At 34.0% G+C, this 69935-nt stretch overlaps 8 protein-coding genes and 4 long non-coding RNA genes across 17 annotated transcripts in view; 4 read left to right on the top strand and 8 right to left on the bottom strand.

Moving 5' to 3' along the window:
- LOC137572128 (synaptotagmin 1) overlaps positions 1 to 13591 on the bottom strand; it is a 26306-nt gene extending 12715 nt beyond the window's left edge. For 2 of the 5 annotated variants that reach the window (XM_068283905.1, XM_068283907.1), the window contains exons 1-7: positions 13540 to 13591; positions 12249 to 12480; positions 4800 to 5076; positions 4474 to 4730; positions 4321 to 4416; positions 3141 to 3335; positions 2851 to 3027 (exon numbers count right to left, since the gene is read on the bottom strand). In XM_068283905.1, coding sequence (XP_068140006.1) covers positions 2851 to 3027; positions 3141 to 3335; positions 4321 to 4416; positions 4474 to 4730; positions 4800 to 5043 — 969 coding nt within the window. In that variant the 5' untranslated portion in view covers positions 5044 to 5076; positions 12249 to 12480; positions 13540 to 13591. Of the gene's footprint in view, positions 1 to 129; positions 303 to 2850; positions 3028 to 3140; positions 3336 to 4320; positions 4417 to 4473; positions 4731 to 4799; positions 5077 to 12248; positions 12481 to 13539 lie in introns of those variants that run through there. The other 3 variants (XM_068283906.1, XM_068283908.1, XM_068283909.1) reach the window with 2 other exon arrangements.
- A 2056-nt stretch (positions 13592 to 15647) lies between these two features.
- On the bottom strand, positions 15648 to 16038 carry LOC137572144 (uncharacterized). Its single transcript, XR_011031540.1, has 3 exons — positions 15956 to 16038; positions 15719 to 15890; positions 15648 to 15665 (listed from the first exon to the last, which is right to left on the bottom strand). It is a non-coding gene; the product is annotated as an uncharacterized lncRNA (long non-coding RNA).
- An 838-nt stretch (positions 16039 to 16876) lies between these two features.
- Positions 16877 to 17797, bottom strand: LOC137572143 (uncharacterized). Its single transcript, XR_011031539.1, has 3 exons — positions 17377 to 17797; positions 17105 to 17305; positions 16877 to 17041 (listed from the first exon to the last, which is right to left on the bottom strand). It is a non-coding gene; the product is annotated as an uncharacterized lncRNA (long non-coding RNA).
- A 16583-nt stretch (positions 17798 to 34380) lies between these two features.
- On the bottom strand, positions 34381 to 36581 carry LOC137572136 (uncharacterized). The gene is made up of 5 exons (XM_068283912.1): positions 36371 to 36581; positions 36203 to 36305; positions 35396 to 36058; positions 35008 to 35326; positions 34381 to 34944 (listed from the first exon to the last, which is right to left on the bottom strand). Exons 1-5 carry the CDS (start codon positions 36550 to 36552, stop codon positions 34538 to 34540), a joined length of 1674 nt encoding a protein of 557 aa, XP_068140013.1. The 5' UTR covers positions 36553 to 36581; the 3' UTR covers positions 34381 to 34537.
- Positions 36582 to 37633: 1052 nt separating this feature from the next.
- On the bottom strand, positions 37634 to 38512 carry LOC137572148 (seminal metalloprotease 1-like). Its single transcript, XM_068283920.1, has 2 exons — positions 38289 to 38512; positions 37634 to 38222 (listed from the first exon to the last, which is right to left on the bottom strand). The coding sequence occupies exons 1-2, from the start codon at positions 38488 to 38490 to the stop codon at positions 37675 to 37677; spliced, it is 750 nt and encodes a 249-aa protein (XP_068140021.1). The 5' UTR covers positions 38491 to 38512; the 3' UTR covers positions 37634 to 37674.
- Positions 38513 to 44179: 5667 nt separating this feature from the next.
- On the top strand, positions 44180 to 45849 carry LOC137572142 (odorant receptor 35a-like). Its single transcript, XM_068283917.1, has 4 exons — positions 44180 to 45061; positions 45122 to 45217; positions 45528 to 45710; positions 45781 to 45849. The coding sequence occupies exons 1-4, from the start codon at positions 44180 to 44182 to the stop codon at positions 45847 to 45849; spliced, it is 1230 nt and encodes a 409-aa protein (XP_068140018.1).
- A 6063-nt stretch (positions 45850 to 51912) lies between these two features.
- On the top strand, positions 51913 to 52892 carry LOC137572140 (seminal metalloprotease 1-like). Its single transcript, XM_068283915.1, has 2 exons — positions 51913 to 52154; positions 52218 to 52892. The coding sequence occupies exons 1-2, from the start codon at positions 51938 to 51940 to the stop codon at positions 52754 to 52756; spliced, it is 756 nt and encodes a 251-aa protein (XP_068140016.1). The 5' UTR covers positions 51913 to 51937; the 3' UTR covers positions 52757 to 52892.
- A 672-nt stretch (positions 52893 to 53564) lies between these two features.
- LOC137572138 (seminal metalloprotease 1-like) lies at positions 53565 to 54418 on the top strand. Its single transcript, XM_068283914.1, has 2 exons — positions 53565 to 53790; positions 53856 to 54418. The coding sequence occupies exons 1-2, from the start codon at positions 53568 to 53570 to the stop codon at positions 54401 to 54403; spliced, it is 771 nt and encodes a 256-aa protein (XP_068140015.1). The 5' UTR covers positions 53565 to 53567; the 3' UTR covers positions 54404 to 54418.
- A 1897-nt stretch (positions 54419 to 56315) lies between these two features.
- On the bottom strand, positions 56316 to 57428 carry LOC137572147 (uncharacterized). The gene is made up of 2 exons (XR_011031543.1): positions 57170 to 57428; positions 56316 to 57085 (listed from the first exon to the last, which is right to left on the bottom strand). It is a non-coding gene; the product is annotated as an uncharacterized lncRNA (long non-coding RNA).
- Positions 57429 to 57764: 336 nt separating this feature from the next.
- Positions 57765 to 59347, bottom strand: LOC137572145 (uncharacterized). Of its 2 annotated transcripts, XR_011031542.1 has the most exons (6): positions 59260 to 59347; positions 58972 to 59193; positions 58633 to 58894; positions 58131 to 58574; positions 57903 to 58073; positions 57765 to 57822 (listed from the first exon to the last, which is right to left on the bottom strand). It is a non-coding gene; the product is annotated as an uncharacterized lncRNA (long non-coding RNA). The 2 variants fall into 2 exon arrangements; XR_011031541.1 differs by having other exon boundaries at positions 58633 to 59193.
- Positions 59348 to 63251: 3904 nt separating this feature from the next.
- LOC137572146 (uncharacterized) lies at positions 63252 to 65282 on the bottom strand. Its single transcript, XM_068283919.1, has 5 exons — positions 64980 to 65282; positions 64733 to 64921; positions 64107 to 64667; positions 63606 to 64049; positions 63252 to 63549 (listed from the first exon to the last, which is right to left on the bottom strand). The coding sequence occupies exons 1-5, from the start codon at positions 65228 to 65230 to the stop codon at positions 63369 to 63371; spliced, it is 1626 nt and encodes a 541-aa protein (XP_068140020.1). The 5' UTR covers positions 65231 to 65282; the 3' UTR covers positions 63252 to 63368.
- A 3828-nt stretch (positions 65283 to 69110) lies between these two features.
- LOC137572141 (seminal metalloprotease 1-like) lies at positions 69111 to 69923 on the top strand. The gene has a single exon (XM_068283916.1). It carries the CDS (start codon positions 69129 to 69131, stop codon positions 69921 to 69923), a length of 795 nt encoding a protein of 264 aa, XP_068140017.1. The 5' UTR covers positions 69111 to 69128.
- The last annotated feature ends 12 nt before the right edge of the window (positions 69924 to 69935 follow it).

The raw sequence follows: 69935 nt of genomic DNA, 5'->3' as shown, positions 1-69935 counted from the left end.
GATTGCTTTTTTATTTTCTTTGCAGAGTTTGGTTTGATATACTTACATGATGTATAGTTGATTTTCCAGAGAGAAAATTTCAGATGATTTTTGTGAATTTTATTGAAAATTTTTGTAGGTTTTTTTTTTTTTTTTAGCAATACGTTCAAAAAAAATTTAATAAAGAGAAAAATGTAGAGCCATATTAAAACATTTTTGAAAAGTGGTTTTGTTTCAGAAAATTTATAGAATTAATAATTTTTGTGTTGTTTTTGTTTTTTATTTTTGTTTTATTGGATTCTTGTGTGTGATAGTGGGTGTGTCTGTGTGAAAGAAAGTGTGTTGGACTAATACTTAGTGTTTTGTTATATAAAAATTGATATATATATGTATATTTTATATTTGGTATATGTAAGTAAGTAAAGTATATATTAAGTTTGATATAAGCAAAGAGAAAATTTTGAAAAGGAAATCATGCTAACGGCTTTTCTTTTGCTTTTCTTTTTTTTGTTACTAATCTATTTGGGAAGGAAAAGTAAGAAAAAGTTTTTGGCTTTTCATGGCATTCACAGGCGACAAAGGAAAAATTTGGCTTAACATTTTTTTTGTTCTGTGTGTTTGTGTGTATAAGTTTCTGTGTGTGTGTGTGTATGTGTTGACCAATTGAAATTGAAATTTGTATTTAATGCAAATATTTTGTTTTTAATTTGTTTTTTCTTTTGTGTAGAGTGAAAAAGTTAAACTTTTAACTACTTTTTATGTGTAAAATTAAAGTGCAATTAATTGGTGTATTTTTGATTTTGTGTTAAGGACTTTAAAAATTTTGTTTTTTTTTTTATGGAATTGCTGATAGGATAGATACATACATACATACATACATATATATGATTTTGGTTTTTAAAGTTTTTTTAGTTGAACGAAATTCATCATCGTGTTCATCTATCTATCTATAACATCAGCAATTCAAGTGACAAAGCATCGAATAGAATTTCGGGAATACATAAATATTGTTGGATACTTTTCGATATTCTTTGTGGTTTATAGAATTTTCAGATTGTTTGGGTTTTCTTTGGTGCTGGTGTATGTTGAGTATTAGGTTAAGGTTGAGTGAAAAATTTTTGTGTCAAAATTAAAGAACTTTGTGATATCAATTATCAATCGGCATGGTTTAAATTAGAGATTTCGAATTGATTACTTTTGGCCATGCTGATTTTAGGTTTTCCCATTAAAATTTCTTATGTCACAAAATTTTCTCAACAAATCAATATTGCAGTGTGGATTTTCTTATTATATGAAACAAAAAGTTATCAAGACATTTTTCAAAACTGAAGAGAACAAATTCATCTACAATATTAATGATGCGAGAAAAGAATGCAGACATAACAGTTCAGTTCAGAAATAGCGAAATATATTGTTATATATATATATATATATATAGAGAGAATATACAGAGACAGAAAGAGAGAGAGAGAGAGATTTATAAACAATAGGAGAAGGTAGAGACAAAAATCGCTCAGGAACTAGTTTATAGTGTGTCTGGTGTGGGATCAAGGCAACAAAAAATTAGTAGTAGATATATACATATATATATATAACTATACTTAATATTGGTTCAAAAGAGAGTTAGTTGATGCAAAAGGAAAAGTGTGGCTTTCTTTTTTTTTGTTAGGTATTTTTTTTGTAATTCTTTTTGTTTGGTTTGTTTTTGTATTTACCTTCTACAAAAGTTCAAGAAAACAAGAAAAACAATTTGTTATTTGTTTTGTTTTTTGTTTGTTTGTTGGGTTGGAAAGGGAATTGAAGAAAGAGAAAGTTTTAGAGTTTTATATTGTTTGAATATGTTGCTATATTTTTTGTTGTTGTGTTGTTGTTTATGTTGGTTATTTTTTAACTTAGAGCTCTCCATAATATTAAATTTAAATTCCTAGTGCAAAAAAAAGATCAATTGCTGGCATTTATTTGAATTTTTTATGTAAATACATTTTTGGCATTCATGAGATACTTAATGAGGTATTCAATGAGCTACAGCTTTGAGCTTTTCAATTATGTGACTTTTCAATTGCTCTAGAAGATGTTCAATTATCCTATTTCGAATTCTTTCGATTTATCGATCAAAATTTATGTTTTATGTAGAGCTCTGACGTTAATGTGAATGTAAAATGTTGTGTGACAAAAATAATAGGTACAAGTAGATGTTTATTTTTTAAATTCTTATTCTTCTTTTTTTTTTTTTTTGTATTTAGGCTTCAATTATATATAAATATATTTGCATTTTGAACTGGGTGTGAGGGGCAAAAAAGTTGTAAGAAACTTTCTTTCGATTGGTATTAAATATTTTATTTCTTGTTTTGTTTATTTTTGTGTACGTTGTTAACTGTTTTGTCGTTGGGTCAGAGAAGGGAAGGGAGAAGACTTATGACTTAAGTATCAAACAAAAAGTTCAGCTATTCTTTGTTGGTTTTTTCGCTTGTGGTTTTTCTTTTTAAATATTTACTTTATATTTGTTTTGTTTTTTTTTTTTTTTGTTGTTGGTCACAATATGGAAATTGCAAATACACACACAAAACACAAATATCACAGGTTTAAATTATAAAGAAAAACAAAACAAAAAAGATTGTTTAAAATATTAATTTGTTTTGTTTTGATTGTCTTATTTTTTTTTTTTTAATTTTTAACACTTAGAAAAACATTTAAATTAAGTTAGAGAGTTAAATAGGTAGATAGAGAGAAAGAGAGAGATAGTGAGATAGATAGATAGACTGAAAATATCTTAAACTTAAGACCCTATTTAAAAACCGAACTTTGGCTTCATTGTTTCTGTTTTTTTTTTCTTGTTGTTATTAGGTTTTGGCGTTTTTGTTGGCTACATACCTGACCACCTTCACCTTCAACGCTGACCAAATCGCGCCATTCCTCAATCGTCTGGGCCAAATCAATGGTGCATAGGGGCACCTTCACCTCGCCAATTTGATCGTGTTTGGAGAATCGATCAAAGTCAAATATGGCAAATACGAGTGTCTTGTTCATGGCATCGGCGTAGGGCAAACTCTAATCATTTGAATATATGAAAAAGATTCAATCGGTAATATTGAAATAAAGACCCTTATTTCTTCATAATATAGGGGATGTATACATATGTACAAATGTTTATTCAGACTAACCTTAAAGGTGAATGTCTCATTGAAGACCGGACTGAGGGTTTTGCGATGTACTTTAGTCTCAAATTTCTTTTTCTTATCGGGCAGCAGATAAACCTTGACATAGGGATCAGATGTACCGCCCATATCTAGGGCGGGCAGTTCTTCGGCCTGTATAACCGTGACAGCCAAACTATTCGAGTTGAAGTCATATTCAAGCTGTAAGCAAAGAATTGAAAAATCCAAAAAGACGAGAAAAAAGAAGACAGCCGGAACCATGGAAGTATATAAATTTATATATATATTAGTTAAAGTCAAATTTGTGTTAGTTAAATTGTACATATTAAAAAGTTTATGCTGAAGTGCTTTGTGGTTTTGTTTTACTATTTGAATTTACTTTGTTTGTTTTTGGTGGTTATCTAATTGTTATCTTTGTTTACACTAAGTTTACAGCTTTACTTTATGCCTGAATTTAACTCTTTGCAGATCGGAGGAGTATACACAAAATAAATATTTGAGAAACTAACATTTTATTTTGAATTTCTTTTTGAATTCACATATTAAGTGAAAAGTGTAATTATTAGAATTTCATTATTCCAATTAGTCAAAAAATCTAAGACTTTTTAATAAAAATATTGCAAGTAATCAATATCACTTCGAAATTCAGCAAAGACGAGTGTAATTTAAGGACTTAATTCTTTTTAATTTTGGTTTTCATATATTGAGTGTTGCGAGGAATAAGTTTTAAAAAACGATTTATGTACTTGAGTCTCGATAACAGTTACTTATTTAATATAGAAATGTCATATATAATTGGGAAAACTTTCCACTGGCATAGAGAAATCGAAGCATTATATTTTAACCCAGTGTAAACATTAGTGAAATTTTGAGGTCTAAAATCTAAAATCGAATCCAGCCATATCTGACAATTGTGTGTAAGGTGAGGTAAGAAAGAATGTTATGAAAACAGATTAACTGAATGAGAGTTAAACTAAGTTCAAGTTAAAGTCTTGCCCTTTGTATCATTGTTTGTTTCTGTGTAATCCGTTTGATTTGTGCACACTTATTTTGGATTATTTTGCGAGTGATCTAAGTTTTGCATTGGTTATTGGTTTTTGTTTTATTGTATTTGGTTAATAGTCTTTGGGAGGGGTAGAGTTAGGGGGTTTGGGTAGTAAGTACATTGGAATATTGTAAAGCATACCTTAAAATTGAGGCGACCTAATTTTTGTTCACTTTGCTTATCCTCTTCGTCGCCCTCTTCGGCATTTTCGGTAAGTTCCTCCATATCAGGCTGAACCTATGACATACCAGAACCCAATAACTACTAAGATTTGATATCAGTCTTGATACTTACTTTCTCTTTATACGCTGATCCTAATAATTGTACCGATTTCATATCGACACCCTTCTTACCCTTACCATCTTTGGTTCTTCGTTTCTTTAAGAATCGCCGAACACAAAAGAAGATAATACCAAACACAACAAGGAATACGAGTATTATAATGGCCACAACGCCCCAAGTGGGAAGGCCGGTACGTTCGGATATTATTTCAGTGACCACTTCGCCGGCATGCTCGACTTTTTTGAATATCGGTACGGATGTGGTGGTTTCTAAACATTAACGAAATAATAGAGTTTGAGTTTTGTTTTTTGTTTTCCTTTCTAGCCCATTGTACTCACCCGGTGCCTCTGTAGTTGGACCTTTTGTTGTTGTGTCCACCTGTGCGATTCTTTGACTTTCCGCTGCAGCGGCAGCTGCCTCAGCGGCTGTGTCTTCTACATCTTTCTCACGAAAAATCGAATGATGTGCGGATTCGGGCGATTTTTGATCCCCAGATTCCAGTCCAGATGTGGATTCAGGACCAACAGACGCCGGCTCAGGCTCTGATTTGGTTTCCGGTTCGGAATTTGCATTTGGCGGCATTTTTGCTGCTTTTTGTGTGTGTGTGGGGGCTTACTGTAAATAAAGAAAGAAAAATTAATGAATCAATCGATCACAAGTTAGAAAACTATCTTTTGGTCTATTTTCATTGAATACAATTTCTAGTAAATTGTAAGATAAAACAGGGGTCCCAACTGACTCTTGTACGTGATATCAGATTATGTAAAGAATAACCTATAAATAAGAGCTGAGTATGGAATAGTCAAATAGAATCTTTCCGTTCATATATTTGCACAAATCGAAGTCACTTGAAGTTATTCACTACTTTTCATTTAGACATCAACTTAATCACATTATTAAAAACTTAGAAACGCTTATTGGGTTACAAATTATAAAGACGTATACAAACCGCTAATGACGACAACTATCAACACGGTAATGGCATAATGCCTGGTCAAAACAATTAAAAAATGGCAATTTGCTTGTGATCTTTACAAATGAATCTGAGTTATTTAACACTCCACAAATCAAACCGAAAGAATTAAAAGCAAGTGAGCGCATTGAACGCTTTGCTGTCTCTAGTTTAAAAATATTTTTAAATTTGCATAGACATTTTGGTACTATCACGGCATCAGCTAGAATCGTGTGTGTATGTGTGTGTGTGGTTTGGATTGATTATAAGGGTCAGTGAGAGAGCCAAAATTTTTGATAGCTTTGATCAGAGATTACTGAATGAGAAATATACAAATGAATTCGAAATATCAAGACGACAATCTTAATAAAAATTGCGGCAATCTTAATACAAATTAAAACGTAAATAAAAAAATTTCCGCTTTGTTAAATGACAATACATAACAAACATAATAATAGGGATGTCACGAGGGCGTAAAGCCATAGGCCGCGAGACATGAGAAGGGAAAAAATTCTGTGTGTATAACAAATTTGTATATAGAATATATTATATATTAAAATAGCTTTTCTATTCTATTCACCTCAGGAGAAAGAAGAGTAATCTAAGACTAAAACTTTCGATAGGAATAACCCATTAAAGTTGTTTTTTTTTTTTCAGATTTATGTTATTTTTATGCTAGTAGATGTTATGACTGTATTATTGTATCTTTATTTAGCCTTAAACTTTGCCCCATTAATTTAATAAACAAATAGGTCCTTAAGACATATGTATGAACTGGAAACATTTCTTCTGGGCGTAGGTTCAAAATTAGTCATTGACTATAATATTTTGCTTTTAAGTGGCAATTCGATTAAAAATAGAACCATCTTGTGTTTCTTTGTGTTCTGTTCGATTAACAGGTGTGGGTATCAATATTTCATAGCAATTCCGTTCTGTTTTGAAATCTTAATCATGCCATAAACCAAGTATTCAATTGGATATTTAAAAATGGAGAAGAAAAGCAATAAAATTAATTTTAAAGTCTATTTACGCAATAAAAAGAGGGTCTCATTTAAGTCATAAAAAGAAAAAAGGTGTTTCTAAAATTTTTTCTAGTTTTTCTACCCATTCAACGATGTGAGTCAAACAATAAAACTGCAACTAACTAATATAAAAAATATAAATAATCTTAAATCGAAATATATTTTGCCTTATCAATCTGACTAATGAAACTAGTGAATATGAAACTGACTATCTTATAAATGATAATAAAAATAAATCCATTTTCTTCTTTGATTTAAATTCTTGTGTATTTTTAGCATTTAAAATAAATAGCCCAACTTTCTTAAATATCTGGAGGCAAAAACTCGTTTTTATTTGCATTTAAAAATAGCAGTTCACCACAAACAATTCAGCCAAGAGAACCCACATAAGTCATTAAAAGACAAAGGACAACAAGAGGAACTTTTCTCTCATTCGGTTCGTATCCTTGAAGCACTACAAATGCGCTGACGGCGCTTTGTTAAACAACAACTGAAATATATATATAAATACTCTTATTTGTATGTATATGTAAGTGTATGCGTGCCGTATCAAAGTGCCAAGGGCACGCACTTTCCCTCATCTTTTCATCCCACTCACACAAATTTCTCTTTCACTGTCTTCTCGTTTCTTTTCTTTTCGTTTCGTTTCTAATTTAATTCATTAATATTAACACCATTTTATTTCTTTGTTGTTTATCCTTTTGCCATATGCTTTTTATTAATCCCGCTGTTCCATTTTCTTTAAACAATTTCATTGCTTCCCTTTTAGTCCGTAGATTAATTATGAATGAATTAAATGGAATTTTACGTCTTGAGTTGGGTTTGCCTGCAATCGCTTTTCGAATGATTGTCTGACAGGACTTGACCCCAGAAAGTGCCCTGTGATGAAATGTCGTTGATCTCTTTTTTATTTTCTTCATATTTTTTCATCAACTTTGTATAATGTATAAGTATTCATATACATATATAAGTGAGTATCTCTAAGCCGTCTTTATGGTTAACGTGTCTGAAATTGCGGCTTTCTAAAAGATGAATGACATTTTGTATGCCACAAAGGAGAAGGTATAAGAAGTAAACCGTTGTCATAGCTCATACCTCGATAGATAAAGGTAGTGGCCTTTTTATTTAGTAAATAAATTTAAAATTATTATTCGGAATGATGTTAAACTAAGTTTAAAAGAAACTTTATTTACATCATAATTTTCTTAAAAATTATTTCAAAGTTTATAATTGAAATAGATTGAAGCCTCATCAAAACTAATTTGTATCCTAATTCATTTCATTTCCTTGAGTTGGGTTAGGTTTGTATTCCTTTCTTATAAATATAACCTCCGAATTTGAAGCATTTTCTGTTGGACAAAAAGGGTATTGAACTTTCCCCTTTGTTTGTTGAAGGTGAGAAATGGACACACATATTCTTTTCAATTTTCATGTTCTTTCTAAAACCTTTTAGGATGCCCATGCATAATAAATATGTTTAAAGGGCATAAATAAAACAAAACAAAAACATAAAAGGTGAGACATTGTTCCAAGACAATAATTGATTTCTTTGACACTTTTTTGAAATAATAAATGGCCCTGTAGTAAAAGGTTTTCCACAATTGTTTAACTAATCGTTGAATCAAAAGCAAATAAAATTTGCAAATATTTAGACAAATAAACGTATGAATTGATTCTGAAATATGAATTCGTATTTCGAATAGGTCAAACGTTAAAAAATAAGTCAAACATATAAAAATAAAAAATTGCTTTTTTTGTAAATTTGAAAAATATTTGAGATAAAAGAAACTTTGGAAACTTTGTGCTTTTATATATCTCACCAATAAATATTTTACGAATTTTGTGGGTTAGCTTACTCGTTTGTTCAAAATGAATAATGCAGAATAAAAACAACAACAAATGAAAAAAAGCCAAAGCAAGAGCCAACATGTCGTATGCGCCATTTAGCTGCAAACTGACTACAAATTACTTTGAACAGAGCTTGAACTGCTGTTGCTGCGGTTAATGTTTATGTTGTTTGCTAAGCAAATGACGTCAAAGGACATTCTAGACCCAGGCGATGAGGACGAGACTGAGAGAGAAAGAAAGAGAGTGTTTAGAAGACTGGGATAGGTCCTTAAAAGTAAATGCCTGGCGGAAAAAAAAAATGAGAATTGAAATATACATATGTATGTAAATGCCTTGTTTACTTAGTCAAAGGATAAAAGATGAAATTGTAGAAAAATTTGCATAACATTTTAAAGATTCTTCGTTCCAAGTTAGTTTTTGACTACTTAAAATCAATAAATAGTTCATTTAAGAAAACTGCCAAGAGCAAACAAAAGTTATTTATGACTTCATACTCATAGCTGAAAAGACTCACAGAAATGTCATCAAATATTTCATACACGAGGCTAAATTTTTTCCTATACAACTGACAAAGTACGCAATTTTATCTTATTGTAGGATATCGACCACTAAATACCCTTCAAATAGTAAATGTATCGACAGAGTTCACTATTAAAATGTCTGCAACAGAATTAGGCTAACGTTTACTAACACTTCATTTAATCTACTTGGCAAAGGACAACTACTGAAAGATTTGCAGAATTGATTTAATATAAAATCGTAAGTGCGTGCTTCGTCTTCAGTTGATTTTGGATATAAAGAGTACGTACGAAACTACAAATATAATATAAATGCATCTAATTTATGGTTCTTCTTGTACATTTTTATTTTCTTTTTGTCATTTTGCCAGTTTAGCTGTTTCCTATAGTACTTTTATTCCACTCGTTTTTCTCTTGTTTGATGTTCATTCTTATTTTTTTCGTGTGGTGCCTTTTTGTCTGGGGCAAAACTAAACTACGCAGTTTTTTTTGGCCAGGTTCAGAGAACATTCGTGAATTGGCAAATGTTTACAACGTGTTTTAGAGCCTGAACAGCTGTTGTATCTGTGTGTGTAAGTGACACAGAGAGGGAAAAAGAAATGGAAATGGTGTAAAAAAGAAAATATTTTTTTAATATGAACTCAAAGTGATCAAAGCCATATAATTATATATGTACATATTTACGCTCAACTAGGAATTCTTCTTCATGGGAAAATTCAATTGCTAATCATTGTTATAATGTTAATATAAAAAAAAATATTATCTTTTTAGAAAAGTTTCAAGTCATTCAATCATTTTTATTAAACAAATTTCGTGTTCCGAAGCCGAGCATATTTAGCCGTGAATGTATGTCTGTCTATAGTAATATGAAATATGAAATAAATGAAATTGTGAGACAGAGTAGGAAAGTGGTTTGATAAGTTGTTTTTGGAAAAATGGAACAAGCAGTTGGATTTGAAAAACTATATATATATAAAATATTATATCCCTCTGTTTTGCACTTTCGTTTAAGTCCGTTAAAACATTAATTAGTTAAGGTAATCGGCTCAGCGAATCGGGCAGTATTTATTTCATATGTGATCATTGTTTAGTTTAATAAGAGTTTAATAAGTTAATAAAAGATTCAAATACATATTTAGTCAGTGGATTGAAAAGTTATTGACAATTTTTAGATTTATCTCGAAATATTTATCCTTCTATTGCTATTTCCAACAATATTCGCCATTAATTGATAAATTTTATTTTGCTGTTTAATTATAAGAATTATCAGCAGATTATAAAATGAACGCGAGAGATACAACAATCGATATGAAATTGGTCTGAAAGTTATTAAATTTGTCCTGTATTTTCTGTATTCTGCACATGCACAGACACTAGAAATCGATGGTAAAAGAATTAGAAACCTTAGCAGAAAGTAAAAAAAAATATTTTCTAGCAAAACAATGGACATTTGATTTGCTTAAAAATAACTTACAATTAGACACAAGAACGAGCCAGAAAAACTGGAAATCCAGTTCTATTTGGGTTAAAACTACAGTTAATACTAAAGTTTATTCAAAATCAATTAATTTCATATGAAATCAAGAAAATTAATGAATTTTGGTATTAAGATAGGTTTAAACAAAGCACTCTAAAGTGATTGATGAATTGTTTGCGAAAACCAATCTATCAGATTCATATTTTATTTGCATTTGAAGCCATAAAGGACACTAAATGCACTCTTTTCATATCGCATTCCCAATTGACGAGAAAAATGTTCGCTTTTGTTCTATTTTTAGTTTTGACCTTTGCTGGGACTATGATGACAAAAATAAACCAAGTTATGATTGGTGGTGTGGGTAGTTTAGTTAAATTCTTGATTTCTAGTCCTCGTTGTTGGTGAGGATGGGTAAGGGAAACAAATTTTCATTAGAAGATAAGATAATATTCAGATATCGAATGAATAAATAATAAAAGAGAGAATTCAAATGTCAAGAACTGACAATCAAAGTGTCAAAACAAATTAGAAGCCCGAAAATGGCATTAAATAGAACGTACGCAGAAATTTGTGCTACATGGACTATGGGGCAGGAGAGAACGGATGTGAAACGGAAACCTTCATCACTATCATACTACTAAGCTCTCTCTTCCTCCAAGCACTCATACACTCACACTTAAATTAATTTGTGTTAAGCTTCTGAGAGCAGGAAACGGTTAAACTTTTTTTCTTGTTATGGAGAGACAGAGAGGAGAGAGTGATAGAGAGCATTTACTGCGCACATAACCCAGAGAAGGCAACAACAGAAAGAAAAATTGGCAAGAAAAAAGAAGAAAGAAACAAAAAATGGAAATGGTATGCTAGACAAAACCATATAACCAAGTTAATAGCTGAGGAGGGATAGCTTAAAGTTTTGAAAACGCCAAATGGTACACGATTACAGGACAAAAAAGAAAATGAAACCAATTTTCCACATCATTTCTTAATTTTGTTCACTTTCATTGAACAATTTCATATGAAACCGCAAAACGAAAGAAAACACATTATCCTATCTCTGAAAGGGTCAAAAGAACGCCCACTTTCTTACTCTTTATATCGCTTTGCTGTGCTTGTGAGTGTGCGTGTCTGTATTTTTCTATATTTGCCAACTTGATTATAGCCAATTATGTGGGCTTTTCACATCTCTTACTTTTGGTTCAAGCCCATTTTATTTGCCCTGTCTGAGTTAATTAAGATGAACAAGAGTATGGAAAAATTGTTTGTCTAATTGAGTTTAGACGGGCAGGAGAAGCAATAAAGGAAGTGCGAAAAAAAAAAAAAATTAAAAACCCAGTTGTGATAAAGTAAAAACTTTATTTGAGGAACTGTTTTATTGACTGATGAGGTTTATACAACTATAATAAGAAGCAAATCATTAAAAAAAGGAAATTGAAAGGGGTTGAAATTGTTTTAAATTATTGAAAAAAAGGAGAGACGTTATTATGACTTGAAATCTCACTAAAAACATTAGTACTAATAAAGAAATAAATTAATTTTTAAACTATTTTAGCTTTGGTATATTTTGACTCTAATGACCTTTGTGGGTTCGATATTCAGTTGGGAAATACATCAAATAATCTATCAAATAATCAATTAATGATCCTTAACTCCAATTATGCTGAACTGAAATAAAGTATTAATACATTTGTAATATTGTTAGCTTATCGATGAAATAGAATAAAATTGAATTGTTGTGATCCTACTCCGATTATTTAAAAATCAATAAGAAATTTGGTCTCTTAAGGCAGAAAAAAGAAGACTTTTAAAATGACACGATTTCATTTTGGTAAACAGAATTACTAAACAATTTTTAGTACTTCCACGGAGATCGATTTGTTTTTTTGTCTATCCCATAGATGTATGCTAAAATTGTTACACTCATAGACCAATTGACCTACTCACATAAGTATGCTATAGAATCTGAAACTCACCTTCTCCTCTATAAGTCTGCACAAGAGTTGGCCAGTCCTATTAACACCTTGCGGCAAATGATGGCTTTGTTATTTGTTAATTATAGTTAACTTCTTTTTGCTATTTTATTATCGTCTGCTTGCAGTTAATTATTAAGTTATTTGTTTCATTACATTTACATTTGAGCAGCGTTTAACGAAGCGTGGCGAATGGCAAGTTGAGGCAAAAAGGCAAAATGTGTGTGACCGCTGCCTGGCAGAGAGAAACAGAACGATTATGAGGTTGCAAGTGTTAAGCCTTTACCTTTTTACGATGTTCTGCTTGATTTGCAGTATTTGAATTATTTAATTTATGTACAAGACAAACAAATGCATGACAAACAATGAATGAGAGAGAGAGAGAGAGAGAGAGAGTGGGGCACATGTAATTGTATGCGTAAATATTGATAGAGAACTCTCTCTGTGTGTGACCATGTGTATTTTGTCAGAGTGTGCGTGGAATTTTCGCTTTTCCTTGGGTAAAAGAAAAAAAAAACTATAGGAACGACATTCGGCGAAAGCAAATTCAGGATAGAGATTTTCTTAGAGACATTTTCTTGCGAAAGCTTTTACTCTCTCACGCACACACACACACACACACACATGTCAATTGAAAAATGACTTGACTTATTTCAGTGACTTTGTTGCAAAAATTTGTATCTTCCGTTTTGAACTTCATTTGTTGATATTATTTAATTGATTTATTTTTCACATTTTCACTAATTTTTTTGCATTTATAATTTTCTATCGAATACAAATTTGTTTGCATTTCTATTTGATGGGTTTGAGAGCTTTTTCGGTTTTGAATGGGAAAAATCAATATTCATTTAATGTTGCCCCTGCTCACATGGCTCACATTTTCACTTTCATTTTGTTTCAGATTTTCTTTTAACCAGCAAAATTTTGAATTGATAAATTTTATAATTTCATTAAAAAACACAAAAAATGCTTGAACACATACACACTAACATGGACACCTATAAAGATGTACATGATCCGGTTCACAATTTTCACGCTTTCTCTTTTCTAGACATTGCTTTATATAATCATAATACAACCAAAATTACTTGAAGAATTTCTAGACTTTTTTTATTTTGCAATTCTTATGTTGTTGTTTTCAACGATTTCTTAGAGAACATTTTAATTTTAATAACTTAAGCTCTGCTTTTATTTTTAATTTTTTTTTCTATTGCGAAAGCCTGTCTTCTTGGATTTTATTCATAATTTTTTTTTGGGACTTTATGGCCTAGGCAATTTTTTTTCCGATACGTACTTTCTGTCAGCTCACACAGTCAACTTCCACGGTCGATGTTCATTCGCGTTTTGGCCTATACAATCCAAGAAACAGCGAGGAAAAAGCTTTGCCTATATACACTTAACAAAAAAAACATGACCAAAGAGAGCGAAACGGTTATTCTACGTATGACTCTGTGTCTGTGTGAGTGAGTGGGCATCGATTTTGTCATTCCGAATGGCTTTGGGCGGGGGTTGTGGATTCAAATTGAGAGCTTTTTGCCTTTACTTTGCACTGGGGAGAGTTTGAATTTGAATTTTTGGAGACTTTGTTTTGGTCAACTGGGCTAGCTTAATTTGTGAATGTCCTTTATCCTTCAGTCTGTGCAATTAAGAAGATATTTATTGAATGATTATTCACTCATTCAATCTCCTGTATATTCTAGTCCAGTTTTCTTAGGCAAAGTATAAAAAGTCAACACAGGAAGTGAAATTTTATATGATTTTAAAAAGTTGTTTTCATTGACTATAGTTTTATATCAAGTAGTATTATAAATACAATAACAAAAAGTCGATCTGTAGGAATAATTGGTTTAGTTGAGTCGCCGAACAAAAAGCGACATCATAAAGTATATATGTATGTATATGTATGTAGTATGTATACATATTCTTGGTCAGTGCAACATTCAAAGCGATCTTCGCATGCCTCCTATCCTCTTGCCTAAATAAGCATAGAACTCGAAGATTATGAAGAATTTAGTAAAAGTCCGTTTTTTAACTTACAAGAGTTATGAATTTTTTAAGAAGAAATAACAAAATTTCTTTAAATATTAAAATTAAAATCTTAAATTTATAGTATTAATATTGTAGGTAAATAGACGGTAGCCTACAAGTTTGCATTCCCTTGCTGGACGCCTTCTCAAAAGCTCACTTGCCAAATCTCAATTTCTCTGTCTCCCGGAGTTTTGTTGTCTCTTCGTCCTCCCTCTCACACTCATTGAGGAGAGGGAACATCTGATACAATGGACACATGTTTCGGCGCAAGTTGTACTCATTGAATGCCAGAGTGCATGCGTACTTTGGTAACGGAATTTGCTCAATGACAAGAATTTTGTGGAAAGGATAAAACGGCAAGGACATTTTCAGTTATGACGTTTGTGTGCGAGTGTGGGCGAAGGCGGCAAAGCTCACTATGTTAAATGAAAAGCTGTTATAGTAAAAGTTCATTTGTGGCTGATTACCTCAAATATAGAGTAGAGGGCGCCACTTCAGTTAGAAAAGCTGTATAAAAACTATAACTAAATCAAATGGAAATGCATATTTGGTCTTTCCATCTAACTATCCAACTGTGGTCTCGTCCCGGGCATCATTAATGACCATTTTGGTATTTCCGGTGCGCAATTAGGCATAGCAAACAGCACCAGATTCAATGGGTAAAACCAATAATCATTATGTCATTGCTTCATAACGTGACCGAAAAGGATAAACATCAATTATGAATTGTTTGGCATCAAAATCAAATGAAATTTAAGTTAGTTGTAAAACGTATACATTGTTGTTGTGGGCTGAAAATTCCCATTTGTTGTTTTATTTGACTACGTGCCGAATTTATCATCCTGTTACTTGTCATTAAATGTTCACGAATTTGATGCTTATATATTGTATTTTTACTCTTGAAAGTCTTAATACATCAATTAAAACAATGATAAAATATATTTAAAAATAAACACCGCGAGTAATTAATTAATTAAAATTACTTACTTAATTAGTCCTTACTTCCATTAATTAGTCCTTAAAGCCAAAATAACAGTCACAGCCTTAAGACTCTCAATCAAATGTTGCCAATATGTTACATTCATGCCATTTTAGTTATAGAATTTGATAAATTTTGCAGACCACAAAAGCCTTTGAATATGGAAACTAAGGCAATGGAGAATAAGCCAGCAAAGTTTTTTGAAAATTAAAATTGCAGTATGAGACCTGTTTACACTAATTAACACAGCTTCAAATACAAGACATAATCTTTCAATTTCCCTCACTCTCAACTTCGCTTAAGTTTGCTTAGAGTACATGAGTATTGTCAATTGTTGACAACCCTTGAGTGGTAATTGAACTGTATAATCCAGAAGATGCTTCAAATTTTCCGGTGTGCCATGCCGATCATTTCTTATAATTAATGAAATTAATTCATGAACTCAAAATATTAATTATTCACTTACCCGAGTACCACAATTGTATTTGGTGTAGAACTGCATAAATTTAAATATTCATTTTTTTTCTATGTTTTCAATACCAACAATGTTATAATTCTCAATCTTTTTTCCACGCAAATATTTAGCGAATAAATCAGGATTTATTTGCAATATGTCCAATTCTTTCCTGGTTTCGGCACTGTAAAATTTGTCAAGATTAGTTATAGAGTAAAATCAAATAACTTTGCCTGACTTCAAGCTTACCTTAAACTTATTGAGTCGCTCAATACCAAAGTGCGAACTCCAAAGGACACGCAGTTTTGGATTAAGGCATTTAAGCTGTTACCATCATTAATAGAAGTAGACACTACAATAAGATTGCCCTTAGAGATAACAGATCTGTTCTGCTGAACAGGTTGTGGATTGGAATGTGAATGAATAGTGGATTCATTCGGTGTGCCAAGATTTATATCAGTTATTATCTCTTGACCCTTTTCAATTTCCACTAATTTAATGGTTTGTCGAATGCGAAGCATTTTAAACCAATCAGTTTTGCTCAAATTTCTTGGTTCCACATTTGAAATATAGAAACCACAATTAATAAATGTAGCCGAATGCAGCTTATGCAATAAAAGACGAGCTTGTATATGAGGTTGAAGCGTTTCCTTTTCATCAAGGGTTAAACGTCTAAGGCTTTTGTGTAAAGTTGCCACAATGGGCTTGTTGTGACTATAAATAAAATGTATTAAACTTATTTTGTGTTATCATAAAAATTTGAATATTTACCGTGACGTTTGAGTTTCTACAATAAGACTGATTAGAATCAGTTTGGTGAGTTCGCTTAGTTCTCTATTTTCTCCCTTATGAAGAGAAAGGTGAAGAAAGGTAACTAGTTTATTTACTTGATTGGGATCAATTGCATCCCAATTCAAATAAAGAAATATATGAACAACAGACAGTAAAGATATTCGCTGATTTTCATCAAGTGCAAATATTGATTCCAAGCGTTTAAGGAGCTTTTCTGGACCCCTTAAGGATTTAGCCACTATCATTTCATACATGCAGGTGATATTGAATTGATTACTTGATAAAAATAATGTCGACCATAGTTTATCTGAACAGTCATAGTGTGATGCAAGAAAAAGCAATGATTTGGCAATGCAAAATATTAATCTGTGTTCCCTGGAGTTTCTTAAATAATGTTGTTGGTTTCTGAGCAAATCCTCATTCATGCTTATTAATTCGTCTCCAATTTCTTTGACATGACAATCAGATTCTTCAATGATATATTTAAGAAATCTTGAAAGTAGGTTGTTAGTGTCAAAAGCATCTTGATAGCAATATTCAATCCTGCAAATAAAGAAGAAATACTCATTTATATAATTTTATTTATATTTATTCATTCATTCTTACCACGCATCATCCGAAAAGGTTGTTAACTGCAGTATTTTCCGAATAACTTGTTGTGAAGATTTCTTTCCGTTAGCTTGGATATATCCAGAAATAACGTCACCATTATTTTGATCAAGATGATAGAACAAAGTATCATGCGAGAGGATAGTTTGCTCCTGTTCGGTCAAATGTTTTGATACATAACTGCCAATGTTCCGAGCTCTATAAAAAAGAATTTAAACAATTAAACATACAAAAATCATCTAAAAGTTTAAAAAGGTTAAATAATTTACACAGAAAAGTTTGGAAACTTCTTCAGTGAAGCGACAAAAGTCGATAAAACATCGTCCTGCAATCTTTTTTGACAGTGTCCCAAAAGGCGGCAAAGGCATTCAAATGTTGCATATGCTTGCTCAAGTAGTTGCTGCGGCTCCAAATGCAACTCTGTGATATGGTTCCACTTCTTTATATGATAATTAACGAAAATGTCTACCGAAAATTGTTTTACAAGGCATTTCTCTTCGTTTGTTTCACACAATAGTTTATCGAGCAAATGAATTTGCAATTTCTTCAGATCTTTGCAACGTACAATTAATGGCTCTACTTCATACACTTTCTTGTAGAAATCAAGAATTGAAGGTAAGCAATTAATCTTAGTTATTAAATAGAAGCGTAACCATCCATGAAGAGTTTTTGACAAATTTTTAAGTTTATCAATTAAAGTCAAAACTAAATCATTTTTTATTTCCTCATTGAATATTATATCTAAGTGACCTTTGTTTAAGCATAAAATTACAACTTCTGTACTATCGCAATCGATAAATTTGCTCTTTAAAGCGTCATGAGCTGAATAGTTTTCTGTGTTTTTTTTGTACATCGTCTCAACAAAGGTTAAGTATTCCTTCAGGGTAAAATTATTAAGTGTAACCTGTTTATGAGTACATAGAAGTAAATTCATAAATCATAAATTTTTACAAATTAATGACCTACCTGGAAGCGATTTAAGACCCTTTCCTGAGCACTCTTCTGCAATTCTCGGTTTGTCATTCGTTGCAATCGAGAAGCAAGTTTTATGAGGATATTTTTTCTAATGCAAGGCGATTGAACAACTTCTTCAGTTGGCATACTTTTAATCCATTCTGTTAGTGGAACTGAGTTCCATTCCCAAGAAACGTTGTCCAGTGCTCCGATAAGTAATTCAACATCATCATTTGTTGATACAATATTACCGAAGAGTGGAATTGAACTTAATTCATGATCGACATTGTACAACTGCATCTTATTGGTTGCTGCCAAGAACTCCTCCAACATATTCCACTCATTCAAGTGAGATATTCTCCAATGTATACAAATGTGCGTAACTGTTTCATAGACAACTGATATATTGTCAGACTGTATAAGTTTAAAGTACAAAATTCCTATTGGATAAAACGAATTGGCGGAATTTGGATTGTGCAACAAATTGTTTGACAATAAGGGCATATCTGATGTCTCAGATTGTTCGTATCCAACAATACGTTCTTTTAATGGATCTGCAGCTCCTTCGGCAACAAAAATTATTGATTGATATAGCTGCTCCTCAATAACCGTCAGTATTTGTGAACAGCATTTCAATCCGAGACTACAAACAAAATCCTCAAATAGCATGTCCAAGACCTGTTCAGTAAGGGGATGCACCTGTTCACCACTCAGACAAAGTGACCATAACAAATCAAGCAAACAATTACTTTCGGCACCAAGAAACTTTCTGACTTGCAGTTGTATACACTCCAAAATATTGGCCACCAATTGGCGATGTTTCTCTACAAAGTTAACATTAATATTTACATCAAATGTGGCAAACATATTTCCGATAAGTTTCTCGAAAACTTTTGGTGAAAAGTGCACATTTTTATTCTTCAACTGGTTATTGATCCACCGATTTCCTCCACTGCCAAGCCAGTGAAGTCATTCCGATGTATACTTAAGAGACTGAGCACTAATTCACTGACATCATTTGCGTCGATCGATTGAGTTGAATTTAGAATATCCATTTCTTAGGTGATATTTTGACAGAAACGACCATTCCCAGCATAAAAAAATAATTTTAATTGCTTAAGCAGTACGTCGTTGCTCGCCGAAAGACTGTTTTACAAATGATTCATTGTTAATCGTGTTTGAGATAAGCAAATTGCTTATACCCTTTATATAAAGAAGGGTATATAAATTTCGTAACTAATCAGTACGTCTCGATAAGCGGAGGTAATACATTTTTTCTCACCATACATAGAAAGACATAGAAAGACTGCTTGTTAAACTATTTGATTAGAATTATAGATAAGGGGTATTAACAATCTTTTGTTAAGAAATAAAAGAAGAGAAAGAAAAGTGCAAATATCAATTAATTGGCAACGTTGTGCCGTTAAACTAGCGCCATCTGTGGTCAAAATCAATTCAAATTATAGTTAAAAACATTATCGAGACAAAAAACATCATCTAGACAAAGACAAAATATAACCAGAGGGCCGGGCTAACTTGACCGCGTCAAAGTTTGTATACCCTTGCAACTTTTTGGTAACTCTATCCTTACCTATTAGCCATCAATGTGGAAGAACGTTTTATCTAAAAAGGCTTAAGCTAGAAAGAAAGGCCTACAATCATAGGAAATAACGAAGATATTGATCAAAGTCACTGTTTTCCACCGATCGTTCCTATGGGAGCTATATGATATAGTCACCCGATCTTTATCAAATTCGGCACAGTCATTAACATATATATTAAATTAAGAAATGTTTAATTTAAAAGCAATCGCGTTAAAAGTAACGAAGTTATTTACAAAAAGTCACTGTTTTCGACCAATCGTTCCTATGGGAGCTATATGATATAGTCACCTGATCTTGATCAAATTTGGCATAGTCGCTTATAGGCGTAGTAAACTCTCTAATATTAAGTTTCACGACAATAGCTCAGAAAATAACGAAGGTATTGAGAAAGTCACTGTTCGTGACTTGGCCGTTTGTATGGGAGCTATATGATATAGTCACCCGATCTTGATCAAATTTGGCACAGTCGCTTATAGGCGTAGTAAACTCTCTAATATTAAGTTTCACGATAATAGCATAGAAAATAACGAAGTTATTGAGAAAAAGTCACTGTTCGTGACTTTGGGGTTTGTATGGGAGCTATATGATATAGTGGTCCGATCCAGCTGAATCCGAGATATACAACGCCTGCAGTATATACAAGCCTACGTGCAAAATTTCAGCTCTGTAGCTCTTACGGTCTAGGAGGAGTTTGCGTTGATCCAACGGACGGACGGACGGACGGACGGACGGACGGACGGACGGACGGACGGACGGACGGACATGGCTAGTTGAACTCGTCTCGTCGTGCTGATCAAGAATATATATACTTTGTATGGTCGGAGATGCTTCGTTCTATGCGTTGCACACTTCTGACCAAAATTAATATACCCTTTTGCAAGGGTATAAAAGAGTAAGTGAAGCTATCTTTTCATATTTGGGAATACAAAATTGCTAAAACTGTTGTTGTTTGCTTCAAAAGTGTAACTATTCCCTTGGTAAACTAAATATAAGCAAAACTATTACCTAGAGCTATGACCAATTCAAAGTATCCTTTGAGACTATCTTAGTATAATTTTTTTTTATATAAGATTTTTTTATTCTCAATAAGATTTTCATTATTTTTTTGGGGTTTTTGGCTGTTTTACAGACATAAATTTTAGTTGGCTACATTTTCCATTTCGTAGAATGATTTAATCTTACTTGTTTATTAAAGTACCTATTTTTATTTAAATTTTTTAGGTGAAATCGGTTTCGTAATAGCTTTATAGAAACATCTAGCAAATCTTTGGTTTGAAATATATTCAAACTCCTTGTAACATTTTTTAATAGAGACTATTTATCGAAAGATAAGCTACACCAAATAATAAATGAGCTGTATAATTCATTCTTTAAGTTTACCTTGAATAAGTTTTTACAAAATATTTATATGTAAATTGTGAACATTCACGAACTGTATAATCCAAAAGATACTTCATTGTCATACAATGTTTCGGTTTCAATTTTCAGTATTTGTAATTTTTCTCCAGTTCCGGCACATTAATTGGTTTAATACTTTAAGGGTGTACCTCCCTCTCTTTGACTGAAATTGTAGATTGTAAAATATCCTTTTCTTTTCTGCCCTTTCCTCTCTTTCTCGTATTCTTGCATGTCATTTTCGACAAATAAATTGATTTCTGTTTTCAACATTAATTTAATAGTTGTTGTAATGGCTTTGGTGTTGCTGTTTGGTAGTATTCATCGTTTATTGTTATTGCAATTGCGACTCTGTTTCTGTTGGTGGTTTACATTTTGTAATTTGATTTCAGAAGCTACTATTTACATATATTTATATCCCTTCATATATAGGGGGGTATTGGGAATGGATGTTATAACATTGTTTAATTACAATTCAAGAGCTGATTGCATTTTTTTCTTTTCGGTTTTATTCTTTAACATTTTTGTGGCCAATTTACAATAAGTGCACTATGCGAGGTATGAATGAAAAAATACATATGTAATCGTTTAAAAAAGTTCTAAAGAAAAGCTGCTATGTCAAGAAATTAACTATATTTTATTCCTTATTGAGTTCGAAACCCTTCAAGAAAACACCTAATAATATTGAACGAATCAAATAGGAGTTCAGACTAAAGAGCTATTAAGCAAAATCTAATAAAAACTACATAAGGGAAAATTAACTTGATTCCTTGATAAAATATTATTCTAGTCTTTTTATATTTTTTTTTTGTATAGAAACGAATGTAATGAAATATTGGGACTTAATATTATCGGAAATTTATTCTCAATTGTTACTTTGACAACTTTTCTCAGACCATTCACAAATACATATATTATAATTTAAGTGCGAGGATATAAAAAAAGAAGGATGTGGATAACTTAAAATTATTTTATTCTTTTATAATTTACAGAGGGTCGTTGCTAACTTCGACCAAGCTAAAGTTTGTATACTCTTGAACGTTTTTTTTCTCTTTTCTTACCTATAGTCATCAAAAAGGAAAAACGAAGTTATTGATAAAAGTCACTGTTTTCCACCGATTGTAAAATTAAGTATGGTCGGTTATGAGTGTAATAAACTCACCAATATTACATTTTACGACAATAGTTTAGAAAATAACAAAGTTATTGAGAAAAGTCATTGTTGGTGACTTTGCCGTTTGTATGGGAGCTATGTGTATGATATAGTGGTTTGATCCGATCAGCTGAAACCGAGATATACAACCTGTGCAGTATATACAAGCCTACATGCAAAATTTCTGCTCTTTTTTCCTTTATTATAAAAATTTTTTTTTTTGAATTTTTTACTAGAACTGGACTGTGCACAAATCAGTCACTGAATTGGTATTCGTAACTTTTCTGTGTAACCGCAAAAAGCAATTTTGCATTTACATTTTGCATGCTTTTCGCTAGTGTTTTCTGACCATTTTCGGTTTGGCCAAATTACGGTCAACAGATTTGTTAAGGCTAAGTGATTTTTGTATGGCAAATTTATTTGAATTTTGACGATATCAAATAAATGAAATTAAGCAAATGATTTCACTTATTCTATAAGCTGAACTAATAATAATTACAAATATTTCAATGTTTGCGTAAGTAAAATATCTGTAAAATACTAAATATCTCTTTTGTACACTTAAAATTAATCAATCACTGCTACCTGAACCAATAGTGCGAATTAACTTAAGTTAGTCGTAGAAATGAGAAGCCATCCATGTTGAGGAAAAAGTTTCATTGCGTAAATTGATAAATCCTTTAATGTTCGAAATACACAAAAAACACAAACAGTAGGCGGGTGGCTTAAGGTGGGGCACACGCATGCCAAGTCAATGAAATCAACTTTCGATTTCGCCGAAATAAATCCACTTTACAGATTGAAGCAAGACCAACAACTCCAAAGGACATGAGGGAATTTCAATTCCTTGTAAGAACAACAAAGACGACAAATACAAAACACGTGCTAGTTGAAAGAGACGGATATAGCTGCCTTAGATAGAGATAGCCATAACACATGTGTGTGTGTGCACGAATAATTGAATTCATCAAAGTTAACTTGCAACAATTCTTGTGAAATGTTTTTGCCCGCCAACCATTCAATTCAACGTTTTGTTCGAAAATTTAGTTCTGTCAACTTTTGTTTCTCTCTTTGATGATAGACTAAGGCAAAGCACGAGTATCAAGGACTGCGTAACGGCGAAACGTCTTAAGGGGGGTAGGGATAGGGGACATATAAAAAGATTTACGAATTGACAAAGTGCAGGAGTAGATTTTTCTGGGGCACGAAACAAACGAGCGAAGGAGATGAGACGATATAAGATGAGATGGGATGAGCCTAAGCAACGAATTGACGTGCGAACGAACATTGATGTGCCACTCTCTCTTAAGGATATACGTATCATCCTTGAAGGCACATGGGGCACAGGCAACTTGAAAATCTATGTCAGTGTCACGTAGTCTCACAACAACAACAACAAAACCAAAAGCAACTACAATAAGTACAACAAGATGACAAAGATTCTCAAATAACAGCAACAACGTAACGAATTTCCAATGCACTTACGATCAATAAGTATACTAAAAATTATTTCATAGTGTAATTATTTAAGTGAGCTTATTTCTAAATATTTCTATTTAATTACTATTGCACATTTTCTTGTAAAATTCATGTTTTTTCTTAAATTTAAGTTAAGCAGATATCTATTTCTTAATAGTTTTGGATAAGAAATCAGACGAATAGATTAAAAAAAGAGACAACAAGTTTATGGTTGGCTCAAATGTTTTCTTAATAGTAAGTCATACATTTGTTACTTTACCCAAAAAGAGTATGGAAACAACAATGCTTTGCTTCCATTAGGGCTTCTCACTTTTCCCTTTGGCCCAAAATACTTTTGCTGCTGATTGGGTGTCTTTCGTTTTGTTTTTCATCAACTCCTGGCTTTTCCTTTTGTTTCTTTTTTTCCTGTTTATTTTATGTTTTTTTTTTTTTTTGTTGCTTAGCTCTTGTTCCACTACTATCATCATCATCATCCTCATCGTCTGGATCATTATGTTAATCGTGCTGTGCTCACATTGCGTTTACGCCATATTGCACGCTTATTTCCTGTCCTGATTAAGTCATTTTGGTAACTCTGTATTGTTTAATCAATTATGCGGCGTTTGCAAAATTCTTGCTAATCACTGAACCGCAATAAACATAAGCTCTCCACTTCATTCAATGAGATTTCCTTTGACCAAATGCCTCACTCTTTCACCTCACAGAATTGGTTTGGGGTCATTTTTCATTCTGATGAAAATATTGATTTCGATTCTGGTTACTTCTTCTTCTGCCTCATTCTCCCCCTACACTATTCCTGATTTTTTTCCCTCCTGCGACGTGATGTTGATGTCTGTTTGTCAGTCTCTAACGATTGCTTCAAGGTAATCCCTATCCAGGAATAAAAAACAGTAGAGGAAAGGAGAGAAAGAATAAAGCGAGATGACGAGAAACGAGAACAACTTTTACCGCTTACAAAGATTTATGAGTTGTCCCTTCGTCTGGGCACAAGTCTGAGGCAAATGAAATATGGCCAGTGGGTTTAAATATTTGCAATGCGGCAGGCGCGTGATTCGATTGTCCGTGGCCGTCGTGGAGTGGCACAGGCAAAGGCGAAAGCAAATCAATGACCAATCCACCAGCAGGTTTGCTCAACCAGCAACCAACCTGTGTGCAGCTGCGTTTTCGTGTTGCCCTGGACAGTGGATACAAATATATGAAAACTGCCGATGAATTACAAATTAAATTCAATCCGCAAGGACTCCTCCTATTGCTTAGCGATTTTCCTTAAAATGAATTTAAAATTTAATGGAGTTACACAATAATGCGAAATTTTCTGAAACCTCGAATATTTTGTATTTCTAACAAGAAATTACATGAAATTGTATAAAGAAAAGATCGTCCTGTTTTGAACGATATATTGTTGAAGTGATAGAAAACTATGTTATGAAAAATATTTTTTTAAATTTTATTGAATATTTTAAAACGAATCGAAGTGGGCCGGATAACACGACTTAAATTTTTGAAGAATTGGGTATCGATTTTGTGTCACTGTGACGTTTAAATATTTAACCATTGTATTTGGTCTGCAGGACGGACAAGTAATAAGGTCATCAAAACGCCAAACGTTCGATGCGGTTTTTGTCGACTGATTTATGAAGTTGTGCGGTCTCAACGAGCCAGAGACACAAACACAAACAGAGACAGCAGACAAATAAGGCAGGGGAGGGTGAGGTAGACGGTGTGAGAGGAAGAGAAAGATGCCGTAAGGCAACCCAGGCATGACAACTCAATTGAGGACGAAAAGCATACGCCAAGTTTTTACCTCAAGGATATGTCGCCTGGTCAGTTGCACAATCAGATTTTTTTCATTTTTTTTCGCTCGTTTTTGTTTGTATCCTCTTCCTCTTCCTTTTTGTTACTTTTTCGTTTTGGTGAAGCGATTTATAAACGTTACAGGCATAAATAAACAAACAGCTGTTGGCTTAAAGAAACAAAAAGCAAAAATATATAAAGAGAAACTCCAAAACTGAGTGGCAACATGTGCTTTGCTTCTGGCCACTGTCCTAGGGGCTCTTTTCCTTGTATTTTTATTTACTTTTTGCTCTTTTATATATACAAACCATATATATAAAAATATTTTTTAATGCAGCCTCACCGCACAATACAACAATAGCAACAACAGAACCAACAGAAACATGCCACACAGCAGCCAGCGATGCCAATTTGTTGCAGATTTATAGAGGTTGCCAACGTCGCCGTCGTCGCTGTTGTCGTGGTCCTCCGAGACTAAAAACTACCCGCGCACGCGGATCTGTTGACAATCGCCACAGGAAGTGGGCAGCGGCAGCAAGTAGAAAAGGATGTTGAGGCAGGTTCTGCGTTCTTTCATTCATTCGTTTGTTCGAGCGAGCGAACGTTCGTTCATTCGTTGTTTGGTTGGTTGGTTGGTGTGTTGCTCGTTGCTTGGTAAAAGGGTCATAACTGATTGCTGCAAACACTTAGGCGGTGGAGATGCGGGAGAGTTGAATTGAGTCGAGTAGAGTGGCCCATCGAATGAACATTTGATGGGTTGGGCTTCTTCTGCTATTTTTTCTGTCATTTAGAGTTTCACTCTCATTGGGGTTATTCAAGATTCAAGTATTTTTGTTCAATGGAGTTGACTTTGTTTACGGCCTAGACAAAGTGCTATAACCTAATATCAAGATAAAGTATGATAAATTGTCAGATTAGACCACTGTATACCTGATATAAAAACCATTGATCGAAACGTAAAATACAGTGGGAACTATAACATAATGTTAAATTCTATATATATATTTAGATAAAGGAGAGGGGGGGGGGGGGGAGGGGGAGTAGGCTAAGAAAGATCTGATAATAGGGAAATATCGTTTGCAATGATATCTTTGATAGAAATCGTTATCAATTAAAATGAATTATAACCTGAATAACCCTGATGTACATAGCTCTTACAAAAAGGGATATTCGTTGTCAATTTGACAGGATAAAAAATTTAGTATGTTGGCTGCTGTTGTAGGAGAGTAGGCTTAGAAAGATCTGATAATAGGGAAATATCGTTTGAAATGATATCTTTGATAGAAATCGTTATCAATTAAAATGAATTATAACCTGAATAACCCTGATGTACATAGCTCTTACAAAAAGGGATATTCGTTGTCAATTTGACAGGATAATAGATTTAGTATGTTTGCTGCTGTTGTTTTATCCATTGGAGACTTCAATTTCAATTGGTCAACATCATCAACAACATCGTCATCATCATCATCGTTGTAATCAACGTTATGGGCATCGTCGGTGCAGGATGTGGTGCAATTTGCACTCTTCACTAAGTGGGCGTGACCGTCGTCTGCCCAAATATGAGAACCGGAAATTAGCACAAAACCCCAGACCCCATCAAAATAGGACATTCGGCTGTATAATTACTTTCCCTACCCTGAACTTTCTCTCTCTGCCTCTCTTTACCTTTAAAGTTAACAAAAGGCCAAGCAATTAAAGGCTAATCAACCACTTGACCTGAGCCATACATAAATTTTCCGTCTCTATCTCGCTTTCACTTGCTTTGCCTATATCTCCTTTTCTCTTTCTTCCTCTTTCTGTACACAAAATGAATTTATGATGGGGCTACCCAACCAAAAACCCACTAGAAAACTCTACTTGAGAAACTTCTCACACATTTTTTTCTTTTCTAAAAAACAACAAGTAGAGAAATATAACCGCTTTGCCAGGCAAAAATCGAGCAAATCAAGCGAATGCAACCTCAACTTTAACTTTTTCACTGATTCGCATTTACTTGAGTTTTTGGGGTGTATAAGTTTGTTGATGAAAGAAACATATTAAATATATTCCAAAGCATTTAAAATAGCATTATTATTATATGTAAAGTTTTTTAAACCAATAATGGTAATTAAATCAAAATCTAGTTTAGAAATATGTTATGGGCTTATTCACTTACAAACTGTTTTTTTATGTGCTTTAACCCGATCAGCTGCAGGGTATTTTAAAAGCATCAGCAGCTTTTGCTGCTGCAACTTCGTTTGCCTCCATTTGAAATTCATAAATGTGTCTGTGCGTGTGTGTGTGTATCTGATTGAGAGTAAGTGTGTGTGTGTGGCATATATTAGCATCACTTGTATGTTGTGAGCTGCATACATTTAGGCGCAGCTTGGTTGAAGAAACGAAATGGATTGCATTAACTCAACTCACACACAATTGCTGATGAAATTGAGCAAACTCAGCAAATTGCCGCAAACACAAAAAGAAAATCTAGGAAAATGGCTAGCTAATGAGCCAAAGAAAAAGGATTAATTTTGAGAGAATGAATACATGATTCAATAGGTGCACTTACATACAAATATGTTCATATGTTTAACAATGATGTTGACTAGGTCCAACCAAACAAAGAAATCAACGCAAATAAGCAGAAAAAAGGAGTTCAGTAAAACAATTCAAACTTTTATATTTTTGCATACCATGAAACATGGCAAATTTCTTTAATAATTTGCTTCCTTCTTCAAAGCCGAACTCTGTACAAAAGAGTATGAATTTTAGAGTGCAAGTTGAAAAGAAATGAATGCAAAACGAAATCCATTTGAAATGCTGTAAACGTAAATTCTGCTGTTATCGGAATCAGTAATCTGCTAAACCATTTAAAGGGTTAATTTCCTCTTCTCTCTCATTCACCCCATCGTTTTTGAAACTTTGAAACAAACTCATTAAGTGTCTCTCGTTTTGGTCAGTCATCCAGCAAGAGGAACAACAGAACAGGGTGAGGGGTGTAGTGGGTGGCAGCCAGCCAGTCAACAACTTTCAGGCCACAAAACAAGTCATCAAAAAATGTTTAGCACAAAAAGCGTTGGAGAGACAGGGAAAAATGAAACAGAAACAAACTGCCAAACAAGTTCGAAGGGAAAATGTACAAAAACGAAAAGGAAAAAAAAACGCACACACAAAAATTGAAGGCAAATGTTTAGTGCAAGTTTAGCAGAGTTAGGATACCAAAAAAAAAAAAAAGAAGTAAAAAAACAAAACAAAAAAAAAAAAAATAACAAAATTGTCCCCAGGGCGCATTTGGCACAGCGAGCAAATAGGCCAGGGGTAGGGTGCGAAGAGGTCGCCTTTTGCTCTACCTTTACCACCTGTTTCTCTCACCTGTCAGGCCACGTGTAAAATGCCGCCAATGGCAGTTTCTGACCCTCCCAAACTTCTACTCGTCTTTCTCCACCTGCGTTTCCTTTCTCGCAGTATTATTTCTTTTCGATTTAAGGTATATGTACTTTGGTTAAACGTTTGTGACGCCAAATTATCAAAGTAGTTGGTTTAAATATTATGTACTTTTACTCCTCCTTTTTCTTTTGGTCAAGAACTTTAAAGAAACTTTAGTTTACATTTTTTAAAATCTTTTTAAACTTATAAGTTTAAAATTCTTCGTAACTTATGAACCAAAAAAGGGTATACAAACTTCGATAAGGCTAGTACGTAAGTTTATCTGACTGGAGTTTTTTGGTGTGTTTTTTATTTTGTTGGTCCTTTTTGTGTGCTTGGTTCATGTAAATTGAAAACAGTCACCAAAATGGCATTAAGAGGGAGCGCATAAGGTAAATGAACTGGGAGACAGACACATTGTGGGAGAAGAAAGTAAGCGACAGAATGAACGACTTTATGTGCATTAAATTAAAAATTAACTGTCACCAGGGATGAATTGTTAAAGGATACAAAAGGATACAAACGATTGTCAACATTTTTTCCTCTTCGAAATTAAAATGCAAGCAGGTAGCAATATTAATAAAGACAAATTTCAAAAGAATAAACCAACTTTCAGAGGGAAATAAAAAAAAAAATTGTGCGAAAGTGTATCTCTCGTATAAGAAAAATTCTCATTATAATGTCATCAAAATTCCATTAAATTAATAATTAGAACTTGTCTCTGAAAAATACCCAAGAAATTGATTAGCTTCCTAAAGATTTGTAGAACTCCAAATTCTCTTATATCATATATTCTTCCAAAAATGGAGTTTGTAGAAGAAAAAAGGCTTTACACTTCTAATCTTGATGGCATTTATCCAAAATATGTAATCCTAGACAGAGCTGAGAGGGAGTTATTATAGAATAACGACTCAAATTTGTATAAAGTATCAAGTATATGGTATTAAAAATTAATTTGATTCTATTGTTGCCAAGTAAGTGTTAAGTTTTGTTCGAAGCTTCGTATGTTTATTATAAGTTGATATGGGGACTTCTTCTATTTAATTGGTTTGCCAAGACTCTCTGTGCCTTAAAGTTGCCAAATAGTTGGCAAATATACATGTTAAAGTTACTGAAAAATATAAGTAAATTTCGCAAAGCTATTTTAAACTTTATGACTTGCAAATAATTGATTGTTATAAAAAGAATAGTTGAGGGTATTGAAAGCAAAATAAAATGAAATAAAATTTTCATTTAAATGTTGAAAGAATTTAAAGTGATCCCATCTCACTTCTTTCTTGTAGTTATTTACATATTAAAATTCACAAACGTATACAGACATATGTATATATGTGTGAATGCTCATCTGTAAAAAAAGAAAATAATAAACATCAAAGCATTTAACATTGTACCACCCATTAGATACTGACCCCTAGAAGAAACCGCCCCATTGCTGCCGATGTAATCTGGAAAAGCAGTTTTAATTGCTATGACACTGCAGAGAGACACGGCTGAGTGGATAAGGGTGAGCGAACGATGGGAGCCGAGGCGATGGTTGAAGGTGGATGTCCTTCTGTTGCTGTTGTCGTTTTCTAATTTGATAAAGATAAAAATCATTTTAGAAAATGCCATCACAACGAGAGAGGAAAAAGGAGAGATGTAGAGAGGAAGATTCTTTCATTCTGTAACTTTATCCCGACATCTATATATATCTCAGTTGCGTTGCGTCTTAATTGAATGCTCATTTCAACGAGACGGCGGCACATCGCCAACTTTAATTGCATTTTTATTTCATTTCCCTTAGCAATTATTGCCAGTTCGTGTGCAAATTTATAAGCTTGCCACAGGCAGTAGCAAGTACGAGTAGTTGGCAGTTGCCACCTTGTTGGAGGTCAATCGAGAGTCCTTCTAACCATGTGCAACCAGTTGACTATGTGTCGTCCTTACCTGGCCTGGCCGTCATTAAAGCTAGACTTTTTGCTCCTTCTTCCTTTTCCTAGTCGCTCTCACACTCTGCTCCTTGCCTCGTTTTGTCTCCAGTTGCAATATTTATAGTTGTTGCAAGTCGAAAGTTGCTGCCAGTTGCTGTTGCCATTGCCGTTGCCAGTTGTTAGCAAAGCAATTAGCATGAGTTTTGTTATTGCAACAGCGGAAGAAGGCGAAAAAGAACGATGTCCATGTCCACGTTCACATCCATGTCCATGTCCTGGCTACACCTGCTGAAATACTGAAAAACCCTTAAATAAGAATTTAATTTATTTACTCTGCAGTAGCAAAAGTGTCGACCCAAATGGGGCATGTTACCATGTTTAACATTTAACACGCTCGCCAATCAAATGGCAAAACGGATCGAAGCGGGCGAGCAGACAAAATAAAAACTCCATGAAAAAAAAATAAAGAAAACTATTTAATGTACGCAAAAAAAAAATATATTGTAATTACACTTGTAAGCTTTTAATTACCTTTGCAAAGTAATTACGTTAAGCATTTGTTATATATTTAAGACAGATGCAGTAAAAGTTTTAAAAGTTTAGGTTCACATTAATTAATATTTCTTTTCCTAATAGTTAGCGAAATAGTTAACTGACTTGTCATTAAATAATTTAACTGAATTTCAGAACTAATATAACGATATTCAATAACATAAGTTTAGAATTATATATATATTGAGCTTTAAAAACAACTTTCTGAACTGAAACACCTCCAAACAAAAAAAAATTATTTTCAAGTTCTAAAAGAATTGAGAAAAGTGGTTTTTTTTTTTTCCCAAGTGAAGTCCATCTCTTATCGACTTTAAAAAATTTCAAGAATATTTCGGTATGAGCAGTTCTTATTTGTGTACGTACGTATTCGGTATTAAGTTTTTTTTTGAAGTGCTATTCATTCATTTTTAGCTTCCAGCTTATCCATGCCCTAGCATCTTAATGTTTTTTTCGCCAATCTCAATCAATTTCTTTTGCTCCCAACTAACCTTGAACACCTTTTAAGCGGCTTTGGCTGCTCATGACCCTCATGACACCCGCCACCCACTTTCCCATCTCTTTGGCTTCCACTCAATACCGTTGCATTTTTCGTTTTCGTTTTCAAGTTGACTGCTTACCCGGGGAGTATCTCCAAGCCGTCATCATGGATTATGCAAAAAGTTTTTCATTAATGTTGGATTTAGATATATTTTTTTTCACGCTTTGTAAATGTCTTCTATCGCTTTCTCCTGCTCCCGATGAGCAGTCCCATTTTTTCGCTCAGTTTCGCAGATTCAACTTCGGTGGGTGTAGATGTGTGTGATGTTTGCTTTTCTTTTTTTGGTTTGGTTGTTGACAACGCAACTTTTGGTCCCAGGATACGTTAACTTTTATGCAACACAAAAGCTGAAGCAGCAACGCCAAATGCAATGTGAGCTGAAACCACAAAACATACAGTGAAACAGAGATATAGATAGGATAGCTACGTATATAGACATATATACAATTATAAATACCTATATAAAAATATATAATACTGACATATATAGACAACCCAACAACGGCGAGCAGTGGCATAAAGACAAGAAGGAGAAAGAAAATACGAAAGCGCTGTTTGGTACAGTAATTTCAACAATATACCTCTATTAAAAAGCTGTCAGAAATATATTAAAAAATTTGTCATTATTCATTATACGAAATTCAATCTAAATTTAACTTGATTGAAGAAGACATTTATCAATGAATTGCCAACAGCTAGAGGAAGCCAAAATACTCATAATATGTTAAAACTTCGACTAATTAAAAGTACATATCACTAAGATATGTATTAACATAAGTATTCCTCCAAGAAAAAAGATTCCATAACAATATTTCATAGAATTGTTTAGCATTGCAGTCATTAGATTATCTTATTTGGTATATCTTATTTGCACTTTTAACTATTTTGGCGTTCTACTGTTTCCATTTCATTCAATCATATTCTATGCGAATTTAACCACCAGAATCAGCTGATCTAGGTATCTATATAGAAAATAAATGTGTTATTTACAAGAATCGAAGTTATTGGGATTATAATTGCTGGTCCTAAACTGAAGATGTAAACTAATTTTAAAAAAGTAGACAAGTCGAAAATTTATAGATTTTCAACAGGGTATCGAGAAGTTCAATTCGTTTTATTTAACACTAGCTGATAATTAATCCCTGTATACATATTTCTTTATTATTGTTTTCTCTTTGCTTCAATATAAAACTTTAACATTTCTTTCTCTACATTTTTTCTTTCTCGGGTTACGTGTTTTTTTTTTTTTTTTTTGTTATTTCCTTTTTTGGTTTGGTTGGTTGGTTTTGGTGGTTGTATCTCTTGGCGACACTTTTGCTGCTACACTTTGCAGTGCAAATTGTTGGGTTTTGTCAGTTTTGCCAGTTTTATTCCCTCTTTTACCCTCACGTATGTATATATTTTTTTCGTTTCTATGTTGGGGCTTTCGATTTGGGGACCGCCTAGTGCGTTTTCTGTTGCCTGCTCTCCTCGCGTGCTTTAGCATTTATTTGAGTGTGTAAACTTTTGCTACTTGAATTTTCCTATTTTACTTTTCTTTTATTTTTTTTTTTTGTGAAGATTTTCCTGTGGCAATTTCATAGTTGTTCCTGTTGTTACTCTCGTCTGCCGTCGTTTCGTTCCAATGCCAACTTTGATAGTTTTGTCAAAAGTTTTTATTGCGATTTGTTGCAGCTGCAAAAGAAGGAAGATTCCCAAAAACCAAGTCCAAGTCTTGTAAAAAGTAATGCTCATTCGCAAAAAAAATGAGGAAAAAAATTGAGGAACAACAAAAAATTTGTGAAATTCCCCAATTGATATTTTGTGTGTCTGTGTGTGTATGTGTGGCTGAAAAAGTTTTTCTTTAAGGGCCGATTGAACACTCTGTTTGAACACTAAATGTTATGTATTGTATATCTAAAAGGATTTAGGCAAACAAATTGAAATACATATATTGAAAATTACGTATATATTTGTTTGGTTACATTGAAAAAGTTGTTTAATGGAAAACTTTGAAAAATATTAAACATTTACTTATTTAAAATCAACGTGGGATTTTTAAAATTTTAAGGTTTTAGTTCAATATATTTCTTCTAAAGGGCAAATTATACATAGATATTGAAAAACCCCTCAATGCACTATTCATAGTTGGTCCCAATTATAGCAAGGTCTATAATATATAGAAAAAAGATTTTTCTAGATGCCTTTTGCTAATCATATCCATCTTAGGTGGACGGAAAGTCTTAAATTAATTTATTTTATGTATCAACGATCAATTTAGACAGTTGCTTGTCAAAGAGATAGCGGAGGGCTGATGCTGTTACCGAATCAGGAGACCAAATCTTTTTTCAATTTGGTAGCATTTTAAATGAAGAAGATTATAGAACGCCAGTAATCAGGTTTAATTTCAGCTTTTCCTTGTCCTTTTTAAACCTAGAATCAACCAATTCTGTTAACGTAAGCCAGAAACGTCATCGCTTCTGAACATTTAGTTATTAATTAGATAATGGTTCTTAATATTGTTTAATAGTTTTCTTCTTTTATCTTGTTTTAAAACAAAGACATTTGTATATGTGTATATCAGGTCCAGTGACCTACAAACTTAATATATTTGTATGGAAAATAGGTGGTGAAACTATTGATGGTGTAGCTAAATATCTTTTACTATTTGTTATCACAATTCTCAATGACCACTACATCACCATAATTGGGGGGCGGGGTCTCAGGTCGTGCTGCTGCTCCGTCCACAATCTCCGTATAGAATCTAGCCGTTGAAGTTGGTGGTGTTGTTGGTGAACTTGGCTCTCGATCGCGACTATTGAATAGATTACTGCGACTCAAGCGTCGTATTAAAGTGGCTGTGTTCTGATTTATAGCGCGGTAATATTGACTACGTGCCGGTCTTCCGAAGAGACGTGAAACAAAATTGTCTTGCGGCCCATAAGGTGGACGAGGAACAACAGCACGTGAGGGTATGCTTCGAGGATTGGAACGACGTGGCTGCCTCTGGACTCGGGATGGCGTCCAATTGTGAATCGAGGGTAGTGTTTGATGTGAAGAGTTCAAAGTGCCTAAAAGAGAAATTATCTTTCATAAATCTATTGTTATTAGCAAATCCTGCATGAGCCGTTTACTTGTGTCTCCCGCATCGACTGCCTCTTGTGTTCTTGTTTTCTTCTTCTTGCGCATCTCGCAGCAACTCTTGAGGCACAAGGCAAATGTGATGATAAAGATGACCATACAAATGCCCGTGGCTCCGCCGACAACAAATGCCAATTTCACATCATCTTCATCGAAGGAATTATGCGTTCGCTCAATCACATCAGGTGGCATATTCTGGCCAGTGCCGCCACCACCAGCCAGGAGCTCATGACTCACACGCTCCAGGCAATTGCGGTAGCGGAAGCACAGTTCCTCTCGATTAACCTCACAGACATCACCAAGGTAGGTACTCTGATAAAGGAAATAGATAAGGGGACTTATATAATCGAGAAAAATATGCGTAAATATCGACAGTCCTACCACATCTTCGTCCTCGATGTTATCTTCCTCACTGGAGTCCAAATCGCGCCATCCAAATGCCGAAACCGATTGCGGTTCTTTCGTACTGCTAGACTCCTGTACATGTTCCATTCGCACCATTTTTGTATTCCCACCGTTTACAGCTTCCACATCATCGGGTAATTGCATGGGCTCTGCCTCCATACAATCACTCATCAATATGGACACGCCCCTTTGACGTAATCCAGTGGCCACTTTAGCCAATGCTCGATCACAATTAAAAGGGTTTTCTTCAATATTCAAAGAAGCCAAATAACGTGGAGCATAGAAAACACTCGAACTAAGAGTTATCAACATATTCTGGGCCAAGTCCAGTTGTCGTAATTGGGGCAAAGCACTCAAAAATTGAATATCTATTTGATTTATCTGAGAGTTACGTAAATTTAGTAAACGCAAAGTGCTTGATCTTAAAATCGGTCCATTGCTTAGTGTAGCTAACTTATTGCCCTCCAAGTTGAGTTGTATAAGTTGTGAATTTGATTCTAATATATGTTCATCCAACTGCTCTAAACGATTATAAGAAAGATCCAACGAGCGAAGACGATTCAGTTCAACAAAAGCATCGATATGCAAGGTAGAAATTGCATTATGAGCCAAAGTTAGATTGATCAGATGAACCGTTTCCTAAATAGAAATTGAAAACCAAAAATTAGTTTAATAAACAAAAGAACACATAAGATTGTTGCAATAATTTTTATAACATTTCTCTCCAAATTCAATTGTTTGCGTTTATTATTATCACAACAATCCCAAGTCACTCAAACTTACCTGGAAACACTCATTATCTATATTGGTGATATCATTATAACTCAAATCCAACAATTCTACTGTCTTTGGTATTTCTATATTGGCACCAATCAGGCGTTTGGCGCTTTTGAGAATAATTGTTAGTATACAAATTTGTCTCAAGCAGCAGCTTAAACTTAAAACACTCACCTACATATTGCTCGATTACGTTGACTATGTAGATCACAATGGCAAACGCTCGGACAGAACATTTGCAATTGGGTTTTACTTCTACAGACTTGCAGGAGTACGCATAGAAGTAAGCCCACATAGAGCAGAATTTGCTTAAGACCCAACCACATTTTGGGCTTGATTACGCATTGCAAAGCCATATGTTAATTATATACACATATGTCCAATATTTATTTGGGGAGTGGCGTTTTCTTTTTTTACTTTCTAAGCATTTTGTCCCTTGAGTTTTGGCTATATTCAACTGACTGATTGAGTGCTTGGGAAATGTACAACGTATGACTAAGTGATACCCTACATTTCCCTGAATGTGGCATATAGATTACATAGACTCGCATAATGTTATCTTTTTATTAGGTAAACAATATGCCATAGACTTTGCCATGAAGCATAGCTAACTGGAATGGTGATAAGACAAGGGTATCAGATAAGTTTTATCTTATCAGCAGATTTTTTGGAGACTTTCTAGTTGAAAAGTCAGAGAGCCATAGTAATAGAGATAACAAGGCTAAGTAGAGAGAGTGAGAGAGTAAGTGATAAAGTAAATGGGTCTTTGTTACACTAAAGTGATATGTTTATATCCGATAAATGAATCAAAAAGTTTCTTAACTTTGGAAAGTAAAGATTGTTTAAGTAGGCACATCTGTTGAAGGGAACATTTTGTCACCATGCCCTAATTATCTTATCGTGCGTGATATAATAGCAGAATGTTAGGCATAATTATCAAAGGGGTCAAAGCTAACAGAAATGTTTGAAATTGAAAGTGGAATTACAAATTATTCAGCAAATTACAGTGAAACATATTTCGAAAAGGCTCTTTTAACTCCGAGAAACATTTCAGCTTTGATAATTTTGATTAAAAGCAACTCTTAGCAGAAAGCACTTTGTCATTTTTAAGGAAAGTATTTTTGTTCTTGAAAACTTCCTTTAAACATATTTTGTTTTCTATTTAACAAATTCTTAATTATTAAAAGATGTCTTCTCTTTCGAAATAAACTTAAAGAGTATAGCTTTCTCTATCATTTTGGATTTTTTTCGATTTCTGTTAGAATTTTACTGATTTTCCTTTTAGTTCTAATAAAGTTCTAACTTAGGCAGGGAGATTGATTAAAAAGAAAGCTGGAGTACGTGTATGAAATATGTATTCACATTTATTCTTAAAGGGTTTCCTAAAAAATTTCTCAGGGTATTCTGCTTGAATTATATGTATTTTTAATGCAGAAAGTGTAAAATAATTGTTAATTTAAATTTTTTAGGCATTAAGTCTACATTTGAAGTGGACACTTGTACATAACATTCAGTCGATTTATGTCAGTTGCAGTCATCTGTAATCTCTGTCCCATCTTGGACTGACCTTCTGCGTTTAGTGCTACTATGGTTGGCTCGCCATTATTTGAGTATGCCAATGAACTGTAATGCAAAACGCTAGCATAGTCATAGGACTGATCAAAATTTTCAATAACTTCAGATTCATATTTCCTAAAATTATGTGCATATCCGTCCCTGATGTTTTCCTCTACAATTAGAACGTAATTATCACGATCATGAGAGCTTTGTTGATGATGAAAGCCCATGGTATGCAATAGCTCGTGCTGTATGCTGGCAAGTCTAAAGCAACCTTTATCCAACTCTCCTGGTTTCAATTTAACTGTACGTTCTCCTGGTAGATAGCCAACATTTGAACTGCATCCTGTGGTCGAGGGCAAAATTAAAACATAATCTTCGGCATCATCGGCAGCTGCCACGAACTGAATGCAAGAGACCAATTCAATGCGCATCATGGCCAATTTAATGTAGGCAACAAAGGGATCAGCTGCAACAAAGTTTGAAATACAGAAATCTGTGAAGAACCTTTCTGTTTTTGGTTTTTTCAACTCACCAAACTCTGGATCAATTTTATATGGTATTGTGGCATTGGGCCAACGATTGGCATCGTCTCTCAAACCATTACGACTATTTATGTCACCATCTAGCTCCATATCGCCTTCGAAATAACCAGCTGTCAGTTCAGGATCATCTTCCACCTCCTTAAGCGGATTAGTAGGTGCTGCTGAAACCCATGGGAATAGGCAGCAAACCATGAGACACAACTGTAAGCAAGTTATAGACATTTTCGACTAACTGAATTTTAAAATTGGCTAATCTTTATTTACTGAACGTGGGATAATTGAAGTGGACCATAAAAGTTGATTGATTAGCTACTACTTTGGCTAATTGTATTTACGAGGTAAACGAGGGTAGATTTTAAAAGTTACTATCGATTTAATTTACTTGATTTGATTCATATTTTAGACTTTAATTTTCTCCTTTTTTTTTTGGTTTTAGTAACTTACTTGAGTTAACTACTCAATAGTTGGTCTGGTTAAAAGTTTCTTTGCTTACCATAGTGGATGGGAGCAGCTTCCTCCGCTCGAGAAAATACTTCAAGTCCGGCTTGAGTTTCTTTTTGGTTGCCGAAATGACTCGTTAACCAGAGAACTGAGTGGGAGCTGCCAACCAACCAGCTACGACATTGACTCGAGGCTACTTAACAGCACAGCAGCTTGCACTTCCGTCACACATTCGAAATACCAGGATGGATGGAAAGCGGCCCCTAGACCAAAGATGTAATGGCTGCAAATCCACTTGTTCGTTTCCCCGCCCCTAAGACCACATTCTCCGCCATGCTGTCTCTCTCTCTCTTTCCCTGGCTTCCTGTATGCTACGTCCTTGGTCAGTTGGCGAACTTGGCTTCCGCAATCGGTTTGTTGCCTTTAATTTATGGCTTCAGACAACGTCGACGACGACGAGGACGACGACGCCGCCTTCTGTCATTCTTCTCAAAAAAGGCCAAAGGAGAAGGGCAATGGAAATAGTTGGTTGGAGCCTGACCATCCGCTGTTTGTTTGGACTGCACGATATTTTTTTTTCTATTTTTTTTTAACTTTCCACACACACATTGCTGCAGTGGCTAGGAAATAGTTAACTTTTATATGCATTTCAAATCAGAAACTTTTTGCATTCAAACTTTATTAAAATTACGTTTTGCTCGTTGATTTTTCTATTTCTCCTTTTATTTTTTCGTCCTACCATTGTCGAAAGAGAGGCCAAAAAAAAAAAGTCATTGTGGTTTTTTCTTTTGGGTAGGTTTTTTTATCACTCCACTTTGGAATTTATACACTGCAAGAAAAAGGCATTAAATGTGTACTTTTCACACCAAATGGGAATTTAGTTTTTTTTTTTTAATTATTTATTTTCAATTGTGATGAATATTTCACTAGCTTGACTGAAAAACAATATTTAAGCGTGATCACGACAAAAAAATTGGTCAAATTTTTTACGTACGATGAATCAATAAACAATGATGATAAAAATTAAAAGAAAATTCGCAAAAGTTCTTTGCTTTTTTCTGGCACTTTACTTAAGATGCTTTTATGTATTGTCTAAATCAATGTTTGGTCCTCACATAAAGATTTAAATTTAATAAATTTTATTAATATCAATATTTTCATATTTGACTTCATGACATAAACTGTTAAGCCATAAATTCTCTTTAATTTAGCTTAGTAATATTATCGCGTATACGCCCCGTCGTCTTATATAAGCGGCAATGAAAATAGCTTAACATTTTAATGAAATAATTTACAATTTAATATTTCTGTATTACGGTTGAATACTTTAATTGGAACCATCATGAAATGATGCCATTGTTACAGGAAACCCTAGTAGACTTGGGAAACTCCATAGATGCTTCTTGTATACATATATTACCCTTGGCAAGCATTTGCATTATTATTTTGACTTCTGGCGCTTTTTGTGTGTGTCTTGGCCAAAAACTCCTCTTGACCAACTCTCCTGACATTTCGTGTTAACCGCTCCCTGGCGAAAACCCCTTTCACCCGCACACACTAATGACCAACATTGCTTCCTAATTACAAAAGTTTTGCATGCACCCGTTGCCTGCATTCCAAAGACGAGGACTACAATGCGAGAACTTTGGAGTTTATTTTATTTGGCTTATTTAATGTTTCGAGCAGTTAAACTTGATGTTTCTTTTTACATTTTAGTTCATATTATTTTATTTCACTGCTTTTTTTGAGTGGCACTAACAAACGACTCCATTAATTTAACACTGCCCGCAAATACACATGTTTTTGGGGGCAGAAAAAAAAAAACAAAACAAAAAGTAAAGGAAAAGGAAAAGGGAAGACCAACAGAGAGCCAAGTTATGCATACACAGACACACATTGTATGTCATGTGACAGATGCTAAAGCCCCAGGACCAGGCCCAAAACAAGTCATCCTCTCTATCCCTCGCTTTCACTCCGCTGTTCATATCTCTTTCTGGCTCTTAATGATAAACAATGCTTGCGGTCAGTTTAACATGCCGCGCTATTACCCAGCCACTATACTTGCCACCACCAAAAGCTTCGTTCCATTCCTCGTAGCACTAGGCCCAAAACCTACTGCCACAAACTACGCCCACACACTGGCATAACGAGTGGACAATTTACACGCTGAAACTGAACGTCACAGGGTATAAAAAATAAGCACAAACTAAGGCATATCAATTAGGTTGTAGACAAAGTGATATCCTAGAATTGTATTGAATGATATGAAAGACATAAAAACGCAATTTGTAGGCAAATCCTAGGTTGAATTGGCAAAATACCTAGCTTTACCAATTTGATTCATTATCACTATTTTCAGTTTGGTAGATGCTATTGCATCAGGTATATTTCCTTAGTTTTTTCCTAGGAATGATTATAAGATTAATAAAAGAGTTCAGAAGATGGCCGATCTTAAAAGATTTCTTTAGGGATGCAGAACCCAGAACCAAACAACAATTCAAAATAATATGTTTTTTGCTTAAACAGACTTAATTCACTCTTAATAATAAAAAGATAAAAGATTTGTTGGGGAGAAAGTATAGCAAGGGAATGCAACTATCATATATATATATATATCTAGACATTTTACCAAACATTTTACGTTTGTAGCCAGAAAAACAATCAATCAAAAAATGGATCAATTTCAAATTGAATTTGTATGACTAGATAATCTTAATTTAAACTAATACATATATAGTTATTAAAAGTATTACAAGTATATAATAAATGGTACTTCAAATTCGAACCACAAGTGACATTCCGAGCAGCTCTTTATCAAAATTGTTTTAAATCTGACAACAGATGATGTTAGAAAATATGTTTGTTGGTTTTTGTTTTGGTTCTTTCATTATACCCGACATCACCCCTTTCAATTAAAAACGGGGCAAAAAGCAAGATGAAGGGACAAAAACAACATGCTTAAAAGAGCAGTAAATGAGAATTTATCCACTTGCTGACCAACACATAGGACTCCACTTCGTCTCTTCTACCGTCTCCTAGCCTTATGGGTATGAGGGCAGACACACGCACATCGTAAAGTTTTAATCGGATGTTGTCCAGCTTTACATGACGCCATCTACTGGCTTAGAGTGCAATATCCTGTGGCACGCGATAACATCGGGCCAAAAAGAGAACAACAAGAACAATTACAACAACAACAACCATAGCAACAAAAGCAATAGCAGCAGCAAAGGAAGGCTAAAAGAGGATAGAATACGATAGCGTAGCTAAACGTAGAAGGGACCAAACGCAACAGCAGCAGCTAAAAAGAATCACTAACAATTCCATCCATGAGAAACAAAGCCGGGCACAGTTACAGATGCCGCCAACTGGATTGCCAAGGATATATATGTGAATACATACATATATAAAGGAGAAAGAAGTAGCAGAAGCAGCCGCTGCAAAGGCTTCAAAACCGTTTAGTGGAAATAGATAAAATGGATAATCCAACGACTTTGAAATACCCTAGAGCTTAAACGAACATATATACCTATAAATTGCTATAAACTGTGACCAATTAAAAACTAAAAATAAACTGTTGTGAAATTTCACTTGTGAATAGAGAAAAACCCGAAAATTTTAGGCTAATGCAATCCAAAGCAAATCTGAAATCAACAATTTAAATCATGATCGAAAAAAATAAAAACAAATTCAAATTTGATATAATTCTTCTTAACCAAAAAGATTTTTAGCCACAATAACGTATACGCAGCGTATTCTATCTGAAATCAAAATATTCCATATTACCATAGGTCATAGGTCATATAGGTCATTTCAAATACCAAAATTGTTGGAATTACAACTATGAGTTTCATTCTAATGTACAGATTTCTTTATTAAATAGTGGATTCGATATACATATAAATAATTTAATGGAATTCCCAAACTTAGCAACAAAACACCTTAATTTTTGTAATTTTTGTCATTTTGTTAACTCTGTTGAAAGGAAATCATATTACAAGTGCAAAAGTTTAATAATTTAAAATGAATATACTCATCTTTATCCACAGGGTATAAGAAAGCTGGAAAAAAAGATGACAGTGAAATGTGTTGCAGTTGTTCTTGTTGGTTTCTGGTCAGCCGCTTGGCTAGACGGAACACTCAGTGCGCTCACACTTTTATCCTCAGTCAACAGAGACCAAACCAACCGGCCAGCCGTCCATGAGTCCGACCGACCAACCAACCAAGCCAACATCGTTGTCATTGTCGTGACAGGAAATTAAGATGAATGTGGCGAACAAACTGCAGTTTCGTCCAGCCTGAAGTTGCAGTCCTTTCCTTTTGCTTCTTGTCTTTCTGCTTGTTGGTAGTGTTTTTTATTTGTGCTTTTGTTTCGTTCCCTTGCCGTTTCTCTAGTTGATGTCCTGTTGTTAGAGGCGAAGAGTCTCTTAAAATATTCATAACACAAACTGTTGCCACCGTAGAGCAACTAGACACATCATGCGGCAGAGACCACGGACGAAAGCGGTGTGTGCGGAAGCCAAAAGCAGTGCGAAAGTTGCGCGTTTGAATTAATTGATTTTTATGAATTTGTTAAGTGAGTTTTTTATGCACTGCCGAGAGCCACTGAATGAATGAATGAATAGGGGATACTACAAAAAGGACACGGACGCTAATGCTGGACGAGAGGTTGAGAAAAATTACCATAGGGAAGCAGAGAGGAAACTGGAGCAGGGATGAAATGGAGTGCAAAAATATGTTTCATAATTATCATAATAATACAAGTTAAAGTCATTAGAAACTATACAATAAACAGAAGGTTTTCAGAAGGGTCAAAAGACTGAAATAATTTAGGAATTAAGCTAGTTAAATTCTGTCGAAGGACTATTGTTAAGGTAAACATATTGATGCACTGAAATATACAATTGATAAAAGAAAGCCTTTAGCTGGAATTTAATCTTGTGCTTGAAATAGTTGATATTAATATTGATTTAAATGAAATATATGTATGTGTGTATATTATTTTCAAAATGAAAATTTATTTCTATAAGTGCAAAACAATGTTTATGTAAGCTAGAGAGCAAACCAAATAAATAAAACAAAGCGACTATTGTCAAAAGGGTCCTTTTTTATGGGCATTTGTTTTGTTTTCTTTAACAGAATTTCAATTTTATGAAAATCTCACACAGGTCATTAATTTCTTATTCGTTTAATTTGTCTTTGTTGTCCAACTTATTATTGAAAGCTTCGTTGCAATGTGTTTACATGTTAACCTATTGATAGGGACAAGTTTATTACAGATGAGACAACAATAATTTAAAATGTTTAGAAATAAACTTTCTAAATGTTTCCATTTTGTTGTCTAATAACTTAATTGAGCCATTGCACGCATGAGAAAACTTTGCCATATATAAAAGAAAGACTTTGAGGCAAAAGTTTCAAAGTCTAAAATTGTTTCAAAATGGTTCGTTACGTGCCCCGTCTGCCGGATGGTGAAAAAGTGAAACTAGCTTGGCCATTGGCCATATTTCGCCACAATCATATCTTTTGGCCGTTGGATCCATCGACTGGAAAATGGAGACGCTATATAGATCATATAATGGCCGTACTTGGCTGTCTGATTTTCGTACAACATAATGATGCCGAGTTGCGTTATCTACGCCGTGAAGCGAGAGAATTAAACCTAGATTCTTTTCTAACTGGGATGCCCACATATTTGATATTGGTTGAAGTTCAGTTTCGAAGTCTTCATATATTGCTTCATTCAAGCGACTTGCAAAAGTTTCTGCAAAAGTTCTACTACGCCATTTATGTCGATCCACGCAAGGAGATTCAAATGTTTGAAAAAGTTGAGCGAGATATGAAAGTGAATCGTTTAGTTTCGGCCATGTATGGAGCTGTTATATCTGGCTATCTTATTTCCCCCATATTTATGCTGATCAATCGTCGAAAAGATTTTCTTTATTCAATGATATTTCCATTCGATGTCCAACCGTTTTATATATTTCTACCATTACTATTAAGTAATGTTTGGGTTGGTTTGATTATCGATTCGATGATGTTTGGTGAGACGAATTTGCTGTGTGAATTGATTGCCCATCTAAATGGTCGTTATCTATTGATGAAGAGAGATTTGAAAAAAGATATAGATACAATTTTGTTAGCAAGGAATCGTAATCACATGGCTAGACAATTAAAGGAACTGGTTGTTCGTACACTTCGTAAAAATGTTGAACTGAATCATTTCTGTCAGGAGTTGGAGGAACAATATACGGTTAGAGTTTTCATAATGTTTGCATTTGCTGCTGGCCTACTGTGTGCCCTATCCTTTAAGGCTTATACGGTGGGTCGATTTTATAATGCATTATAGGCTCCGTCAAAAGTTTATTTTTTTGTCTTTCAGAATCCATTGGCCAATTATATATATGCTATTTGGTTTGGTGCCAAAACGGTTGAATTGCTTTCACTTGGCCAATTGGGTTCAAATTTGGCTTATACGGTAAAAAATTTATTCGTGATTAACTGTAAAATCTTAGGAAGTAATACTCGGTTGTGAACCGAGTCTTTACCTTCCCTTTGATATATATTATGATTAAGTCACTAAACTATAGCCTTTTTTAACATTATTTATTTTGGTAGTTATTCCTGAAATTAAACTTTGGAACCTCATAACTCGTTCCTATTTCGTTGGCAAGAAAAAATACTTACTAAACATAACTGAAATTTAAAAAATAACATAGGCTTATCTTTGAATAAGAAACCATTCGGATGATAATTTTTTTTAATCTTCTTTTTCTTAATCTTTCTAGACAGATTCCCTTAGCTCTATGTACTATCACACGAATTGGGAAGAAATTTTGCAATATTCGACAAATGCGGAGGAGAATCTACGGCTACTTAAGCTTGTCACATTGGCCATAGAGATGAACAGCAAACCATTTTATGTGACAGGATTGAAGTATTTTCGTGTTAGCATACAGGCTGGCCTGAAGGTGGATCAATTGCTATTATATATGTCCAATTTGTATAATTTGTGAAACATATATTATTCTGCTTTGACAGATATTGCAGGGTGCCTTCTCCTACTTTACATTTCTCACATCGATGCAACGTCGACAAATAAGCAATTAAAAATGAAAATGAATAATTTACGTTTTTTTTTTTTTTTGTGTGTATTTTAATGAAGCATAAATTTAATAAATTGTCAGAGGACAGAAGGATGTTGCTGCTGCTACTGTCGATGTCGAGGTCCTCTAGTAGTCGATACAAATGATTGCATATTAAAAGTCAATTATTGGTGAATTAATTTTAATTAAATTAAATTGATAAAAGGCGTCAGGTTAACGCTTGACTGGTTTCCCACAGTTTCTTTCTTTCCCCCATTTTTTTTTTTGTTCTGTTCTCTTTTAATTTGGCGGAAGAAAGGCAAATCAAGTTTTTCGTGAAACTTTTTGAGTTAGCGAAAATTAGAATATTCTTTTTCTTTATATTTTTTCTGCTTTAATGAAGAAACGTTGGTGGTGGAGATGAAAAGATTCCTCCAATGATCAGCGAGTTGGTTTTCTTTTTGCGGTTATAAATCTTCAAGCTGTTTCTTCTTCTCCCATTTTCATTTCAATTTCAATTTCCTCTCTGGCACGAACATTTTTGCTAAATTAATCCATTAAAGTTTTGCCATATAAACTTTTCACATAAAAATCTTTATCTGTCTCTGTCTATCGCAAATTCTATACTGCTCCCACTGAATGGTGAAAATATGTATAATTCCATCATGGCTAGGAAGTCGAACTTTGCTTCGTTATGGCTCACTGGATGCTGGTGCTGCCTCCTCTCATTGATAATTAGACACAGTCGACGTCTAACCACGCCTCTTTGCCGTCTTCTTGCCCATGTTCCCCACTTCTCCACCCCCATTGAGCCATTAGACAATTTGCACTTCATTAGCGCAGCAGCAGCAGCAGCCGCATCAGTTGGTATTGGGAATTGCGGCCTTGGCGATTGGCTTAATAGGCCAGGCTAATGAGCGAAAAGGATTGAGATTTACTAAATGAAATGGTCGAGAGAATATTTACAATTAAAATGAATTTTACAAATATATTTGCAAGTTAAATAAGCTCTCCATTAAGCTGCAGTAGCAGGGCAGAAAGTCAAGATTTCGTAATTTCCTATAAAAATCTTAGAAAATGATATATACTGACGAGTAGATGTAAATGGTGCAAGATGCAAAAATAAATTATCTATATATCGTTTGATTTTGTAATGTACATTACATATTAGAGATAGAAGAAACTATATACAAGTCAAATAACTATTAGACGCCATATAAATTGTAAATCGATTGACTCCACAGAATTGCAGAAATCTATAAGAGAAGCTTTAAATTAAGTTTATTTTGAGCTAATGAATTGATTTAGTTTTAAAATCTAGTTAACGATCTCTATTCATATATCTTTTTTGTTGGGACTTAACCCTAACAAACTTCTAATAATAGCGTTTAATTAGAGAACTCCTTTAACTTTTTCTGGTCTCTAGAACTTTTGTTTGCCAACCACTGAATTTTTTTATATATATTTTATGCTTGTGTTGTCTGCCAACTGAAGTTGAAAAAGCAAACACATAAAAAAAATCAAAAAGGCAAGGACAAATAGACAGACAGAGAGAGAAAAAGAGTTCTGATGAAATAGTGGGAGATACAAAGAGAAAGAGAGAGAGAGAGAGGCGGGTAAACCGCCATCCGAATGCAGGAAAAGTTTTTAGAGCTTGTAATTATCATTAGCGATATTGTGTTGAAAAGCTTTACAAGCCGCCGCCGCCCTATATGTATATGGTTATACTTATGGACATACATACAAACATGTATACATAATGTATGTATCTACATTCGCCCGATTTACAGCCTGCAAATGAAATGCTGAAAATGGAGAAAATGAACATGAACATGTTTTCACATTAAATACTAGAAAATTTTACCACTCTCCGCCCGTGCAACACGTCGTATGCTTAATTAATTTTAAATGCACTTTTAATAGTTTTTACTTCACGCCAAGAAACACGGGAAAAAGCCACATAAAAAAAAGTTCAAAACTCGTCGACCACCACCTTTAAGTTAACTTTCACTCGAAAAACAGGTGGAAAATAAAAAACAAAGTAAAGAAAAAACGTAGGATAGCAAGAAAAGCTTAGATTCAAAAGCCGGGAATGAAGCAGCAAGAACAAATGGAGGGGAAGGCAAAAAGAAGCTCATTCATGTATGACTGCATTTGTCAGTCTCCGACTCTGACTTGGTCGCTCTGTCAGATGGTCTGTCTGTCGGCCTTTCTGCCGCTGCCTCTGTCTCTGTGGCTGCTATGTGTAATTATGTCTGAGATTATGCCCACAGTCATGGCATAGAAGCAAGCTCCTCTCCCACTGTCTGTCTTTAATATGCTCTATAAACTCCCCCGCTGTCCCCCGCAATAATCCACCAGCAAGAGTATGTCCTTGCTGGTGCTGATGCCGCTGCTCGTGCTCTTGGTCCTACTGCTGTCATCAACGTCAAAAAGTTTCCTGTGGTTCGCCTTGCTTCTCGCTGGCTGATGTGTTGGCATTTGCTTTTGCTTTTTACTCGCTGACTAACTTTAAGTGGAGGTCTTAAGATTTTTGTGCAGGGCCCTTGCCTTGCCTTAGCCCAAACGCTGTTCATATGCAGTTTTTGATATTCATACACCGCGACAAATAATGTGAACTTTTTATTAGATACTGGGTGTGGCCTTACTAAGCCCATAGATCAAAATGGAAGCTATAAAATGCACAACTTACAATATGAAAATAATGATAAACCCGTTTCCTGTTTCGCTTTATACTTAAGTCATTAGCCATGATCAGCGGAAAAAAACTGACCACGCATACACTTTTAACTAACGCAATAAGTGGCTTTGCCTTTTCTCTTAGTGTGTGCCTGCTTAAGTATTCTCATTTCCCTTTAGCTTCTGCTGTTGGTGGGTTAGTGGGGTTTTTTGGCTTTTTGCCTTGGCTCGTAAAGTCGCAGGAAGTTATTATCCTAAAAACTTTACCCCTGAGGGCAATACAAACAAAGGCGTAGCAGAGCAACAAAGCACTGCAGCAACAGCATTCATGTCTGACTATGAAATGGCTATGTGTATATGTGCCTCAGTCTCGATTCTCCAACCCTATCACTCTTTATCTCACTTCGCCTCACCCACATATATGAAAAGGGAATGGAATGTCATAAAATTAGAGCGACGACGACGAAGAGGACAACGACGACGACAACGATGATGATGATGATGATCATCATCATCATAAGCAAGACAAGAATCGAGCAAAGAACAAAAACTTGGCTTGAGCTCGTTTTCTTTGCCATTTTTCTCATCTTGGTGAAAAGTTGATGGTCAGGCGTTAACCCATTAAATTTTCTATTTATTATTCTAGCAATATTTTGTTTGAGGGAGAAAAAATGTAAAGACAACCAAGCCGAAAAGTATTCCATGGACAATAAAATAACAAGTAAGGAAATGATTGCATTGTATTGTTTAGAGTATTTTTGGGAAGCATTATAAATTTTAGAGTAGAAAAACGTTTATTATATATAAAGTTCAAACCAGCCATTTAATCGTTTTAGTTGCACTTATATCTACAAGAATTTCTTTATGAAGTCTAAGGTTAAACAATAAGCAGAAAGTCATCAATTATTGACAGGGATCAAAAGGAAGCATTTTTTTTTTTTTTTGGTTTGAGTGTATTTAAAATCTGTCCTAATTTGGATAATGATTGAATTTGGTGACAAATATATTATACTTGACCTTAAAAGCCTGAATTAGAAAAGGCCGCAAGAGGGTTTTCTGGGTGGGGAATTCAATCGTCATCTGCTAGAACCGAGGAGATTAGTCCAGCCATACAAAACATCTTTGATGTACATGTAAGTTAAATAAGAAAAGGAAGTTTTCATCAAGTTTGTTTTTAATAATTCTATGTATAAAACAGAAAAAAAGTAATACATATGTGTAAATACACAGAACATAAAAATAAATACAAAACAAAATCTGCTTAAAGTATAGGAGACAACTAGTCTTGAATATACCATATCACTAGCTGACACCTGCATTCTAGCTTATTTTAACGACATATTTTATAAATTTTTTTTATATTTTCTCATTCATTAGCAAGAGCATTTTATGGATAGTTCCAGTGCAACTGATAAAATGCAGCAGTTTGCACATCTTTTAGGTCTAACTAAAAACGTAAATGGATGGAGCTTGGCATAAATTAAATGTTTACGACTTCCGTTCAGACTGTCGGTGCGGCAGGCAACCTAACTAACTAGAGATACCTTTTGTGGCATTAAAAAACCAGAAATACTGTATATATGCACCTAACAGAGAGATAGTAAGAGCGGGCTGTGTGGAACAGGGCAGAGGCGGATAGAGTAAGAAACAGGATAGCACAATGTAACATGGACAGGACAAAACCTGGGATTATATATGCAAGGACTTGGGCTAGAGTTTTGTGCCGTCGAGTTGTTGGCGCTAATTTTTAATTACCAGCCACTAAATATTCAATTTTTAGTGGCCAGAACAAAAGGCAACCAGACACTTCCTTGGGAATTTCTCTTTCCTGTTTCCAGACTTGTTGGAATTGCAAATGCTTTTTTTTTTTTTTTTTTTATTTTTTGAATTTTTTGTTTTCATTTCTTTGTTAGGTATTTAGGTACAATAAATGTGTTTTAACTTTAGTATGTCCTTTGGACTTAGGCCCGAACGTTGACCAATTTGAACATTCTGCAATGGTATAATAGTGCGTTTGGAATTCTTCGAGAAATCATATGAACCATAGTGCATTATGCTTCGATAGTCATAGCCAAGGCCGAAGTCTGCGACATCCTTTGAATTATAGACACGAAAATTATTTATCATATCATCTTGAATGTTTTCATAAAGAATTTTGACAAACTTATCACGAAGAGGATCATTATGCATATGGACAATGGCTAAGGCATGAAGAAGTTCATGCTGAATTATACCGAGCGTCATACAACCGCTCCCCAAATTTAAAGGTTGCTCTATCCTATTCAAGAATCCAACATAGGACCAACAGCCCGAATCCTTGCGCTGAATGATGACTTGAGGCTCTTGGCGATTTCTTGTTTGACGAAAACGTACACAAGACGTTTGCCCGCTTATGCTAGACATGGCCTGGATTATGGTCTTCTTATCACTGGTGCCTAGATCAAAGTTTCACTGATATTTCACCATACCAACTTTCCATACATGCCTCATAATACTCACTCAAACCCTCGCCAAAGCTATAGACCAAGACGGAATTTTTCCAATAATATTGCGACCAAAGCATCACATTCTTAGTGAGTGGGTTCTTGGTGCTTCCCCCTAAATATTCACGCTGCTCTTGGGTAAGCAACATATCGTCACTCACCGGATTGGCCACCACTAAATGCAGCAATGTAAGTAGACAGCCCCAGTTCAGATGAATCATTTTCTTAAAATTAAAGTCGTTAGTAGCTTGGCAGGGGTTTATATAGCTCAGAAGATTACTGATGTTGTACATATTATCTTTTGACCGATAACAAATGGTAGCTTGCCCAAAAAATTGGTTGTGATGTGTCAAACAGAAGTAACTGTTTTTATTGTAAAAATAGCCAGCTCAAAAATATTAAAAAATATTTTATAAATATTTGAAATAAAAAACAACACAAAAAAAGCCACAAACCAAAAAAAAAAAAAGGAAACATTAATTAGTCTTATACTAAAAAGATAACATTTTTTTTTTATTTAAAGAAGATAATTCACACTCATTGCTTTCTGAATATTTGTGTTTTTTTCCATCTTATACATTTGTATGCATCATTATCTCAGCTTCAGGTCTTTTACCTTTATTTACACAATTTAATGATGATAAATTTCGCTCGTTAACTTTTTATTTCCGTGAACGGTTTACAGACATATTGTTTGATAATAAATCTTTACGTAATAATATCATTTGTTCGTCGTTTTTTAATGTACTGAGTTTGTTTTTGGCAACTGAAAATATTGCGCAAAAATTTAAATTGACGCCTAAAAGCATGTTTTGTAAATCGAAAACGATAATTTTGGCTACCGTGCTCTAGAAGAGCGATTAGATACGAACAATTGAGTTAACCAATTCAAAAAATGTCTAATTAAGTTGTTTCGGGCATTAGTTTTCATTGATAAGTCAGTTGAGCATCATGTATACTTGGTGGAGAGCTGCTAATATACTATTTCTATTGGGTATTTCTGCTTGCCTGGCCATGCCCAGGCAACGCATTGAGACAGATCCAGAGCTAACGGCTGGCTACATAGAAGGGGATATGGTTCCTAATGGAAAATTGCGAAACATTTGGCGTAATGAAACATATCGTTGGCCTGATCGTACTGTCTACTATCGCATCAATGGGTATATAGGTACGAAAGTAACGTTCATATGAATCAATATATAACTAATTAATATATTAATATTATTATTAGATCAAGAACATCGTGATCACATAGTGAAAGGCATACGCACCATTGAGTCGATATCTTGTCTAACATTTAAAGAGGCAACCAGCGATCAGCCATATTATGTAAATGTCACTTCAGAGGATGGTGGCTGCTTTTCCTATATAGGCTATCTGAATCGGGTTCAACAATTGAATCTACAAAATTATCCCATTGGTGAGGGCTGCTTCCGACTCTACACGGTGGTCCATGAATTCCTGCATGCATTGGGCTTCTTCCATCAACAAAGCGCCGCTAATCGTGATGAATATGTTACTATTGTCGAGGAAAATATTACCGAAGGCATGGAATTCAATTTTGATAAATATAGTGAAGAGACTGTTAATGATTTTGGCGAGGAATATGATTATGGTAGTGTTATGCATTATGGTCCATATGCATTTTCCAAAAATGGTGAAATGACCATTGTTCCCGTCAAAGAGGAAGCTGTTGATGTTATTGGACAACGATTGGAATTAAGTGAAACCGATATCAAGAAACTCAATGCCATGTACAATTGTCCATAAAGACTACAGTCTACAATATAAGCGATAAAGTTGTCTATCGATCGAATTGCCTATTAAAATCAGTCGTAAATTTTCTTTTTATTCTGCCTTATCTAAGTAGCTAATAAAACGCCTGACAGGGTATTGCTAATCCGTATTCTTTCTAAAGTACATACTTTCGTAATCAATTTAGAAAGTTCCACAACACAAAAGAGCCATTTCTCTCCTAATATTTATTTATATTAAATTTGATATTTTCAAATTCCATCTATATATATTCTCACTTGTTTTGATTGTTGTGACCTTTTTAATTTTGGTCACATAAAAGGGTTTAAAATTTTACTTATAATTTAGGTGTAGTTACGGTAATTTTTCCCCTCGTTTTAAATATCTAAACCTATAATACCTTTTTCTTCTTCCTTGTACCGGCATATGTATGTATGTATATAACCTATTCTGTCACCAAAAGGTAAAGGTATTTGATAAACAAATTGAAATCAACTGAGCTAAAATGAATTGAACAAAACCACAAAGTTGTTTTATTTTAAGAACAAAATGCCATGTCATGAACAGAAACAAAGTTGTTGTTTTTTTTAACAAAATACATTGGCATCTTATAGCATAGTAATAACATATAGCGCGTATTATGCCATCTAACGATTAGATAAGATCTTCAACGGTCAATTTTATTGAATTTTCCCTATTGCTGAGGTTATAAAAAGCGGTCCGCACCGACAAAGACAATAAATTATCCGGAGCAAAAATACGTAACAATAAAAAGTCTCTATTTAAGTTTTATTTGTTGAAATAGTATTGACTGAAACGTGACAATATGCAGACCATAGTTTGCCTGGCGGGGCTTATTTTAGCAGTGAGCAGCTGTATGGCAGCACCAGCTGCGACATCCACCAGGATAGAAACTGATCCTGAATTAACTGCTGGCTATGTTCAAGGCGATATGGTTTTCAATACCCCAGAGAGTAGAAATGGTTTAATTAATGAGACTTATCGTTGGCCCGACAAAACTGTATACTACTACATTAACAGTTATATAGGTATGTTTTAAGTAGGACGCGTTCTTTTAGCACATTTGTTTATTCTGAATTTTTTCATCTGCTAGATCAAGAACATCGTGATCACATCCTCCGTGGTATTCGAACTATTGAGCGTCATTCGTGTTTAGTCTTCAAAGAGGCAACCAGTGATCAGGCCTACTATGTGAATGTCACCTCCGAGGCAGGAGGTTGTTATTCGTATGTTGGTCATTTGAATAGAGTTCAACAATTGAATTTACAAAACTATCCATTGGATACGGGCTGTTTCCGTATTGGCACAATCGTTCATGAATTTCTTCATGCCCTGGGCTTCTATCATCAGCAGAGCACTCATAATCGTGATGAGTATGTGCGCATAGCGGAGGAAAACATCACCGAAGGCACTGAACATAATTTCAATAAATACGACGAGAATACAGTTACAAATTATGATGAGGAATACGATTATGCGAGCGTAATGCATTATACGGCCTATGCCTTCTCCAAAAATGGTGAAATGACCATTGTACCATTAAAAGAAGGTGCTGAGGAGCTCATGGGGCAACGACTGGAAATGACCCAAATCGATATTAATAAGCTGAATACCATGTACAAATGCCCGAGGCAGGTTTAAATGTACATGAAAAATGAAATACTACCAAGTTGATTGAAATTTTAATCAAATGGTTTAAATATAGATTCCTTAATGGGTTAATATAGAATTTTATCCCATTGTTTGTTAAAGATTTCACTTCAAAAAACTGAGTTAAAAAAATTTGTCTGACTATTTTGTTGAGAAATTTTCTGTCACGCATTGAAAAATCGTTTCATCATCATAAAAGAACTTCATTTATTTTTTACACATATCCTGAACATTCGTACATTCGGTTTAGTTTTATAATATCCTTACCACTCAGATGCATTCGTTGTCCCATATTTTCACTACCTTCTTTTTCGCTTCAAGAGTCCGCGACGCACGATTGATGCTAAAGGCATTTGGAGCATAATGCATAACACTATAAACAATTCAAATTTAATGCAAGAAAGCTGGGGTATATATTTCATACATGGCATCTTGTGTCTGATTCATTTGATCCTGATCTAATTAAAAATATAAAAATATAAATTGCCCAATTGTCAATTTTATAGTAGACGATGGCATTTGGCCATCGAAAAGTCTTTGAAAATGAACTCCATTGAATTTGGAAAGGGTTTGTAAAGATTGTATATCGCCTTGATAATATATTTCCGATAACTCGGGATCCTCCAAGTCAGATTGCTCTAATGGATATGTCCTTATCGTTTGGCTAATTTGAAGAAAAAGAATGAATATAAATTGCCATCTTTTCATTATACCCCTTGCAAAAGGGTATATTAATTTTGGTCAGAAGTGTGCAACGCATAGAACGAAGCATCTCCGACCATACAAAGTATATATATATCTTGATCAGCACGACCGAGGCGAGTTCAAATAGCCATGTCCGTCCCCCCGTCCGTCCGTCCGTCTGGATCAACGCAAACTCCTCCTAGACCGTAAGAGATACAGAGCTGAAATTTTGCACCTAGGCTTGTATATACTGCAGGCGTTGTATATTTCGGATTCAGCCGGATCGGACCACTATATTTATAGCGTCCCATACTTACCCCCAAATCCCAAAAATTTTATTTTCTCAATAATTTCGTTATTTTCTATGTTATTATCGTGAAACTTAATATTAGAGAGTTTATTACGCCTATAAGCGACTATGCCAAATTTGATCAAGATTTTATAGCCCCATAGGAACGATCGCATAAGCTCCCATAGGAACGAACGGTCGAAAACAGTGACTTTTGTAAATAACTTCGTTACTTTTTCGCGCGTTCTTTTAAAAAAAAAACTTTTGTTAGTTTAGTATTTCTGTTAATGACTGTATCGAATTTGATAAAGATGCGGATGACTATATCATATAGCTCTATAAAGGAACGATCGGTGGAAAACTGGTGACTTTGGTCAATGTCTTCGTTATTTCCTATGATTGTAGGCCATTCTTTCGCAAACATAAGCCTTTTTAGATAAAACGTTCTTCCACATTGATGGCTAATAGGTAAGGAAAGAGTTACCCAAAAAGTTGCAAGGGTATACAAACTTTGACGCGGTCGAAGTTAGCCCCGGCCCTCTGGTTTTTAACTGAATTGAAGACTCCGATTCACGCAAATAAATATGCCGCCTCAAGACAATTCGCTTCAGGTTAAAAACTGTTAACTGCAGAAAATTCATTCATTGAAGCCAAATTTTAGACCAAGTAAACATATAAACACATATACACAGAAAATTATATAAGAGAAACGAATTGATTAGTCCAGGTGGTAGTACCTAATGTTTAAAGCAACTAAACTAGATGTTCAGTTAAAGTATTTGGTTGACGGTCAACTTACTTCATTTTGGTCCAGCTTCAAAGTTTCTAGAAAAAGGAAAGATGAGAGAATACAGTGCTTATCATATTCATATATTTATAATTTGTGTGGCCAGAAAAATCACTGTCTTCTTGCAAAAAAAACAAAAACAATTCTCTTTAGTTTAATAAAGTATTTAATCTTCTGGCGTATAAAGATTTTTCGTTTAATTTTTGATTTTTGATGATAATTAAGGATGAAAAATTCAGGGTTTTAAGGTAACAGATCGTACATATACAACCGAAATGTAGGATGATTATATAAATTTTTTTTCCTTGATTCGACTCCAAAAATTAAATTTCTTATATTTGTAAGTAACTTTTTGGAAAACTTCCTCTTAATTCACATTTATACATTTGATTTAGTTTCCTAATGTCCTTGTTACTCAAAAAGATTCGTTGTCCCATCCGTTCACCACCCTTTTTAATGGGTTCAATTGTCATTAATTTACGATTGATGGTAAAGGCATATCGAGAATAATGCATAACACTATCATAGTCATAATCCTCTCCAAAATTATCTAGTGGCTGTTTTTTGTGATCATGTAGAAAATCGTTCCAGAATTTTGGCTTTATGTTCTTCCAATGGATATAAATATATTCGTCGCGATTAGCGGCTACGTGCTGATGCTTGAAGCCCAACACATGCAACAGCTCATGCAATATGGTTCCAAGGCGAAAACATCCAAATCCCACATTATTTGATTTCAGATTCATATTTCGAACATTATTCTCCCAGCCAATTTTATCTACACTGCAACCAGGTTTATAGGAAGTGATGTTCAAGTAAGACGTGGCACTCGATGGAACCTCTTGAAATTTGATGCACGAAAACCCGGATATTACATGCATGGCAAGCTCTATATGGTTTTTTTGGTACTGGTCTAAATAAGGATGAGAGATTCTAATTAATAAATAATTATAGATTATTTATATATAGATTATAGATTATCTTCTGAATATTTTACCGAATTGCCGTTCGCGAAAATGATAGTAGACGATGCCATTTGGCCATCGGAAAGTCTCTGAGTAAATCCCATTACGCGATTTAATTGGAGGATATTCTATATCACCTTGATAATAATTTTCTGTTAACTCAGGATCATCCAAAGCAGGTTCTTCTAAAGGATAACTTAATATCTTATCGCTCATTTGTAAAATGATGAAAATGAACTGCCATCTGTTCATTTTAAGAACTTGAAGTGAGCGATATAAAAGTAGTTGAAATACGTTCTCTCGCATTAGATATGCTGTGTTAAAAAATTTGCTTGGATTTTAAAGCTGAAAGCTAGCAGAAAATTATTTTTCAAACCATTGTTTAAATCTTAGATCAATAATTCTGTATAAGAAGAGTTTAACCATGCAGTCTTTGTAGTCCATTGAGAGCTGATAGCAAGTAAACTAGACGTTTGCTTGAAATTTTTTGTTAACAAGACTACTAAAAATAAGGAAATTATTTCCTTCAATTATACAAATAATAAATTTTACTCCTTTGCCAAATATTGTTTATAATATTTAAAAATCAACAGTTTTTTGTGAATATTGAGAGTTAGTTTCCGGTATCTCAACAACCTTATCTGAGATAAACTTTAGATTTTCCGGTAAATCATGTTGATGTTCACTGTAAATGATTAATATTGGAATGTTGATTGGATTAATTAATTAGATCATATACTTTAAAAAGTCGAACCGTTTAATTACCTCAGTATCAATATTGTTCTCTTGGCAAAACTTAAGTCCACATAGTCTGTATTTTGAGCGGTGCTTTGAGTAAAAAATACTTCATAATTGTCCATCCTTTTGTCATACAAATATTTGTCAAGTGATTTCCAATTTAGTTGTACAATGTCTAAAGTACGCTCAGTGGTTGGACTGTATTTTTGCATTAAATAAGTTATTTTGTACGCGTGAGTTTCAAAAGTGTCTTACCTCAATTTTGTTGAGTCGTTAATAATCAATGTCCTAATACCAAGTGCCCGACAGGTTTCCATCAAGCCATTTAACGTGGCCAAGTTATAAATAAGGCTAGCTACCACAACAAGATCTGCATTATTATTATGCGTTAATTGATGTGGCACAAGATCTGGCTTGGGATATATGTGGCTTATTGGATTGAAATTAACATGTTGCTCTTTCGTTGGAAAATTTTCCATGGATGCTAGTTTCACAGCTTTTCGAAATTTACTAATGTGCAATATGGCATCATCTTTCAAATAAACAGGTTTTATATTTGACATATTTAATTCCCAACCCCTAAGATACGGTTCGAAATGTATGTCAGGCAATAAATAACGTACTTCTAATTGTGGCGCGATCGACTGAAAATTTACATTAATAGAGCTCAGCAGAGTATTAACTATGGGAATACAAAATCTATTGAAAAAAATTTAGTCCGTTATTAATAAATTCCGGATTACAATTCACAACTTACCCTTTCTCTTCACACATGTCAGTTATTTTACACAGAATTATTTTGGCGAATTGTCGGACTTGAGAAATTTCTTGCATGGCTAGTACAAGAAATATTTCAATTATCTTTTGAACTTGATCATCTTTTAGTGTATTCCATTTAAGTTTGAGAAATATATTGGTCACTGAAAGTAGGGACAGTTGCTGATTTGGCTGGAGTGTGGCTAGTGACTGCAATCGCTCTATAAGTGTATCTGCATTGCGGAGGCTTTCAGCAACGATAACTTCGTACATCAATATAATATTGAATTGATCATTTTGGGAAAATAACGCCGACCATAGCATATCTGAGCATTCATACCTTGGTCCTAGGTACATCAATGCTAGCGCAATGCAAAATTTAACTCTGTGCTCTTTAGAGTTGGTGAAATATTTTGAATGTGATTCCGACAGTTTCATGTTCATGCGCAATAACTCTTCAACGATTTCGTTTACAAAAGTTTCAGGCTGTTCAAATGCATATAGCATAAACAAGGCCGACACCGAACCAAATCCATAAAAAACTAAATAGTTTGCCTCAATCCTGTGAGTATAAAAAGTCTAACTCATTACCTTATTTTATAGAAAAGGCAGCTTATTTTCTTTTTACCAAGCATCCTCGGAGAGTGTAGAACAATGGATAATTCCTTGAATAACCTGATGTAAAGGCACTTTAACTTTTGAGTCCAATATTCCAGCAACTACTCCTTTATGACCATACACATGATCGGATTGTAGATCTACAGAAGTTATAAATTGTTCTCCATTGTTACCATGAATATGTTGCTCAATTATATCCACAGAAAGTCTATTTTGTTCTTCAGGCGTCAAAAATTTTGCGCCGTATGTTCCAATATTTCTCGCTCTTTAAAAGTATGAAAACAAAACCTGATAAATTTGTTTAAAAGCCACAAATTTTCACTTGTAAATAAACTTACGTATTTGAACAGGGCAACTTCTTTAGTAGTCCAACAACTGCTGGCAACACATTTTCGTCTTTTAATCGTTCATGAGTGGTTCCCAGAAGATGGCATAAATGTTTAAATGTCAACTTTCCACCTTGCTCAAGTAGTTGCAAGGGTTTTAATTGCAATTTTTCAATTTCGTTCCAGTCTTTTATCTGATTCGTTACAAATAAATCTACAGAAAGTTCTAACATAAGAGATTTCTCTTCGTCCGTTTCACACAAAAGCTTCTCGAGTAAATGTTGCTGCAATATCGTCAGATCTTTCCTGCGTAGTATTAAAGAAGTCTCCACTTCATACACATTGGAGTAGAAAACTAAAATCCCATAGTGCTTGATACAAGGCATCAGAAAAAAACGTAACCATCCATGATGAACTTTTGATAATGTTTGCAGTTTATCCATGAAAACCATTAAAAAATCACAATATAAGAATGTTTGAGTTTTCAAATTGAATATTATGGCCAAACGAGCTTTTGTGAAATGAGTAATTTCTGCTTCGATTTTGTCGCAATTTAATATCTTTCGTTTCAATCGGTCATGATCGGAATAGTATTCTATAGCTCTGCTGTACATCGTCTCAACAAACAGTAAGTAATCCCCCAGAGACAAATTATCCAGACTAGACTATGTATTAAAAAGAAGAAAAAATAATAAAGAATTTTTTTTGTTAATTATTGACTTACCTCAAATCGATTTGTAATTAATCCCTGGGCCATATACTGCAGCTCTGATTTTCCCATGCCCATTATTCGAGAGGCGAGCTTTAAAAGACTCTCTTTACTAATATTTGGTAATTGACCGACTTCTTCCGATGGTATGCTTCCGAGCCATTCCCATAGTGGAAGGCTGTGCCATTCCCAAGCAACGCTGGCTAGGGTTTCGACAAATAGTTCTGATTGACTTTTTGAGACAAAGTTTTTGAAGAACGGATATGACCGTTTATCGTCATCTACATTATACAACTGTGTTCTATTGGTTGCCTCTAAGAACTCTTCCAATAGATTCCATTCAGTCAAATAGGACAGATTCAGTTGGGTTATAACATATTTGACGGTTTCATATACGACTGATACATTCTCAGATTGAAGAAGTTTGAGGTACAAAATCCTAAGCCAAGGAAAAAAAATCATGTAAAGATTTTATATTTTCCAGGAAAGTAATTAGGTCTAAAGGCATTCGCTGCTCCTCCAGCTGCTCCAATGTCGCAATATAGTCTGACCACTGCTTTCTGGAGCACATAATGGCCTCTGCAACAACATCCAATTCGAAAGTCTCCTCTAGTTTATGCATAAGAAAGAAGCCTGATTGGCGTTCCTTATTCGTATTTGATTGAATTAACTGTTGAATAACATTCAGCAACTGAATACCTTCTTTAAGTCCGAGATTACGAATGAAGTCATCAAACAGAGTGTAGAGGATTTGTGGAGCAAGGTGATGCAGCTTTTCGGTATTCAGACTGAGCGACCACAAATGTTGCAGCAACATGTTGCTCTCTTTACAGGGAAACGTTCTCACTTGCAGTTGTAGACATGCCAAGACATTGGCCACGAACTGGCAAAATTCCACTGAGGAATTGCTTCGACCACTTAAATTAGAGGTAGCTAACATCGCAGCGATAAGTTTCTCGAATACTTTTTGCCCCAAATTCACATTTTTATTTTTCACTAGCGTAAAAGTACATTGTAGCACTCGCTTTAAAGGCAAACTGGTGGATTCCTCAAGATGTATATCAACCAGATCGTACAGCAGATCACTGAGATCGCTATCGATCGATTGGTGTTCATGGGCACAATCCATTAATATATAACTATTTAAAAAAATAAACCTTAAAAGTAAAACGCACAACCTCTTTTGTCTACGAAACCTGGTAAAATGAAAAGACTAATTGTAAACACTACCAGAGATAAGCGACACTTTTTATAAAATCTTCTTTAAAAGATGGGGTTATTGACTTTGGTTAGACGTTTGTCGAAAACACATCGTATAATAATAAATTCGAAGAAGCTGGCTAGACACATTGGTTTCTGTTGACAATTATTTTAATGAATATACTGAAAAGTATTTTCAGTGATTAGCCACAGGAAATATCAGTAGTGTATATAAAATTCGGTGCCATGATTAATCACAACTGATAAGACACTCGTTTAATTTTAAATATAGATAATACGCGCAGCCAAATTTGATACGCTGACGTTTAAAGTGTCGCCATCTGTCGTCCATATTAATATAATGCATAGATAAAAATGTTGAGTTTTATTCATAAAATTTATGATTTTTATAGTAAATGTTGTTAAGATTAATGTATTTTTCTTCGTTGTTTTCCAGCTCGATGCTTACAGACATTCGTCAAAAAGATGCCTTCTGGCACATCTTATTTATTTTCCAAATATTGTTTATAATATTTAAACACCAGCAAATTCTGTGCATGTTTACAGTCGTTAATTGGTATGTCAACAATATTATCCAAAAGGGACATCAAATTTTTCGGAATTCCATGTTGGTCATGACTGTATATCATTAACATTTGATTAGTTAATATAAAAATTAGACAATTTACCAACTAAACAATTTTATCCCGGCCTATTCGAATGTATCTCACTGTTATTATTCCCACTTACAAATGAATACGCAATATTAAATAACACAATTTTTCAAGGACTTTTGAATAATTTAGTTAAATGACAAATAAAATGGGACTTGAGTGAGCTTGTGCAGAATAAGTGAACTCTCTTAGTGCCAAGACTCGTGGAAACCTCTGATGAGTGACATTTCTGATTATTAGCGAATAAATTTCTGTATATCTGTTTAAATTGTCTCTTATCACTTATAGTATACCTATTTGAAGGGAAAATGTTGGGCAATTTTTCTAGACGAGAATTTGGAATATATTTTTATTGGTTTCGTTTCCAATCTATTATCCTAAAAACCCATTGGGTTATGAATATTGGCTATTTATAGAAAAAACAACTCTCAACCACAACCTTCTCAAAAAAGATTAGGTTTCGGCATTGAATGTGACTGTCTCACCAAATGTGAGGGATTTATCCTCCTTTTTATTTTTTTCACCTTTATGACCAACATAAATTGCTTGCCTTGCCTTATATGTATAGAAGACAAATTGGTCGTTTAAAATTATCTAATTTTTAACATATTTTCATGCATTGGACTGGATATTAAGTTCACTTTCATTCCTTGTTCTTGGAAAAATGAACTTAAGTACAAATTAGTTTAGTAAGACGACCTCGCAAAAAAAAATTTAAAAATAAATACAAAATTCACAATTTGAATTAGATTCAATTTGAATGTTTGGGTCTAAATTTAAAATTCGTGTTTAGTTTTATCTTATTGTTAGTTTTTCTACATATAACTATACCGATCTATCTATATCTAACTGTAATATTAAAGATTTTAGCAAAATATTTGCTTAACAGAGAATCGGAAAATTAAAACAAAAATCTTGAAATTAAATATGTCACAGATTCGTGACCACCACAGTACTTGATTTACGATTAGTATACATTCAGCGTGTTTATTAGAACTCCTTTCCTTATTTTTCCCATTTTAAATATTTTACTGATCTATCTCTAAATGAGGTATTATGTAGTGTTATTTCTCGCTCATGTATTTCTTTTGAATAAAATCCCAGGTGCATGTATTTAAAAAATCTTTAGCGTGAATATAATCACGTGCCAGTCGACCGCTCCACATGGCTATACCCATTTTCATATATCAAGAGCCATCCCTTCAAGGGATTAACTTACCCCCAATAGCAAAATTGTCCTCTTGGCAAAAGTGAAGTTTACATAATCTGCATTTGGACTTGTTTTTCGGGTGGCAACGATATTATAATTCTCCAGCTTTTTCTCACGCAAATACTTGCTTAGTAATTCTGGTTTAAGCTTGACTATGTTTAAAGTATCCTCAGAGCCTTCACTGCAACGGATTAAGAATATATAGTATTTGTGGATATTTGTGAGTAATTGCCAAACCTCAAATTCGAAGAATCGCTCACTATAAGTGAGCGAACACCAAGTGCTCGGCAGGTTTGCAATAAATCGTTTAGATTGGTCCTTTCGTCCATAAGAACAGCTACCACAATGAGATCTGCCTTATTGGCTGAGATATTGGGCGAGTCTAGGTCTGATTTCGGATATATGTCAATTTTGGAAGTAAAAATCGTTTCATTTGTATTAATCGGTTGAATTTCAATTGATGACAATTTAGTAGCTTTTCGAATCTTTTTGGCTTGCAATAGTTTGCCATCGGACCAAAATCGTGGTTTAACATTCGACATATACCATGTCCAAGGATGTCCAGTGGTCCAGTCTAGCTCAGGTAATAACAGACGAACTTCTAATTGAGTTCCAACCGATATCTCTGCCAAATTAACAGCAGTTGATGAAGGCAACGTATTAACAATTGGAATCTTTAATCTAACAACAAAAATTAATAATTTAGACTTAATTTAGAGATGATGATCCATAACTTACCCTTCATCCTTGGACTTTTTTATTACTTCGTTAACAATTAATAAAGCAAATTGGCCAACTTGTAAAACTGCTTCTACAGTTAGAGGAAGCAGCGAGTTAATCATGTTTTGAATTTGATCTTCTTTAAGTAAACTCCATTTGAGGTGTATGAAAATATTTGTAATTGATAGTAGAGACATTTGATGGTCTGGCTCCAGACTGGCTATAGACTGCAAACGCTCCAGAAGACCATCTGGGCGTGATATGCTTCTAGCCACTAATATTTCGTACATTAATATAATATTGAACTGATCAGTTGAAGAAAATAATGCCGACCATAGCATGTCTGAACATGTATATTTTCCAGCTAAACCCACCAAAGCATGAGCAATGCAAAATTTTATCCTGTGCTGCTTGGAGTTGTTTCTATATCGAGGATTTTTTCCCGATATCTCCTTGTTCATGCGCAATAATTCATTAACGATTTCATTTACATATGAATTTGGTTGATCAAGAGCATACATAATAATTTCAGAATAATTTAGTGTCAAATTAAATGTGTCAAGGTAGAGTGTCCGAATCCTATCAATTTAAAGACATTTTTACATTTTTAGTTACACTTACAAATAAATTTAATTTTCTCTTACCAATCATCATCATCATGAATTGAGGTAGGGATAATAAACCGAATAACTAGATTCAGAGGCAGTTGAACACGAGAATTTAATAGTCCCAAAAGCACATTTTCATTACCACCGCTAATCATTTCCACGGAAAGATTATTTTGTTCTTCAATAGTCAAATGCTTTGATGCATATGTTCCAATATATAAAGATCTTTAAAAACCAGAAAAATTAGCATGAAATTGAATATTTATTTAGTAAAGTAACTTACGCGTAATGTTTTGGAAACTGTTTTAGTTTGGCGATCACAGCCGTCAATATATTCTCGTCATGAATCCTATCTCTACAATTCCCTAATAACCAACACAGATGTTCCAATGTCCTCTCTCCACCCTGTTGAAGCAATTCCAGCGGCTTGAGTTGAAACTTTTCCATTTCATTCCAATTGTTACAGTGGATATCAACGAAGATGTCCACAGACTTTTCCAATACAACAGATTTCTCTTCCAAAGTTTCACACATAAGATTAGCGATCAAATGATGCTGTAATTTCTTCAAATCTCTCCCATATAGAATCGATCTATCCACTTTATAATCAGTAAGGTAGAAATTTTTAACATTTGTAGATTTTTTGATTTCATTTATTAAAAATAAACGTAACCATCCATGTTGAGCTCTTGGTAATTTGATTAGTTTACCAATTAAAGCATCGACCAATTCGAAGTCACAATTGAATCGATCTTTGTTGAAATGTATAATTTCTCGTTCAAAATTTGTGCAACCAACTAGTTTTTTAATAAAAGTTTCTTATTCCAATAGTACAAGTTTCTAGTGTTGGAAATCCTGTCAATGAAGAGCAAGTATTCCCCTAAAGACAAATTATCAAGTGTTGCCTGTAAGAAATGACACATTAAAATTGAAAGTGAATAGGAATAAGTAGTTTTTTGTCACTCTTACCTGAAAACAAATTCCAATCCTTTCTTGGGAAGAATACCGAAGTGGGAAATTTTCCATTTCTTTAATTAGAGAAGCGAGTTTAAAAAGCGTTTCTTTATCAACACACGGTGGTAGTCCCCTTTCCTCTTTCGGTATACTGTCGAGCCATTCATATAATAAAACATCATTCCATTTCCAAGGAACGTTAACAAAAGCTTTGAGAAACGACCCCAATTCTTCTGTTGTTAAAAAGTTTTCAAAGAGTCCAGTCAATCGTTCGTCATCTTCGACATCGAACAACTGCATCTTATTGGTGGCCGCCAGAAAATTCTCCACCAGATTCCAGTGAGTCAAAGTTGAAAATTTTATATCGTTTACAACATATTTTACTGTTTCATAAACAACAGTTATATTCTCAGATTTAAAGAGTCCGAGAAATAAAATTCTCAACCACGGAGTCAAATTAAGGTGTTTCAGGTTATTCAACAAGCTGATTAGGTTATAAGGCATCTGATGTGCTACCAGAAGCTCCAATGCACTAACGTACTTGGACCATAGGCTTTTGGGACACTTTATAGCATTTCTGACTTCGTTTTTCTCAAACTTTTTCTCAAGTTCATGCATAATGAATAATGCCGATTGACGATTCATCTTTTTCGTCTGATTGGAGTAGCTGTTGAATAACCGTCAGCAATTGTGGACACTGTTCTAGTCCAAGATCAAAATTATCTGATAGCTGGACGTCATTTACAATAAATGATAACAGCATATTTAGCCACTGCTTGCTTTTGACACTTGGAAACTTTGCCACCTGGAGTGTCACACATTTCAAGACATTGCTCACCAACTGACTCTGTTCCTTTGAGAAAATAACAACATCATTTTCACTAAAAGTAGTAATAACGGCACAGATTATTTTCTCGTATATTTTCGAACAAAAGTTTACATTTTTATTCAGCACCAGGCTATGTATGCACTGCATTACACTGTTCATAGCCAAACCGAAGATTTCTGGCTGAAGTATATCAATTAGATCACAGAACAGATCATTTAGAATGTTGATTTTAGTCAATTCAGTGACTGTATTTATTTTCAGGATTAGCTTTTCGAAAAACGGTTTGAACAAGTTTTCATTCATATTTGGCTCTTTACCGAAGCCTTGAAATATACGCTTCATAGCAATTATTTTACGATCCTGCTGAAGAATGTTACTCAGAGCGCATAGTAGATCCTTTAGATCGCTTGTGTTGATCAATTGCCTCTGGTTTGATTCATCCATTTGAAATTTTGGCTTAAGCTTAAAAAAAAAAAATGTGTAAAAAAGTTTAGTATACGGTGTTAAGTAAATGCATTTGAATTCTCTATTTGCTTTGGAAAGCAGCTCTTTGGAACAAACTCAGTTTTACATTTATGAGCTTATATAAGGACGTTTTTTCCTAAATATTAACAAACAAACAATCAATGCGTCAGAACAATGTACCTTATATTTGACGATTTTTAATCTAACATGTTATCAGTTACTTACTTAAGCTTTAATAAACGATACCGCGAATTTTAATAATAGTGGAAGTCCTATTATATGCACACGTTCGATCAATGTAGAGTTACATTAAACACTAAATAAAGAAACAGAAAATTGGCTAAGTTAAGTAAAGAAAATTGGTTTCGATGCAACAGATAATGCACTCTTTCGATTAAAAAACATTGATAAAACGTGGTCATAAATGACAGCCAAGTAAAAATAATCTGGTACCATCTAAAGTCTAGTAAAACTTGTTGATAAATAAATGAGAAAACCCAAAATAAAGTAGAATAAGTCCAAATAGCCTGAGGTCAGAATTGTTTGACTCAGATTTCGCTTTAATTTTGATTAGATTACCTTAACCCATTTCATGTATACAATCCTAAAACTATTCTGCAAAACAAACAATAAGCTAAACATGGTGACAGTTTAGCTAAAGCAAATAATGACCCCTAAAAGTATGCTTAAAGTTTTATTAAAGAAGTTTCGAATTTTCCCAACAAACGTATAAAATGTTCCACATGTTTGCAAACTTTAAATTAAATATAGGAATTGGAAGTAATAAAGAAACTTAATCACAAACGTTAAATGATTGACTTTTAGATGAATGGTTATCGGCGCAGCTCAGGAAGTAAAAACTTTTTCTTCTAGAAATTTTTGAATGATTTGTTGAAGTGCTAAGTGCCAAATGTGGCGGTATGATATGACAAGTAAATCAAATTTCATAATTTAGCAAAAGGTGCTACAATTGAAAGGTGCAATGTATGTTGTGCCGACTCTTTCTAATAGAGGTAGCTGTTATCAACATTTTAAAACGAATTGATAAGCCAAGCGATTGAAAAAGTGTAAAGACAATTGGAACAACTGTTTAGCACAACGATTACGCGTGTCTTCGTTTTGTATTTATTTGTGACTTACTCATCCTATCTTCATGGGGCATATTTTAATTACTTTCGATTGATAAGCATATTTCGGGGTACTTGTAGATAACACTCAATCAGTGTATTGAATTGGGGATTGGTTTTTCTTTTTCGTTAATTACACAGGCCGACATGATTTTTGCTGACGTTAACTTGAGAGGTGTTCTTAACTAATTCGGGTACGCTGATTCTAACTGCATACTTGGTTTTTGTCCATCACGTATAGATTTTGTGAAATCTGGAGATCTGGGGTTGAAAAATAGGCACCCAAAAGTATACTATAGAAAGTTTGAAACAAAAATTTTCAACTTTTTTACGGATTTTAGAATATTTTGTGTAAGAAAATTAGTTCTTGTTTGCACATATAACTAATATACAATTTGTAAGACGCAGCAAATTCCCACAATTCTTTAAAATTTAAAATCAGACAATTCTTGAAATCTCTATAGCATACTTTTTGGTTGAAATTTTACTCATTATAGAACTATATCCGGAGTGTAAGATATTATCCATTATAACAAAGAAATAACTCTTTGATATTTTGTAAATTCATTTTCAATCAAGCCTAATATATTAATAGGATAAAATAATAATGTTTTTAGTACAATATTATGCTTATATCATGGAAAAATATATTGCAAATTAGGTCATTTTGAATAATTTGAACGCATTTTTTCGAAATCCTGACGTGATGGAGAAAAACTAAGTACAGGGCCGTGATTAGCAGCCCCCAATTACTATAGGAGACCTATTGAACTTCAAACACTTTTTCATGACCTCAAAAATGTCGGCCTGTGTTATTTGACTACCAATAAATTAATGACGTATGTGCATAATGACATGAACTTTACTTCTGCACTTACATGACTAATGCGATGATGAAGGAAAGGCGCCATCAGTTGCTTATCGTTTATCGATTGCTTACTATTATTATTTGATATTTTCTGTCCTTCTCTGTTTCTATCTAATCTCTTATTGATTTAAAGACGACAAGTCCTAGCATTCACTTGTTCAGTCTAAAAAGAAAACTTGAACGAGTAAGATGTCGCGTTTTTTAATAACTTTTCTACTGCTCTTATCTGTATGGGTAGAGCCAAGTTGGCTTAAGCCATTGCCGCTACCCGTTTTGGATCCAGAAGAAGCTGGCGGTTTCTTTGAGGGTGATATGCAATTGACCCCGGAACAGGAATTAGCAAGAAAAGGAGGATTTATACAAGGACGCAATGGCCTAATAGATGAAAAAAAGAGGTGGCCCGATAATGTGGTTATATATAAAATTTCCGATGATTTTGATTTAAGTCATAAGCAAGCAATTTTGAATGGTATTGCTACTCTCGAATTGAATACATGTGTCAGATTTCGAGAGGCCATCGATGGTGACGATGAAACTTATTTGACCATAACTGCCAAGTCTGGTGGCTGCTACACTGCTGTTGGATATCAGGGCAAACCGCAAGAAATGAACTTGGAAACCTATCCCTTGGGCGAAGGATGCTTCCGTCCGGGCACTATATTGCATGAATTCATGCATGCCTTGGGCTTTTATCATCAACAAAGTTCTGCCATACGTGATGACTATATACAGGTTGTCTATGACAATATTGTCCCCGGCAAAGAGTTTAATTTTGAAAAGTATTCCGCCGACAAGGTAACCGATTTCGAAATGGGGTACGACTATGACAGTTGCCTGCATTATCGTCCTGGTGCTTTCTCCACTAACGGAGAGGATACAATCATTCCATTGGATTCAACAGCACAGATTGGCCAACGTCTGATTCTAAGTTCAAAGGATATTGATAAAATTAATATTATGTACAAGTGCCCGATTTTGCTATAAAATCGGGAGTTA

This window comes from Drosophila tropicalis, unplaced genomic scaffold (genome assembly GCF_018151085.1).
Source record: "Drosophila tropicalis isolate 14030-0801.00 unplaced genomic scaffold, ASM1815108v1 contig_219, whole genome shotgun sequence".
Classification (NCBI taxonomy): domain Eukaryota; kingdom Metazoa; phylum Arthropoda; class Insecta; order Diptera; family Drosophilidae; genus Drosophila; species Drosophila tropicalis.
This window is presented reverse-complemented; position numbering and strand designations above follow the sequence as displayed.

Bases quoted from the DNA above. Each gene is read 5' to 3' on its own strand.
- LOC137572136 (XM_068283912.1), bottom strand. From the start codon at position 36,552: ATGGCTTTGCAATGCGTAATCAAGCCCAAAATGTGGTTGGGTCTTAAG. The intron at 36,059-36,202 runs GTAAGTTTGAGT...ATTTCTATTTAG, and splicing joins TAGATAATGAGTGTTTCCAG to GAAACGGTTCATCTGATCAA. The intron at 34,945-35,007 runs GTAAACGGCTCA...TTTCTCTTTTAG, and splicing joins AGTCGATGCGGGAGACACAA to GCACTTTGAACTCTTCACAT.
- LOC137572148 (XM_068283920.1), bottom strand. From the start codon at position 38,490: ATGGTTTGCTGCCTATTCCCATGGGTTTCAGCAGCACCTACTAATCCG. The intron at 38,223-38,288 runs GTGAGTTGAAAA...ACTTTGTTGCAG, and splicing joins TAAAATTGATCCAGAGTTTG to CTGATCCCTTTGTTGCCTAC.
- LOC137572142 (XM_068283917.1), top strand. From the start codon at position 44,180: ATGGTTCGTTACGTGCCCCGTCTGCCGGATGGTGAAAAAGTGAAACTA. The intron at 45,062-45,121 runs GTGGGTCGATTT...TTTGTCTTTCAG, and splicing joins TATCCTTTAAGGCTTATACG to AATCCATTGGCCAATTATAT. The intron at 45,711-45,780 runs GTGGATCAATTG...CTGCTTTGACAG, and splicing joins GCATACAGGCTGGCCTGAAG to ATATTGCAGGGTGCCTTCTC.
- LOC137572140 (XM_068283915.1), top strand. From the start codon at position 51,938: ATGTATACTTGGTGGAGAGCTGCTAATATACTATTTCTATTGGGTATT. The intron at 52,155-52,217 runs GTACGAAAGTAA...TATTATTATTAG, and splicing joins TCGCATCAATGGGTATATAG to ATCAAGAACATCGTGATCAC.
- LOC137572138 (XM_068283914.1), top strand. From the start codon at position 53,568: ATGCAGACCATAGTTTGCCTGGCGGGGCTTATTTTAGCAGTGAGCAGC. The intron at 53,791-53,855 runs GTATGTTTTAAG...TTCATCTGCTAG, and splicing joins CTACATTAACAGTTATATAG to ATCAAGAACATCGTGATCAC.
- LOC137572146 (XM_068283919.1), bottom strand. From the start codon at position 65,230: ATGTGTGAAACTTTGGAAGAGAAATCTGTTGTATTGGAAAAGTCTGTG. The intron at 64,922-64,979 runs GTAAGTTACTTT...TGGTTTTTAAAG, and splicing joins CAGTTTCCAAAACATTACGC to ATCTTTATATATTGGAACAT. The intron at 64,050-64,106 runs GTAAGTTATGGA...TTTTGTTGTTAG, and splicing joins AAAAAGTCCAAGGATGAAGG to ATTAAAGATTCCAATTGTTA.
- LOC137572141 (XM_068283916.1), top strand. From the start codon at position 69,129: ATGTCGCGTTTTTTAATAACTTTTCTACTGCTCTTATCTGTATGGGTA.